Below are 72089 nucleotides of genomic sequence, written 5' to 3' on the forward strand. Positions count from 1 at the left end.
TCCTATGTTTCCTCCTATGTTCTTCTGAGTCATAGTGCAAAAACTGCTCTTGATGGGTCATTGAAAACTATCCTGTAACTATTTGTGACATTAATTTTGAGTGTGTATCAATATTTTATTACATTTTTGCTGCAGTTGAAAAGGCATTCTTTAAATTTAAAATTTTTTTAAATTTTAATTTTGAGATTAATGTAAATACATTTTCCTCTTCCCTTTCCTTCCCCCAGCTCTCACAAATACCCCTTCCTACTCTCCTTCAAATGTATGCCCTCCTTTTTCATTAATTATTATTGCACATATACAAGTATACATTCCTAAATATAACATGTTCAGTCCACATAATGCTACCTGTATGTATGTTTTCAGGGATTGCTGCTTGGCACTGGGCAAACAATGGTATGTTCTTTCATGGGGAAGCGTACCTCTCCCACTGCCAACCATCCTCAGATGCCCATAGCTTCTGAAAAGTTGAAGCATCCGGGGCTTGTTCCCATTCACTTTAGCATGTTCATTGGTGTGGTTTCTGTTCAGCTCACATTTGGGCAGTCATGTTGGTATAACTGGATGTGTAAAGATCATGATATTGCTAAAAGACAAAATCTTACTCTGTGCTCCCTGATCCTCCGGCTTTTATATTCTTTCTGCTTACTCTTCTACAATGGTCCCTGTGATTTAGGTACAGCAATTGTAATGTGGATTTATCCATTGGGATTGAGCTCCACACTCTGCATTTTGATTGGCTGTGGTTTTCTTTTGTTGTCTCCATCTGTTGCAAAGAAAATTTTCCTTGGTGAGGAAACTTCATTTACATGTAAGTGTAACAGAGTGTTTATAGATTTTTATTTTTAGGGATTGCTCTGGTTTAGTAAGTTAGTGGTTATAGAAGTCTTGGCTTTGGTTTTTAATTCTGTCTTCTGCCTTTGTTACTGATATGCTCTTAGCTACTCTTGCTTCACATGACATATCATGAACTACTTCCTCATGATGCCTACTATAGCCTTTATGTTTAATTCTTGACAATTTTACCCAATAGCCTTTTGATATTATTCACTCTCCAACTCTTAAGTCTTCTTATACCTACAAATGTAGATTATTTAAATTATTATTTTAACAATGACCTCACATTGTAAAGTTCATGGTCCCTATGGGAGAGACTATGGATGGTTTTGTTCACCAATACATATTTAGAGGTTGGCAATGCTGGCCACATAGTAAGTGATTAGTAAATGCTTTACAAAAATAAATCAACACTATGCCAGTAAAATATGGTGAAATACGCAAAAATCCTTAATAGGAAAATGGAGACTCTTCCCTTTACAGTGATGTGCTTGCTAAGACTGGCAAAATGAGGTGAGAATACTTAAAGTCCTTGCTCTAATTCAAAATAGAATAATTCAAAATAACTCAAAAAGAATATTTGAACTGATTTAGAGAAAGCCTGTTTTGATCAAAAGTGATTATAATTGGAGGAAATGTACTAAGAGTAAATGAAGAATATATGAGAGATTATATTCTTGGAGTTTCTTCCACTTTTTAAATACAAGAAAAACAGCTTGAAGAAAAGGATAACTTTAAACAGCACCAAGCATCAACTATAGAATTCAAGTCTCAATGAGAGTATGTTTGTACTGAAAAATCAGTTTTCATGATTACAAATAGGATAATGTAATTAGCTGTTAAGATCCCTGAACACAAGGAATGGTTTCTGGGGCCCTTGACTCTGGCAGTTTTTTCCTTCTGAGTATAAAATATTCCTTGAGCCCACCTTGTCTCCTTCCTTTCTTCTACACACTCCATTCTTCTGGACACCTACTTATTTCTTCTGTGAAGAGCTGTAAAATACCATAGTGTTTAGAAAAAATGCCTCTTTGTAAATGTTTTTCTTTGCTTCTTTAGTCAGGAGCCAAAAATATCACATGTTTCTGTTTTGGGAACAACAAAAAGAGCTTCTGAAAAATGTGGATGGATAGCTGAACAGGGTGGCAGTATTTTTTAGAAACAGTTTTATAGCACCAGATGGTCTAGTATATTCTCAAACAAATATGTCACCTATAATTTGATGAATACCTTCCAAGGTAAAATAGTTTTTTTTCAGCAGTGAACAGATGGTATCAGTCAAAAGCATATCGAGACACTTTAAGAAAAACTTGATGGCTCAAATGATTTAACCAAAAAGATCTCTGTGTTTTAGGGTTTGAAGTTTGTCTTTGACAAATAATTCAACCTTTTCCCAAGTTTCACTCCATGGAGAATTGAACTAAACATGTTTACTTGATATTTGCAATAATGGTGAAAATTCCAAAGCTGATTTCTGGCTCTATTTTCAAGTATTTATTACTTTAGGCTCGTGGAGAAAAAACAATCTATGTGTTTCAAAACAGCACAGACTTTGTGCTCAGACATGAAACTATTTTAATGAGACTGAATTCAGCAGCTTTCATTCTCAGTGGTATTAGGTGAGGTGAAAGGCTTTTGTTAGTTTTTTTTTAAGAAGTAAACAGATTAACATTATAGACAAGAAAGACTTCTATGGGGCTGGGGAGGAGGTGACTCAGCAGGTAATGTGGGCAGATTTGAATTTAAAATCCCAGACTCCATGGAAAAATCCACATGTGATTTCCTGCCCTTAGAACCTCAGTGCTGTGGGCTGTGGAAGAGATGGGACAATAGTTTCTTTTTTTTTGTTTTTTGTTTTTGTTTTTTTGTTTTGTTTTGTTTTGTTTTGTTTTTGTGGCAGCCAGCTAGCAAAGTTCCAGGTTCAGAAAGATATCTTCTTTTAATAGAGTATGGCAGGAAGAGAGAGAAAGAGAGAGAGAGAGAGAGAGAGAGAGAGAGAGAGAGAGAGATTTCCTCCACACAGAAATGAGCATCACACACACACACACACAGACGCGCACACACACACACACACACACACACACACACACACACACACACTTCTAAAAACAAGGTGTGGACAATTAAGGAATATTTATAAGTCTTTTATTTTGCTATAGCTGTGAGCATATAATATAACAAGGCTTGATTCAAAATTCCCAACACTCTGGTATGCTAATGATCTAGATGGACATTGATGAAGGAAGGTCCAGGAAAACAAGATTATTACCTTTACACATACCTAACATCCCTGAATAAACCTAAGGGAAAGCCGCTAATTATCCTTTAAGCTGTGACACATTTGTAGTTACAAAGTGGGATTGTGTAGGGAAAGCTGGGGTATGTGTTCCCTCTTATCATATGCAATTTGTGTGTGATAAACCTGTTGTAAGTTACATCCAAGGTAGGTTGTCAATTCTAGTGATTTTGTACTCATAGAAGGCCATCACTATTTTTATGTTTTTTAATCATTGTAAGTGAAAGAGTCCACGTTAAAATTATGTCTCTTTAAATGTAGTAAGATTAAAATTAGCTCACAAGAATGTTGATGGAAATCACAAAATCATGGGAAAGCAATAATCTCACAATTCCACAGTATCAACTTTAAAAGTCAAGTGAATTGAAAATTTTGTTTTAAAGCTGTTGGGGAAATTACTTAAAAACCAGAGATAACAGATGGTATAACACTCAGAGGTAACTGTTTTGTTTATTAAATCTATTACCGCAGTCTAGGAGGAATATTGGTCTCACTTTGAGAAGAATTTTATTAATATAATAGTCTAACCTTTGGTGATTATAAAAGCCAGCTTAGCTGACTGAATCCATGAGGTAGTCAAAGTTATCACTTATTTCTCTTCTAGAGCATGAAGTTGGGGACTTGGTCACGACTTTCAAGGCAGGATGAAATTGTTTTTGGTTTCTTCATTCTGGGAGAAATTTGCAGGCCTGATTTCTACATCAAATATTTATTCAAGGGCCATAAAGATGTCTCAGTGCATAAAATCACTTACTACTAACCCTGATGACCAAGTTTGATTTCTAGAATTCACATAACAGAGAGAACTGAGTCCCGAGAGTTTTCCTCTGACCTGCCTTTTCATTTGTGAATAAACACGCACCTGAATAAACACACAGATAATAAGGTTTTTTAAATCATATTAATATATTTGACATATTTGGATCATGAAACTACAGAGCTAAGCTCACAATCTATAAAGAACACAATTGAACCATCTATCAATAATACATAGTTCCTTGAGAAACTAAGCCAAATTTCAGTATGATATACTCAAGGAACACTTGTGGGAGTAGTAGACTCTAGACCTTACTCACCTTAGTTACTGTTTTGGCTTAAGTGACAAATTCTATATTTATCTGCCTAAGGTAAAAAAGAAATAGCCTTTCTTTAGGGAAATGGGAGCATTGGGCTGGGTATTAGGTTCAATGGTACAGTCCCCCTTTTGTGCCTGTTGTTGTGTAATCTCTATCACTCCAAAATAAAAACAATCCATAAATGGTGTGCAGCAATTATTTCACACATATCTCACCTGTACTAAAATTATGAGAATTTGAAATATAGAATAATATGAGTAGTAGGCATGCACAAAAGTAGGCATTAAAATCAGACTTCCATATAATCCAGATACTGGCTGAATAGAAGATACTCTTCAGAAAACAAATACAATCACAATATTACCACAAAGACTTGTACTTTTGAAGACTGATAAAGAGTGACTAAACTTTAGGATATATTTAGAAAACCACTGTTTTAGTTTTTCTTTCTGTTGCAGTTATAATTTGACAAAACAAGTTCTGTGAAAGGGGCTATTTTAGCTTACAATCTAGGTTATTGTCAATCATTGTGAGGAAATGAAGACAGCAAAAACTTGAAGCAGCTAGTCACGTGCACAGCTCATGGCAGAGAGAGTGAATGAATGCTTGCCTATTTCTCAATTTGCTTTATCCATTCTCATATGATCCAGGATCCGAATCCAGTGAATGATGCCACCCATTGTGAGCTGGGTCTTCCCATACCATGTAACATAATTGGTACAATACCTCAGAGATATGTTCGCTGGCCAGCTTCATCTAGCCATTTCTGCACTGAGACTCTCTTTCAAGGTAATTTTAGCCTGTAAGTTAACAAAACTAACAATCATGAGCATAATACTAATTAATAAGGATTAATTATTAATTTTCTGACATTGTGTTGGATAATGCTAATAGGATAGATTATTTTATTTGTTAATTAAATTAATTACTAGAATAATTAAAAATTAATAGTTTAATGTATTAATGTTTACAATATTATGTTCTTTAAGATACTTCATTTCATACTCACAGTAACGTCCTAAAATGTTATGGACCAAAATGTTCCCCATGTAAGTCTCCTATTTATTGTCAGTTAATCCTTATTATTCATATGCTATTTCGTTGCTAATTATAATCAGTGTTACTTAGATAAGAATTTGTAAATGAGCTATAGAGAAATATCTCTAGACTGTAATTTTTCTGAGCTGCTTTAAAGGATCAGAACACTAGAGTTTTAATGTTCTAAAAAGAACATTAAAAATATTCAACGTATTGAAATTTTCACACACTTAAGAGGTGACTTAAATAGTAGTATTAGAATCATTAAGGGACTTATAGGATTAGAGATGGACTTAGAGAATAAGAAGGAGTCAGAATATATATGCTTATGTAAAAAGCTTACATATTGAAGATATAGTGTCCAGACTGTGGTACCATTGAAAGCTACTTGGCTATTGAGGTACTAACATTATCAATGGATTAACCAATTGATGATTTCATAGCTGAATGGTGGTGGGGGATGTTAGGAGGGAGGTCCACTTGGAAGAAGTATGGTCACTGAGATGAGCCTTTGAAGGAGTATCTCCTTCTGGGCCATTGTGTTCCTCGGCTTCCCAGCTCCCGTGGGACAAGCATGTCTGTTCTCCCAGAGACCCATGGTGATGGTACTACTGAGGCATAGGCTAAATCCTCCAAATCTATGGATCAATTTGGTTTGGTCCTTTAAGTTGATGTGCCTAAGATGTTTTATTACACTGAGAAAAACCTAACAAAAGGATGATTATTTTTAAGGATGAAATAAGGTTACTTAATGTGTAAAAGGGTTACATATATAAAACAGGTGTTTATTTTAAAATCATAGTTTGCTGCCAAAATTCTACTTTAGGAATGAAGAGTTTTTTTTCTCAAATTCTGGGTCGGCTGCCAACAGATAAATCAGCTGTCAGCTTATTTGGGATGGTTGGGTTTTTTTTTTGTCTCTTTTCTAAGATGCTAATTTATATTCTTGAAGTCTTTTTCCCTTTTTTATTATTTTGTCTCCAGAACAGCAGTTCTAACCTGTAGGTTGCAACCCCTTTGGCAAACCTCTATCCCCAAAAAATATTTACATTGCAATTAATGCCATTCATAAGAGTAGCAAAATTACAGTTATGAAGAAGCAACAAAAATAATTTTATGCTTAGGGATTACCACGACATGAAGGACAGTATTGGGTACATTATGATGAATGAGAACCACTAATCTAGAAGGATGTTTTTCTAGTAGCAACAGCACTAGACACTCTACATATCTTCTTTACAAAATCTTTGCTTAACTCTTTAGTTCTCCAGGGAAAAATCTTTTATACACTACACTGCCCTGTTAGATACTGTGTCAAGAATCTGACCTTTAGCCTGTCTGTAGCTCAGGATGCTTTCTGAAAGTTCAGAGCATGCAGCTGCAATCTTAGTTTGCAGATGTCTTCAGGTTTAGTTTCTTGTTCTCTTGGAAGCCACCACCAAATCTTCTGTAAGACCCCATTCTTTAATTGATATATGGGAATAAACAGAGGCATATCCTCTCTCCAAGGAAACTATGCAACCTGAATTATAGAAAAAAAACAAAACATTTTGCTGACCAAATTAAGAATAACTTGAGCTTTAGAAGAAATCAAGATTTATTTGTAAATCGGTCTCCTTTCCCCCTTATTACTTAATAAAATATCTCAAATTTAAAACTGTCCACAATTTCCATTGAATGATTATTCCTCCAATAGTTAATACTTTCTCATATTGCCTTGAGGAAAGTGAAGATTGTTATTTAGGAAAGTTAAGATTCGTATAATTGCAGTGCAAAGAGGAAAAAAAATCAATAGCTATTCAGCTTTTTACTTCCCAGACTAGCTCTCGAAGCACACCTCAGAAATCGATATTTTCACAAGACAAAAATCTGGCTTTTTAAAAGCTGAATTTGATTGAAAGGGAAATGGTCACTTGAGAAATAAAAGGTAAGAGTCTGAAAGAAGCAGGCATTGACGTTAGGACTATGATAATAGAACAGAAAGAGAATCAAGAAAGATGCAACTACCCTATGCTTTCAGGGATAAGACAGACAATAGCTGATGTGTTCGTCAAGAACTGGAGTTGGCAACTTGAGAGTGATGGGAGCCTTAACCGAGGATAGTTCAGTCAATTTATGAAGTGTTCCATGATGAAATGCATATGAATTCTTTGGGCTATGTCTTTCTGGCTTTCATCCTTATGATGACTTCATGGTCACATGAAGGCTGTGATCAAAGAAGCAGAAGCCATGAGAAGCACAGGGAAAGAAAAGTGGTTGGAAGGACACAAAGACTTTAGGAGTTGAAGTTGCCTCTGGAATACCTACTTCTCCAGGAGTCTGAGAAATATGCATCATCACCATCACCATCACTATCATTGCCATCATCACCACGACCACCACCATCACCACCACCACCACCACCACCACCACCACCACCACCACCACCACCACCCATCATCACCATCACCATCATGATCATTATAATCAAAATGAAGCTTTTCCCAAGAAAAGAATAACATTAGGCTGAGGGGGAGGAATAAAAAGTTAGGTGAAATATTAGAGGTAGATTAGTGAGACCAAAGATATGTCCTTTCTGGGTTGTCACACAGACAGAGGCAGAGGACATAGCTTTTTCTTAATGCTTGATCCTTGCTGATTTCTCTTTTACCAAGCTCCTGGGACTATTCCAGAGACACTTTCTTTAGCCTTTTCCAGATGTAAATTGTGTATTTGCAACTAGCATTCTCACTGGTGAAAAAGTCAGGGCCTGGAAACTAAGCATGGGCTTACTAGCGTTTAAAACAGGCCATGGTAGAAAGGATAGAAGGCAAAAGTGTTAACATTGACCCTTGAGCCGGGCTGCACAGGAGTAAATGTTCTCCAGTCACTCCTCTGCTGATAATCTATGCACAAGTAGTACAGGATATCTTTACTACGATTAAGTATTTTCTTAAACTCCTCATTGACTAATCAGTTTTAGTAAATTATAGTGATGAAAGAGATGGGAAAATAAGAAAAAAGGAACTTTTAAGTAAAGCTGTCATTATGCTAAATGTGTCATTAATTCAAGATGTTTATTATAACAAAACACTTCGAAATATCCACTGAGAGCCCTGAGGAATCACCACCATTGCTTTTAACCTTTGTGCCTGTGAGCATGTCCAATTACCTCCACTGGGTTTATGTCATTAACAACATTGCCGTCTTTCTCTCATGGGGACTTGCATTAGTGTATATGTCTGTGTTCCCCTTTTTGTTTTTGGGAGTATTGGGGAAACAAGATGTTGCCGTCACCACGTTATCTTATGGAAAAAATACTGTAAATGAGGAATGCCTCATGAGACATAAGAGTAAAAAAAGAACTATAGAGTTGAATAAATATAAGCCTTTTAAAACTTACTTTCACAGATTCAGAAAAGAGAGAATAAGTATTCTTTCTTCCCTGTCCCCCAAACACATTAGATGGATACTTCCAGAGGTGTGCCCCTTTATGATGCTGTTCATTTGATTCATGATTCATAAGGCTCCTTTGTAGGAAAGCTGGCTGGTGTCTGTGCCAACACACTGACTTTACAGATAGGCTGGAGCCATAATTCTCTGTGCTCTGACTCGAGCAGCAGGGCACAGCAAGGGAATTTTAATGCAGAGATTCTCAAAGTAAAAGTAAAATTTAATAAAAAGAAGCTCCAGGGAATTCTGTTGGTGAAAATAAAAGGAACAATGGTGGGAAAGGGGCAGTGAGTAGCATTGTTCTCGTCTCAGTTATTTTGGAGGAAAATGGCTAGCCCTTTCACTCAAACCATTGAAATATTTCTGTACTCACCTCAGAAAAATAGTATTATCACTATAGAAGAAAAGCATAGTCCGGTGCTTCATTTTTAGTGGGAACCAGAATCCTGTGATTCTGATTACTTATTGCAGATTTCATCGTCTGAGGACCTTGCTACAGCTCAGGATACATTTAAGCAGTTGGAGGATGGAGCGGCTGCCTGTTTATATTCTTCTTGACACAATCCCAAGAATGTTAGATTCTACAATCACAGGGAAGTTTGCTCTCCATTCGTTTTGATGAGTAGTGCAATCCACACAATACCAATAAATTCTGTAAATGGTTGTTCTTATATAATGGGCTTTTACTCCTTTTGGTGACATAATCAGAGAGGTGAATCATGGCTAATAGGGTAGAATAAAGCAGTGTAAGTCAAGGGGACACTATGCTTTTAGTTTTTATATCCTTATAGGATTAAATAAGAGTTTTATAATGAGTGCTTTTTTTTAGAAATCATTATAGATTCTCTCAGTCAAGAAGGACTGTATTTAAGTTTCATATTTAGCATATAGGAAAGAGCTGGAAAGGTAAGCAATGTCCTGGGTGAGTAGTAAGAAGTTTGTGCTCAGCATAAGTGGAATGGTTATGATGAGCTGTTTCTGGAATCTTTATTGGGTATTATTTAGTATTGGGTAGTAGATACACAATTATTATTGCAGATTCATAGAAAATGAGTATTTATTTACCAGAGCTCAAGAGTGCTAGGTCAACCTGTTTTGTCCGTTTTCTCCTTGACTTGGGGATTAAGCGTTTGGTCAATTGTCTTCCAGAATAAAGAATAATAATGAGCTTGGAGAGATAGATCTATCTTTAAAGTATTTGCCAAACAAGGTTGAGGAGGAACTATGTTTGTTACTAAGAATACATATGTTACTAAAAGACATAAAGTAAAACCAGATGTAGTGGTATGTGCTTCTAATTCCAGTGATGGGAAGCAGGGACCAGAGGTCATTGGGGCTGCTTGGCTACTCAGCCTAGCCTGTTTGTGAGTTGAAGGCCCAACGAAAGGCCATGGCTCAAGAAAGAAAAGCAAAATCATCAAAGAAACAATACCTAATACTGTCATTTCATTTCTCCACACATGAATTTGCACACATATTAGCACATATATGAACTGCATACACAAAATCATAAAAACTTTGACACATAACATTTTTGCCTTTAAAATTTCACTGCAATACCTATGACAATCATAAAAGGACAATTACCATGTTGCAGACATGAAAGGTTCTTAAGATCTGAGAGTGTTTGCTGACAAGTTTGTGATCTCTCTTGATCCACTCTCTTCTTCTGCTGTTGTTAATATTCTATGACTTTTATAGCAGGAATTTTGAATGCCCTCCAGAAATTAAGCAGCCTCATACTGCCAGGCCAATTTGCTTGATTTCTAACATTGATTGAACCCAGCTGCTCCCTTACCAACCTGGGAGTGGAGGGGAAAAGCTGAGAGAAGCATCTGACTCCTCTCTTGAGACCTCTCTTTCTTTCCTATGTTACTGGTGATTGGAAAGAAATGATTATGTCTTCTATGGTAGGTCCATGTCTGACACAGGTTTCTGGTACTGGGATCTTTATAGAAATTTAAAAAATAGAACAATTTCTATCTCGTCGTGCTCAGAGTATTGAGCCACAAGTAAATAATGGTTAATTGCATGGGGATTGCTGTGTGGAATAACTAAATCACATTCATACATGAGGCCAAAGAGTGCAGATAATAGCAACACATAATATCCAATTAAGTGTGCTATTCAATGGTGCTGTTCTTCCTGCCCTGAAGTTGATGTGTGATAAAAATGACTTTGAAATTAGGTGTTCATGTCAGACAGAAATGTTGCATAATTGAGAATCTTTTATTTGACTAATAAGCAGCTAGAATATACAAGAAAAAAAACCCCAAAAACCGTATCAAAGAATCCAAAACCAATATTTTTTTACAAGCACCATCATCTCAGAATAAAGATGGCCTTTAGATCATATCTTGCTTTGCATGGTTTCTCTCTGCTTCCATATCCTGTATGCATAATCTCCACTTCTTACCCAGGTCCCATCACTTAGGCATAATTTTGCAACTGCAACCAGTTAAGCATTGGCAGATGCGATCACTGTAGCTCTTTCTAATATTTAGTATAATGTTGCTACCTCTATTTTCAACTCATGCTAATCATCTCCTTACACTCCTGGTATTTATGTGTTTATATATTCATTATTGTTTTTTTACAAATCTTATCATGGTTTCCCTTCCCTTTCCTCCCCCAGTCTTTCCCCACTTACCACCTATGTGAGACCCCTATAGGATCCCTGATCTCAGTGAGTCCTTATAAATCTGGGTCAGTTGATTCTGTGGATTGTGGTGGTGTGTTCCTGACCCCTCTGGTTACTCTCATTCCTCAGCAGGACTTCTGCACTTCGGCCTAAAGTTTGCCTGTACACTGCATCTGCTGCATGAAGTCTCTCAGGTCTTTTTGATGATTATTTCCCTAGTCCTTGGTTCCAGGACACTATGCGTGAAAGAAAAACTGTAAGTGGAAGGTTTTGTGGTAGGGTGGCGTTCCACTGCCTCCACTTGAGGCCTTGCTTGGTTACAGAACATGGACAGTTCAGCCTTTGTGTCTTTCATTACTAGGAGTCTTTGCTAGGGTTACTCTAGTAGATTCCATGGACTTTCCAGTGCATGAGGTTTTCTGCCTGGCCTACAAAATGGCCCCCAATTCCAGCAATTTCTCCCAGTATTGTCTCCCCTTTTCCTCCACCATGGACGTCATCCTCCCTATTCCCAACTGTACCTGAGAAATCTATTTCCCCTTCTGAGGGAGATGTGAGGTCAAGGCAGAAATAAAGAAATGCATTAAATATTTCCAAGAATTCAATGAAAATAAATACACAATATACCCAAATTTATGGGATACAATAAAAACACACTAAGACAAAAGTTCAAAATTCTAAGGACCTTCATAAAGAAATTAGAAAGATCTTGTCTTAGCAACTTAATAGCTCACCTGGAAGCTAAGCTCTAAAATAAAAAGAACCAAACATACCCAAGGAGAGTAGATGGCAGCAAGTAATAAAACTAAGTACTGAAGTCAATAGAATAGAAACTAAGAGAACAATAAAAAGAATCAATGAAACAAAGAATTAGTTCTGTGAGAAAATCAACAACATTGACAAACCTTTATCCAAGCTAACTAAAAAAGAAAAGAAAAAAAAAGAGAGAGAGAATATCTAAATCAACAAAACCAGAAACAAGTGATGAGACATAACAACAGACACTAAGGAAATGCACAAAATCATTAGGTCATACTTCAGAAATCTGTACTCCACAAAATAGGAAAATATAAAAGAAATGGACAATTTTCTCATTAGATAGCGTGTACCAAAGTTAAAAGTTAAATCAATATCAGAAGAACAAAATAAATAGACCTATAACCCCTAAGGAAATAGACCCAATCATTAATATTCTCCCAACTCCCAAAGCTCAGGGCCATATGGTTTTAGTGCAAGATTTTACCAGACTTTCAAAGATGATCTAATTTCAATACTCATCAAATGATTCCACAAAATAGAAACAGAAAGTACATTGCCAAATTTATTTTATGAGGCCACAACTACCCTGAGTCAACAAAAATCACAGACTTATTTTCCTTATAAACATTGATGCCAAAATACACAATAAAACACTTGAAAACTTAATCTGAACACATCAAAAAGATCATCCACCATGATCAAGTAGGTTTCATCCCCTAGGTGTAGGGATGGTTCAACAAATGAAAATCTGTCAGTGTAATCCACTTTATAAACAAACTGAAACAAAAATAAACCACATGATCATCTCATTAGATGCTGAAAAGGGCTATGACAAAATCTAACACCTCTTCATGATAAAAGTCTTAAGGAAATCATGGATACAAGAGTCATATCCAAACATAATAAAGGGAGCACACAACAAGTCTATAGCCAATACTGAATTAGAGAGAGCCTCAAGACAATTACCAAACATCTATTACAGCTAGGAAACAAAGTTTTAAGGTATGAATGAACCTGTGAGGCGAGACTTTACATTCACCAGAGCCTCTCCTAAGAGGAAGGTTGAGCTAAACATAGCAACCTAGTTCTGCCCATCTCATTATCTGAGTAAGTCTGGAGATAACTAGATCCAGAATTAAAGGAACTTTACACCACTGATTACATAAGATAAGAGTTCTTTGAACTTATAAGTATAATATAGTCCAAGACATTCTGCCTAAAGCCTCTCTGAGGGTTTACTTCTCTGGAAGGTGTTTGGGAAAGACATTTTTCATCCAGAAAAAAAAACAAAACAAAACAAAACCAAAAACGCTTTGATGGACGTCTCTAGCTAGAATGACTTAATTCAAGAAAATTGAGACACTGGTGGAAGAATGCATTCTCTGATACAAAGGTGGCGACTATTTGAACGAGCAGTTGAGAAATTCTAGAGGATGTTAATGGGCATGGAGCTGTTCTATGTGCTTAGGGCTTTCTTGGCAGGCTCCTGTGGTAGTAGCACTAACAGGAACAGACTATGAGTGACTTTAAAATGGTAGACATCACTTGGCAAAGCTACAGCTGCCATTTTGTTAGAGGAATATGATTTTTTTTTAAAAAAATCAAATTACCTTCTAAATAAATATGTTTATCCCTATAGACTAATGCTGCTTTCCACTTTAATCAGAAAGGCTTCTTGTGCATTGTGCAGTAGTGCAGAGATTCATAACTCGCCAAAGTGCTGATAATAAATGGCAGGTGAGTTCTAGGTTCTAAACCAGATGTATATGGCGGGTGAGGCTATTCGTTGGGAAAAGGTTTGCAATCTCGGTGACCAAAATTTGATACCTGGAGCCCTTGTAAAGTTATAAGGACAGAGATAACTTTTGAAATCCATGTGGATACTCTGATACATATATCCACTGTAACCATCTATACCCTCAATAAATTTTAAAAACTTAAATGGAGTATCAATAATGACCCCTCCTAGGCTCAGGAAACACTGCAGAAGTGAAGATAAAAGGAGTCTAAGAACAAGAGGATTGAACTGAGTGTTGTGGAATTCTTTATCCTGGACATGACATAGCCATGACATTCTTTTATAGCATCTATGATTTATCTGCACAAGACCCAGTCTATAATCATCTTATATTGAAAGGGAGACACATGTACGAGGCATCATCCCTTGCTGAGATTTATAGACAGTTATTGGTTGTTAGAGGAGGACCTTGACATAGCCACTGGTATGGTGCCCATTCTTCTTCAATTAGCTTCTTGAAGGGAGGCTTACAAAACTATTGGGTGACTCAAAAAAAGACAGGAAAACAGAGCAGAGCTCACTGGAAGGAAGGAGGATCAAGGAAGTGTGAAGAGGACAAGAGATGGTATTGGTGCTTAATGTGGTCGAAGCAGATATAATCATAGACAACATATACAGATGTGAAATGCCATAATGAAACATATTATTATATACAATTAGTATGTGGCAATAAAATATCTGTAAAGTGCAGTGGCAATCACTGAAAAGACACGCTATGAGATACAGAAGAAACAGCTTGTGAGGATGTATGAAATGATGCTGCAAATCTCAGAAAATGCTGGAGTTGTTCGAAAGATTGTGGCAAAGATAGTGGAATGCTGGTGGTGTGGGGGTCATAGTCAGGAATGTGTTCTCAGGTCAAGACCTGGGGAAGCTCAGATTATTAAAGTGAAACATGTTTAACCTGACTTTGAAGTTGTTATACCCTCATTCTCACAGTGTTTGTACTGTGACTTCTTGCAGCTCTGTATTTCATGACAAGGGTGCTGAGGTAGAGTAAAATACTGTTTGACAAACAGCTAATATCTGAGAATGTTTTGTGTTCTGCCAGATATGAGCTAAACAGACAGATGAGTTGTTCATCCTTGAAATTCCGTATTGGACATCGGATACAATATAGTCTCTTTTATCAGAAGTGAACTGACTTCTATGGCATCCTTAGCAAATCACTGAGATTGGCAGGTCATTCTTTGACCTTGGATATCTTCTCTGTTATTTAGTCACACCCCCAGTGTGACACTGTCATGTCCCTCAGGGGTCACTGTAACTTTTTTATAGCCAGATGATCTCCTTTATGCTTCTGTTTTTGTGAAGTCACCCTGGTTTCTGCTAACTTAACCATCATAAATGTTTTACATCGAACTCTCCCCTTCTCAATTCTATCAATGTTTTATCTGTCTTATAGTCTTCAAGTATTCAAGCTGGACTTCCTTTTGCAAAGTCGTATTTCACCATGTTTGGAGGTCAAATCATCACAAAAGATACACAGGGAGTCATGTCTCCTACACCTCACCTAAACACAGGAGTGTAATCCACTGCTAAGACAGCTCATGCTTTGCTTGGTAGTTTTTACATCCTTGTGCATCTGTTCACAGCTGTCAAATTTACTGCTGGGTGTCAATACCTGGTTTTTTATGTGATGATTCAGTTCACTTTATAGAGCACTCATATAAATTGCTGAATTCTGTGGGTTTTTTTTCTTTTTTGATGGAAAGTGTGGGTACTAATAAGAGAAGTAAATCACCACTGGATAGGAAGTTAAATATTTGTTTACCAGATTGAAAAAAAAAACCTTAGCTTCAAAAAGGAATTATGTATTTTTTCCATTTAATTTTCAGGACAAAAAAATAATTTCAGGAGGACAATCTAAAGATGCAGTTGTGGTTACTTTGTTATTTGGCCCTTGTTCTGTAGTAATTTAGTCTGAACAAGACCCAAGTGTGTGCTATTCTTTGGGTTTATAGCCTTCTAACCGTAGGCATTGATGGCATTCACGATTATGGATTAAATAGGCCAACTCTCGTCAGTAATTTGTTACAGAAGTCCCACAGAGATACCTATGGCGCTGCTGAACGACGATGTTGCAGTGTGTTATTTTGCTGGAGGAAAAGCTATAGCATTCAAACGCAGAGTCGAGAGCTTGATACTGCGAGCCCCGTCTCTATTCACTACAAATTAAACCTTGAGTACATTCTGCCCAGTATTGCAATTAGCATCTGGATTCTGATCAAACTTTAATTTGTGCAATTGAAGAATACTTTACCCTTGGGTAAGAAATATGGTCAGTCCTATCTCACCTTTGTTATATAAGTTTGCCTGGGGTTCCTAAATCATGGCTGTATTCTGCTACTGTGTACAACCAGTGGGCTCTCAGAAATTTCAGCAGAAAAAGCTCTCAAGAAAATGCAAGAACCTTTTAACCTGTGGTTAACTCCAGGAGACTAGTTTTTGGTTTAGTTATTCAATTGTCTTGGAACAAATACACGTTTCTTCAGCTCTCCTTGGTGTATTTCAAATGGATACACTTTCCTGGTAGTCTTTTAGACCTTATATTTTCAATTTCACTTGGTGTATGTGGGGGATAGAGGTTTAGGTGGAATTCAAAGTGGTTTTTTTTAATAATATGGGAAAATTAGATATGATCAATGAGGCAGTAATTTGCTAATCCGGGATTCTTAAGTAACAGAAAATGTAATTTTTCAAAATAGCCACCAGATAGTCTTTCTGTCTACTTGAGATGATTTTCACACATAGAGGTATTACATATGCATTGAGACTAGTTCATTGTGCAGAAGTAACACGAGTCAGCCGTGTTTCCATGAGGGTCAGAAATGACCTCTTGTAGGATAACTCAGGTTTGTGACTTGTTTCTGTAAATGGAGTATTCCCAGTGGACTTCCAGGCCCATGTAGATATGCATGTGCTGTGGCTGGTTTATGCAGACATGGAGTCTGTAAAACTTAAAATACTTGCAATCTGCCTCTTTGTAGGGAAATTTTGTTAACACCTGGTTTACATCATTACTTTTTTATTGTGGCACCAGAGATAATTTTGCACAGTCCAACAAAAGCAGTAACAGTTCTCACATATGAAAAGCAGTTGAACCCAGGACCTTTTCACCCCTTGGACTCTGGCCCAAGACTTGTGATGAATACAAAGTACAGCATCTCTTTCTCAGGTTGCTTGGCTCCTCTTTTGGTCTGGGACTGTGGCATCAGCCTCTGGGTTTGATAGACAGTATTGTTAGGGTGACTCTTCTTTGAAACGGAAAATTCACTATGTAGCTATCCCATGCTGGACTCTAACCCATGATCTTCCAGGTCCCGGTTTCCCAGTGTTGGGTGTCACAGGTGTGTGACATCGAGCCTAGCCCAAGGTGTGTACTGTTATTTAAATCCTTGACGTGAGGGGGTTGTTTCTTTGTTTTGAAGTTTTACACTAAAATGTGATAATTAACTGCTTGTTTCCTTCTGTGATGGTTAATCTTGGTTGTTAACTTGATCTGTAGTCAATTAAGAGATAAGTTCATGGGCATATCTATACCTGTAAGTGATTGTGCCTGCACGCGCGCGCGCGCGCGCACACACACACACACACACACACTCACACACACACATTGGATCAGGTTATGTGTAGGAAGACTCACCCTAAATGTGGGCTCCATTTTGGTAGTAGCAAAATAAACATAGGTGGAATGGGAAAAGCTTTGTCTATTCTTTCCTGTGGCCCCTTGTGCTGACTTAGCCATGCTGTCAAATGCTCTACCCTGTTCTCTCAGGCCTTGTTGCTGAGTTCATCTACCCTGTTCATGTGCTGCTCCTACCCTTTAGTGATGTCAAAACCAAGCATCTTCAGCTGACCTATATGGACTGAAGAGTCTTGGCTCTCCAGGAGTCGTCTAGGCACTTTTCATCCAGATGAGAGTGCTGAAGCACAGACCTTGATGGATTCCACAGTTGCCGTGTTCTACGTCTCTCCATGTGAAGATAGGCATTGCTGCAATGCCAAGATTGTTGTTTATGGCAATATTGTTAGCATTTCTTCTAGGCTCCACCTAACAGTTGCCTAGCAACCGCCAGGTAGGAGCCTGGCTTGCTATAAAAAGACTGTACAGACTCTCTCTCACTCACCTCTTCCCTCTCACCCTCCCCTCTCCCTCTCCCTCTACACTCTCTCCTCTCCCCTTTCCCTGTTGCTCTCCCCTCTCCTCTCTGCATCCCTCTTCTTCCTCTTCTCACTCTACCTCATCTTCTCCCTCTCCTGCTCCTCTTTTTCCTGTTTCTCTCCCTGGTCCCTCTCCTCCCCTAACCTCCACTCCCCTCCCCTCCCCTCCCCTAATCTCCCCTCCCCTCCTCTCTTCTCTTCTCTTCTCTTCTCTTCTCTTCTCTTCTCTTCTCTTCTCTTCTCTTTTCTTCTCTTCTCTTTCTCTCTCTCTCTCTTCCTCCTTCCCTCCCCCTCCCTCCCTCCCTCCCTCTGCTTTTCTGTCTCTACTACCCTCTCAACTCCCCTCCACATAACCTGAATGAAATCTATCCTTTAATATACCAACCTGTGGCTGGCCCATCGGGGGTGGGGAAGGAAGCTTCAGCATGGGTCAACACTTGTCAACACATCAATCTAACATATTCCTTTTCTACTTATCATTTTCTACAACAGAACTGGAACAGGGTGCCCTACAAGCAGTTCTTGGTAAAGTTTTGAACTTCTCCAACCCTAATCCTGACCCTAACCCTAACCCTAACCATAACCATAACCATAACCTTAACCATAACCATAACCCTTTCCAACACAAACCCTAAACTTAACCCTAACCCTAACCATAACCTTAACCATAACCATAACCCTTTCCAAACAAACCCTAACCTTAACCCTAACCCTAACACATGACCCTAACACTTACCCTAACCCTAACCTTAACCCTAACCATAATCCTAACCCTAAACCCTAACCCTAACCCTAACCATAATCCTAACCCTAAACCCTAACCCTAACCCTAACCATAATCCTAACCCTAACCCCTAACCCTAACCCTAATCTAACCCTAACCCTTACCCTAACCCTAACCACCTCCTCTTTTCCCTGTCCATCTCCCTGTCCTTCTCCCCTCCTTTCCTCTCCTCTTCCCTGCTCCCCCTTCCTCTCACTCTCCCTCTTCATCCCTTCCTTTTATCCCATGTTCCCAGCAAGCCTTTCCTTCTTTCTATCTTCTTTCTCTTTCTGTCCTTTCTCTTTCTGTCCTCTGTCTCCTTTTTGTCTCTCTCTCAACTCCCTTCTTGCCCCCTTCCCAAGCTCCAAACAAACTTCATTTTATATTTGTCCTATCATGTTGCTGGTACCTGGAGTGGGGGTTGCCTCAGCTTGAGCCTGCTAAGGCACTCCCTCCTGCATTGTGTCACCGCATAACAAAACATATCAAATATAATTAATCCCCTTTTAATATTTACTATATGTGTATTCCTCTAGAGACTCCTGACTAATACATGTTGTATTACCAAGAAGTGGTGCTGTTGCTGTGGAAGACCTGTCCATGTATAATTTAAGCTTTGGGACTGTTTTGTGAGAAGACTGTAGAAACGTTTGATATTTTTGAGCTGGAAAAACCACTTAGTTCGGAACTTAGTGGGATATTGTTATGGATGATTGAGAGGATGCTGGCAGAATTGCAGGTAGTAGAGATCTACTTGAGGTTTCAGAGTAGAAAAAGGACCTAATCCTCAGGTTAGATTTTATTTTCCTGTTTTTGGCCAAGAAGCTGGCTTCATTCTACTTGTGTCCTGAAAACTTGACACAAGTTGAATATCAAAATAATAGGCTAATTTGTTTGATCACGAAAAGTTTTATGAGCACGCTTAAAGTTTTGGGCAAGGAGAGTGGAAGCAACAAAATAAATATAGGTATTAATGCCAATATAGAGAAATTGATATTTTTCACTTGGGCAATAGAAGAGTTTCCTGTTAGGATCTGCACATAGAAACTGATACATCTGTGGTCTAAGAAAGCTGTGCAACATCATAAGCTAGCAGCAGAACTTGGGGACATAATTCATAGGGTGTTAAATTTTGAAGGTATGGAAGATACAGAATTGAGAGCGCCCTGCACAATATCTGAGGTCAGGCACCAGGTACAGAAGGGGTTGAGTTGTGATAGTGCTGATTGTCAACTTGATAGGATATAAAATCACCTGGGTGGCAGATCTCTAGCAAAGCCTTTGAGGGATTATCTTAACTGGGTAAATTGTGGTGGAAAGACCCAGTCTTAAAGCCAGCATCCCCACTTTCTGAGCTTAGCATCCTTAACTGTGTAAGAGTGGACAAAGAACTCCACACTGACTTATTGGCATTGGTTCATTGATCTCTGCTTTCAACTGTGGCTGAATGTAAACCAGCTGTTTTAAGTTTGTGATGCCTTGATGCCCCACTCTGTGATGGACTTGAACCTTGATTGGTGCTAAGCAAACCCTTTCTCCTTTAAGTTGCTTTTTGTTGGGGTATTTTATTACAGGAAATAGAACAATCTTAAAACACTCTTTTATGCTGTAGTTTGCACTTATAATGTATAATAATTTTAGTTTCCTATCTTACAGCTCTCACACTGGTCACATAGCCACTTGTGAACTATCATTGGGCTAGTATGTGTCCACACAGATTTGGAATGGGGTTACATGCTCTTGCATTACTTGGAAGAAAGAGTCTCTATCTGACTTTCTACATGGCAATCCTCCTCTTGTCTCTCTAGAATGTCACATTCTTTGCTTCATTTTAAAATTTATTTATTTAATTTACCTGTATACTTGTGTATGTCTGAGTACATGTATGTGCATGTGAACCCCCTGAGGTTAGGAAAGGGCATCCTGTCTCTTATAACTGTATTTAAAGTTGGGTTTGAGCTTCAGTATGGGTACTAGGAATTAAGCCTTGGTCTTCTGAAAGAGTAGTAAGTGACCTTAACTACTGAGCCATCTCCCCAGCTCTAGGCTTATTTTATTTTTATTTTTCTCAAAACCAGAAGTTCTGAAACAGTGTACAGGCAGGCATTTTGGAAAATGATCTCAGGGAACCAGAATCACAGGAACAAAAGAAGGTAAACAAAGGACATGGTAAAGCTAATCCATGAGGAAAGTTATTGAGGTTAAATGTTGGCTGTTCTTACAGGTAAGTGGGGTACAAGTTTGCTGAAAAGTCTTTGCACAACCATAAAGGACCTGCACCAGATTTGTTAGCTATGACTGTGGGAAGAGGTGCATTTCTCTATCAATGTGCAGTGTGGGACTCTAGGGTAGTCCCAGACACTGCAGCTTTCCTTGCACACAGACGTTGAACATACGGAAGGATAGGTAAGTTGATTGGCCTTATATAAGTACCTCATGTCATAGATGCCAGAATCCCAGGGAGGCATGGAACCTGTTTGTAGCTAAGTCAAGGAGGTTCTATTGTGGTTGTTGGTTACTACAGCAATGGCCATGGCAGGAAAGATGGTACAATAGAAACTGGAGGTCCCCTTTTTCTTTTCAGCCTAACTACTTGTTGTTCATTTGTTTACAGTAAGTAGGAGGGCACTTAACCCCTGAGCCGAAATCACCCAGGCAAGTGTGATTTGGCTACTAAGTCTCAATAAGAAGAGACATCATAGGGAACCAGAAGACAGTAGAATACTTGAGAGGAGGTTCTTTATTTTCTGTAGCTCCCTCCCTCCTGATTTTGCTGCACTTCATTTTTTTTTGTCTGTAACTCTTCTTAAATGGTCGTGTTTCCATTCTGCAATTATATTTGGATTTAGATTTCCATTCTCTTTATATCAAGCACCACAGCTACTGTCAAGTCATTTCCTGATGCCACAGCTCTCCATTGGATCTCAGAGCCTCCTAACTTTCTTTTCTTTGAGGCTTGAGTAGCTTTTAGACCTCTATGAATTCAGAGAAACTCCTTAAACTATGTTAAGCAGACCATTCATGAAACTATTATCTATCAAATCTTTGGGTTTTTCTTGCATTTTTTCTATACAAACGAACTGTTCAATTTGTTCTTCATTTGTTTGCAGTAAGTAGGAAGGTGACATTTTGGGTTGGGAGCATAATGAGGTCCAGGACCAAGAAAGAGAGCTTGCCACTAGCTTCAAAACACTTGTGATGTGACATAAGCATCAGCCTCAGTGACTCTTGCTTCCACATTCTGAGTAGGTGAACTTCTTGTTGACTCCATATAATCAACAATTATTATACTATTGCTTTCTTATCATAACATTTCAACACATGATATTAGAACTAATGAAAGACGTGAAAGTAAAACTATTTCTTAGTTCAATCACTCATATAACACACACACACACACATTTTGGTGTATGTTCCTTCAAAATCATCTGGCTAGATCTATAAACGCTATCAGCATAGTAATATTATATCTGGAGAGGGGATTCAAATTACACAAAATAGGAAAGGTGAAATGAGAGAAAGGGCCTGAAGCTATTTTATTAATAAATACCTCACCTGGATATCTCTCAAAAGTCAAGTATTTCTAAAACAAACAAATCAAAACCTTTTTTGTAAATGAAAAGCTGTAAAGTCCTTCTACATCAAATATAGGGCTAAAAAAGCTGAGTTTCAAAGTATTTCTTTGTTTCTCACTTATTTTTTCTCCAGCTTTATTAACTTGGGTATTTCTTATTTACATTTCAATTGTTATTCCCTTTCCCGGTTTCCGGGCCAACATCACCCTAACGCCTACCCTCTCCCCTTCTATATGGGTGTTCCCCTCACCATCATCTCCCCCATTACTGCCCTCGCCCCAAAAATCACGTTCAAAGTATTTCTAATGATTAAGTTTTTAAAAGATGTTTTCACTGAGATGATAGACATATAAATGAGGGTAGAATCTTTTGTTGGATTCTTGTGTAAAATGATCTTTTAGACATTCAAAGGGCAATCAAACAGGTGAAGGAATTGAAAATGAAAATACAAACAATAAAGAAAGCACAAAGGGAGACAACCCTGGATATAGAAAACCAAAGGAACAGACACGGAGTCGTAAATACAAGCATCACCAACAGAATACAAGACATAGTAGAGAGAATCTCAGGAGCAGAAGATTCCATAGAAAGCATCGACACAACTGTCAAAGATAATGTAAAACGGAAAAAGCTACTGGCCAAAAAATATACAGGAATCCAGGACCCAATGAGAAGATAAACCTAAGGATAATAGGTATAGAAGAAAGTGAAGACTCCCAACTCAAAGGACCAGTAAATATCTTCAACAAAATCAGAGAAGAAAACTTCCCTAACCTAAAGAAAGAGATGCCTATAAACATACAAGAAGCCTACAGAACTCCAAAGATTGGACCAGAAAAGAAACTCCTCCTGTCACATAATAGTGAAAACACCAAATTCACAAAACAAAGAAAGAATATTAAAAGCAGTAAGGGGAAAAGGTTAAGTAACATATAAAGGCAGACCTATGCGAATTACACCAGACTTCTCACCAGAGACTATGAAAGCCAGAAGATCCTGGACTGATGTCATACAAACCCTAAGAGAACACAAATGCCATCCCAGGTTACTGTATCCAGCAAAACTCTCGATTAACATAGATGGAGAAACCAAGATATTCCATGACAAAATCAAATTTACACAATATCTTTCTATAAATCCAGCCCTACAAAGGATGATAAATGGTAAAGACCAACATAAGGAGGCAAGCTGAACCCTAGACAAAGCAAGAAACTAATAGTGTTGTAATAAAACAAAGAGAAGAAAAGCACACAAACATAATCTCACATCCAAGTATGAATATAACAGGAATCAACAATCACTATTCCTTAATAGCTCTCAAAATCAATGGACTCAATTCCCCAATAAAGAGACACAGATTAACAAACTGGATATGAAATGAGGACCCAGAATTCTGCTGCCTACAAGAAACACACCTCAGAGACAAAGACAGACACTACCTCAGAGTGAAAGGCTGGAAAACAATTTTCCAAGCAAATGGTCTGAAGAAGCAAGCTGGAGTAGCCATTCTAAGATTGAATAAAATCGATTTTCAACCAAAAGTCATCTAAAAAGATAAGGAAGGACACTTCATATTCATCAAAGGAAAAATCCACCAAGATGAACCCTCAATCCTAAATATCTATGCTCCAAATAAAAGGGCACCTACATACATAAAAGAAACCTTACTAAAGCTCAAAACACACATTGCACCTCATACAATAATAGTAGGAGATTTCAACACCCCACTCTCATCACTGGACAGATCACGGAAACAGAAATTAAACAGAGACATAGACAGACTAAGAGAAGTCATGAACCAAATGGACTTACCAGATATTTATAGAACATTCTATCCTAAAACAAAAGGATATACATTCTTCTTACCACCTCATTGTACTTTCGCCAAAATTGACCATATAATCAGGCACAAAACAGGCCTCAGCAGATACAGAAAGATAGGAACAATCCCATGAATCCTATCAGACCACCATGGGCTAAAGATGGTCTTCAATAACAGTAAGGAAAGAACTCTGACATATACATGGAAGTTGAACTATGCTCTACTCAATGATAACCTGGTGAAGGAGGAAATAAAGAAAGAAATTATAGACTCTTAGAATTTAATGAAAATGAAGGTACAACATACCCAAACTTATGGGACACAATGAATGCTGTGCTAAGAGAACAACTCATAGCTCTGAGTGCCTGCAGAAAGAAACAGGAAAGAGCATTTATCAGCAGCTTGACAGCACATCGAAAAGCTCTAGGACAAAAAGAAGCAAATACACCCAGGAGGAGTAGAAGGCAGGAAATAATCAAACTCAGAGCTGAAATCAACCGAGTAGAAACAAAAAGGACTATACAAAGAATCAACAGAATCAAAAGCTGGTTCTTTGAGAAAATCAACAAGATAGATGAACCCTTAGCCAGACTAACCAGAGGACACAGAGACTGTGTCCAAATCAACAAAATCAGAAATGAAAAGGGAGACATAACTACAGAATCAGAGGAAATTCAAAAAATTATTAGATCCTACTACAAAAGCCTATATTAAACAAAACTTGAAAATCTGGAGGAAATGGATAATTTCCTAGACAGATACTATGTACCGAAGTTAAATCAGGAACAGATAAACCATTTAAACAACCCCATAACTCCTAAAGAAATAGAAGCAGTCATTAAAGGTCTCACAACCAAAAGAGCACAAGTCCAAATGGGTTCAGTGCAGAATTCTATCAGACCTTCTTAGAAGACCCCATACCAGTACTATCCAAATTATTCCACAAAATTGAAACAGACGGACCGCTTCCAAATTCCTTCTATGAAGCCACATTTTCTCTTATACCTAAACCACACAAAGACCCAACACAGAAAGAGAACTTCAGACCAATTTTCCTTATGAATATCGATACAAAAGTACTCAATAAAATTCTTACAAACCGAATCCATGAACACATTAAAACAATCATCCATCATGATCATGTAGGCTTCATTCCAGGCATGCAGGGATGCTTTAATATACGGAAAACCATCAACTTAGTCCACTATACAAACAAACTGAAAGATAAAAAACACCTGATCATTCCATTAGATGCTGAGAAATCATTTGACAAAATTCAATACCCCTTCATGATAAAAGTCCTGGAAAGAACAGGAATTCAAGGCCCATACCTAAACCTAGTAAAAGACATATACAGAAAACCAGTAGCTAACATTAAACTAAATGGAGAGACACTTGAAGCAATCCCACTAAACTCAGGGACTAGACAAGGCTGCCCACTCTCTCCCTACTTATTCAATATAGTTCTCAAAGTCTTAGCCAGAGAAATCAGAAAACAAAAAGAGATCAAAGGGATACAGATTGGAAGGGAAGAAGTCAAAATATCATTATTTGCAGATGATATAATAGTATATTTAAGTGATCCCAAAAGTTCCACCAGAGAACTACTAAACCTGATAAACACTTTCAACAAAGTGGCTTGGTATAAAATTAACTCAAAAAAATCAGTAGCCTTTCTCTACACAAAAGAGAAACATGGTGAGAAAGAAATTAGGGAAACGACATCTTTCATAATAGTCCCAAATAATATTAAATACTTTTGTGTGACTTTAACCAAGCAAATGAAAGATTTGTATGATAAGAACTTTAAGCCGCTGAAGAAAGAAATTGAAGAAGACCTCAGAAGATGGAAAGATCTCCCATGCTCATCGATTGGCAGGATTAATATAGTAAAAATGGCCATTTTACCAAAAGCGATCTACAGATTCAATGCAATCCCCATCAAAATACCAATCCAATTGTTCAGAGAGTTAGACAAAAAACCCAGGATACCTAAAACTATCTTCCACAATAAAAGGACTTCCGGGGGGAATCACTCTCCCTGAACTCAAGCAGTATTACAGAGCAATAGTGATAAAAACTGCATGGTATTGGTACAGAAATAGGCAGATAGACCAGTGAAATAGAAATGAAGACCCAGAGACGAACCCACATGCCTATTGTCACTTGATTTTTGACAAAGGAGTCAAAACCATCCAATGGAAAAAAGACAGCATTTTCAGCAAATGGTTCTGGTTCAACTGGAGGTCAGCATGTAGAAGAATGCAGATCCATCCATTCTTATCACCCCGTACAAAGCTTAAGTCCAAGTGGATCAAGGACCTCTACATCAAACCAGTTACACTCAAACTAATAGAAGAAAAAGTGGGGAAGAATCTCGAACACATGGGCACTGGAGAAAATTTCCTGAACAAAACACCTATGGCTTATGCTCTAAGATCAAGAATCGATAGAAGGAATCTCATAAAACTACAAAGCTCCTGTAAGGTCAAGGGCACTGTTGTTAGGATAAAATGGCAACCAACAGATTGGGAAAAGATCTTTACCAATCCTCCAACTGATAGAGGGGTTACATCCAAAATATACAAAGAACTTATGAAGTTAGACTGCAGGGAGACAAATAACCCTATTAAAAATGGGGTTTAGAGTTAAACAATAAATTCACAGCTGAGGAACGTCTAATGGCTGAGAAGCACCTAAAGAAATGTTCAACATCTTTAGTCATAAGGGAAATGCAAATCAAAACAACCCTGAGATTCCACCTCACACTAGTCTGAATGACTAAGATCAAAAACTCAGGCCACAGCAGAGGCTGGCGAGGATGTAGAGAAAGAAGAACACTCCTCCATTGTTGGTGGGATAGCAGACTGGTACAACCATTCTGGAAATCAGTCTGGAGATTCCTCAGAAAATAGGACATTGCACTACCTGAGGACCCAGGTATACCTCTCTTGGGCATATACCCAAAAGATGCCCCAACATATAACAAAGACACATGCTCCACTATGTTCATAGCAGCCTTATTTATAATAGCCAGAAGCTGGAAAGAACCCAGATGCCCTTCAACAGAGGAATGGGTACAGAATACTACTTAGCTATCAAAAACAATGACTTTATGAAATTCATAGGCGAATGGATGGAACTGGAAAATATCATCCTGAGTGAGGTAACCCAATCACAGAAAAACACACATGGTTGTGCACTCATCGATAAGTGGATATTAGCCCTAATGCTCAATTTACCCTAGATGCACAGAACACATGAAACTCAAGAAGGATGACCATAATGCAGATGCTTCACTCCTTCTTTAAAAGGGGGACAAGAATACCCTTAGGAGGGGATAGGGAAGCAAGTTTAGTACAAAGGCTGAAGGAATGTCCATTCAGAGCCTGTCCCACATGAGGCCCATACATGTACAGCCACCAAACTAGATAAGATGGATGAAGCAAAGAAGTGCAGACTCACAGGAACCGGATGTAGATCTCTCCTGAGAGACACAGCCAGAGTACAGCAAATACATAGGCGAATGCCAGCAGCAAACCACTGAACTAAGAATGGGACCCCTGTTGAAGGAATCAGGAAAAGGACTGAAAGAGCTGAAGGGGCACGAGACCCCATATGAACAACAATGCCAACCAACCAGATCTTTCAGGGACTAAACCACTACCCAAAGACTATACATGTACTGACCCTGGGCTCCAACTGCATAGGTAGCAATGAATAGCGTAGTAAGGGCACCAGTGGAAGGGGAAGCCCTTGTTCTTGCCAAGGCTGGACCCCCAATGAACGTGATTCTTGTGGGAGCACGTTAATGGGGAGAGGATGGGTAGGGGAACGCCCATATTGAAGGGGAAGGTTAGGGGTTTGGGGGATGTTGACCAGGAAACCGGGAAGTTTTTAGATGAAATATGAACTATTAATAATGTTTGATTACAAAAAGTAAGAATAATTAGTATCATAGGGAAATTTGCTTTCATTATATTTGACTTGATCACAGTTGATTATTTTTTATATTTGCATATTACTTATTAAACTGGAAAACATTTTGGAAGTAGAACATGATTGCATCTCAATTGAGCATTAAGTGTTAAGAAAATATAAAATCTCTAAATCAGAGAAAAAAGATGATGAAATATAGGCAGTATTGAGCTTTTCTTTGGCTATAAGTGTGAAGGGAGTTGGTAAGGCAGCTTAAATTCAAAATGTTTCATTGAGAAGGTACAAAGGATAAAATATGTTGGATAATCCTGACAATGTGATTTTGGCACTTGGAATCCTCACAATGATGGGAGAACATGACCGACTCTTCTACGTTGTCTTGGGTCTTCCACATGCATGCCATGCTTACAAATGCAAAAAGCTTCTTTTTAAAAAGTAATAAGAAGATCCCGGCCCGCAGCAGCTCTCTGCTCCCAGACCCCGTGAGAGAGAGAGACCCAACTGCCTGGTCAGGTGGGCACTCCTGAGGCTGCAGAGCGGAAGAGACCACCAACACTGCTCACCCCTGCCCACATCCCTGGCCCAAGAGGAAACTGTATAAGGCCTCTGAGCTCCCGTAGGGGCGGACCCAGGAGCGGCAGGACCCCTGCCTGAGACACCACAGGAACCTGAAGGAAACAAACTGAATAAACAGTTCTCTGCACCCAAATCCCATGGGAGGGAGAGCTAAACCTTCGAGAGGCAGACAAGCCTGGGAAACCAGAAGAGACTGCTCTCTGCACACACATCTCGGACGCCAGAGGAAAAAGCCAAAGACCATCTGGAACCCTGGTGCACTGAAGCTCCCGGAAGGGGCGGCACAGGTCTTCCTGGTTGCTGCCCCTGCAGAGAGCCCGTGGGCAGCACCCCACGAGTGAACTTGAGCCTCGGGACCACAGGTAAGACCAAATTTTCTGCTGCAAGAAAGCTGCCTGGTGAACTCAAGACACAGGCCCACAGGAACAGCTGAAGACCTGTAGAGAGGAAAAACTACACGCCCAAAAGCAGAACACTCTGTCCCCATAACTGACTGAAAGAGGGGAAAACAGGTCTACAGCACTCCTGACACACAGGCTTATAGGACAGTCTAGCCACTGTCAGAAATAGCAGAACAAAGTAACACTAGAGATAATCTGATGGCGAGAGGCAAGCGCAGGAACCCAAGCAACAGAAACCAAGACTACATGGCACCATCGGAGCCCAATTCTCCCATCAAAACAAACATGGAATATCCAAACACACCAGAAAAGCAAGATCTAGTTTCAAAATCATTTTTGATCATGATGCTGGAGGACTTCAAGAAAGACGTGAAGAACTCCCTTAGAGAACAAGTAGAAGCCTACAAAGAGGAATCGCAAAAATGCCTGAAAGAATTCCAGGAAAACATAAATAAACAAGTAGAAGCCCATAGAGAGGAGACACAAAAATCCCTGAAAGAATTCCAGGAAAACATAAATAAACAAGTAGAAGCCCATAGAGAGGAGACACAAAAATCCCTGAAAGAATTCCAGGAAAACACAATCAAACAGCTGAAGGAATTAAAAATGGAAATAGAAGCAATCAAGAAAGAACACATGGAAACAACCCTGGATATAGAAAACCAAAAGAAGAGACAAGGAGCTGTAGATACAAGCTTCACCAACAGAATACAAGAGATGGAAGAGAGAATCTCAGGAGCAGAAGATTCCATAGAAATCATTGACTCAACTGTCAAAGATAATGTAAAGCGGAAAAAGCTACTGGTCCAAAACATACAGGAAATCCAGGACTCAATGAGAAGATCAAACCTAAGGATAATAGGTCTAGAAGAGAGTGAAGACTCCCAGCTCAAAGGACCAGTAAATATCTTCAACAAAATCATAGAAGAAAACTTCCCTAACCTAAAAAAAGAGATACCCATAGACATACAAGAAGCCTACAGAACTCCAAATAGATTGGACCAGAAAAGAAACACCTCCCGTCACATAATTGTCAAAACACCAAACGCACAAAATAAAGAAAGAATATTAAAAGCAGTAAGGGAAAAAGGTCAAGTAACATATAAAGGCAGACCTATCAGAATCACACCAGACTTCTCGCCAGAAACTATGAAGGCCAGAAGATCCTGGACTGATGTCATACAGACCCTAAGAGAACACAAATGCCAGCCCAGGTTACTGTATCCAGCAAAACTCTCAATTAACATTGATGGAGAAACCAAGATATTCCATGACAAAAACCAAATTTACACAATATCTTTCTACAAATCCAGCACTACAAAGGATAATAAATGGTAAAGCCCAACATAAGGAGGCAAGCTATACCCTAGAAGAAGCAAGAAACTATTCGCCTTGGCAACAAAACAAAGAGAATGAAAGCACACAAACATAACCTCACATCCAAATATGAATATAACGGGAAGCAATAATAACTATTCCTTAATATCTCTCAATATCAATGGCCTCAACTCCCCAATAAAAAGACATAGATTAACAAACTGGATACGCAACGAGGACCCTGCATTCTGCTGCCTACAGGAAACACACCTCAGAGACAAAGACAGACACTACCTCACAGTGAAAGGCTGGAAAACAACTTTCCAAGCAAATGGTCAGAAGAAGCAAGCTGGAGTAGCCATTCTAATATCAAATAAAATCAATTTCCAACTAAAAGTCATCAAAAAAGATAAGGAAGGACACTTCATATTCATCAAAGGAAAAATCAACCAAGATGAACTCTCAATCCTAAATATCTATGCCCCAAATACAAGGGCACCTACATACGTAAAAGAAACCTTACTAAAGCTCAAAACACACATTGCACCTCACACAATAATAGTGGGAGATTTCAACACCCCACTCTCATCAATGGACAGATCATGGAAACAGAAATTAAACAGTGATGCGAAAGACTAAGAGAAGTCATGAGCCAAATGGACTTAACGGATATTTATAGAACATTCTATCCTAAAGCAAAAGGATATACCTTCTTCTCAGCTCCTCATGGTACTTTCTCCAAAATTGACCATATAATTGGTCAAAAAACGGGCCTCAACAGGTACAGAAAGATAGAAATAATCCCATGCGTGCTATCGGACCACCACGGCCTAAAACTGGTCTTCAATAACAATAAGGGAAGAATGCCCACATATACGTGGAAATTGAACAATGCTCTACTCAATGATAACCTGGTCAAGGAAGAAATAAAGAAAGAAATTAAAAACTTTTTAGAATTTAATGAAAATGAAGATACAACATACCCAAACTTATGGGACACAATGAAAGCTGTGCTAAGAGGAAAACTCATAGCGCTGAGTGCCTGCAGAAAGAAACAGGAAAGAGCATATGTCAGCAGCTTGACAGCACACCTAAAAGCTCTAGAACAAAAAGAAGCAAATACACCCAGGAGGAGTAGAAGGCAGGAAATAATCAAACTCAGAGCTGAAATCACCCAAGTAGAAACAAAAAGGACCGAAGAAAGAATCAACAGAACCAAAAGTTGGTTCTTTGAGAAAATCAACAAGATAGATAAACCCTTAGCCAGACTAACGAGAGGACACAGAGAGTGCGTCCAAATTAACAAAATCAGAAATGAAAAGGGAGACATAACTACAGATTCAGAGGAAATTCAAAAAACCATCAGATCTTACTATAAAAACCTATATTCAACAAAACTTGAAAATCTTCAGGAAATGGACAATTTCCTAGACAGATACCAGGTATCGAAGTTAAATCAGGAACAGATAAACCAGTTAAACAACCCCATAACTCCTAAGGAAATAGAAGCAGTCATTAAAGGTCTCCCAACCAAATAGAGCCCAGGTCCAGACAGGTTTAGTGCAGAATTCTATCAAACCTTCAGAGAAGACCTCATACCAATATTATCCAAACTATTCCACAAAATTGAAACAGATGGAGCACTACCGAATTCCTTCTACGAAGCCACAATTACTCTTATACCTAAACCACACAAAGACCCAACAAAGAAAGAGAACTTCAGACCAATTTCCCTTATGAATATCGACGCAAAAATACTCAATAAAATTCTGGCAAACCGAATCCAAGAGCACATCAAAACAATCATCCACCATGATCAAGTAGGCTTCATCCCAGGCATGCAGGGATGGTTTAATATACAGAAAACCATCAACGTGATCCATCATATAAACAAACTGAAAGAACAGAACCACATGATCATTTCATTAGATGCTGAGAAAGCATTTGACAAAATTCAACACCCCTTCATGATAAAAGTCCTGGAAAGAATAGGAATTCAAGGCCCATACCTAAACATAGTAAAAACCATATACAGCAAACCAGTTGCTAACATTAAACTAAATGGAGAGAAACTTGAAGCAATCCCACTAAAATCAGGGACTAGACAAGGCTGCCCACTCTCTCCCTACTTATTCAATATAGTTCTTGAAGTTCTAGCCAGAGCAATCAGACAACAAAAGGAGATCAAGGGGATACAGATCGGAAAAGAAGAGGTCAAAATATCACTATTTGCAGATGACATGATAGTATATTTAAGTGATCCCAAAAGTTCCACCAGAGAACTACTAAAGCTGATAAACAACTTCAGCGAAGTGGCTGGGTATAAAGTTAACTCAAATAAATCAGTTGCCTTCCTCTATACAAAAGAGAAACAAGCCGAGAAAGAAATTAGGGAAACGACACCCTTCATAATAGACCCAAATAATATAAAGTACTTCGGTGTGACTTTAACCAAGCAAGTAAAAGATCTGTACAATAAGAACTTCAAGACAGTGAGGAAAGAAATTGAAGAAGACCTCAGAAGATGGAAAGATCTCCCATGCTCATGGATTGGCAGGATTAATATAGTAAAGATGGCCATTTTACCAAAAGCAATCTACAGATTCAATGCAATCCCCATCAAAATACCAATCCAATTCTTCAAAGAGTTAGACAGAACAGTTTGCAAATTCATCTGGAATAACAAAAAACCCAGGATAGCTAAAGCTATCCTCAACAATAAAAGGACTTCAGGGGGAATCACTATCCCTGAACTCAAGCAGTATTACAGAGCAATAGTGATAAAAACTGCATGGTATTGGTACAGAGACAGACAGATAGACCAATGGAATAGAATTGAAGACCCAGAAATGAACCCACACACCTATGGTCACTTGATTTTTGACAAAGGAGCCAAAACCATCCAATGGAAAAAAGATAGCCTTTTCAGCAAATGGTGCTGGTTCAACTGGAGGGCAACATGTAGAAGAATGCAGATCGATCCATCCTTATCACCCTGTACAAAGCTTAAGTCCAAGTGGATCAAGGACCTCCACATCAAACCAGACACACTAAAACTAATAGAAGAAAAACTAGGGAAGCATCTGGAACACATGGGCACTGGAAAAAATTTCGTGAACAAAACACCAATGGCTTACGCTCTAAGATCAAGAATCGACAAATGGGATCTCATAAAACTGCAAAGCTTCTGTAAGGCAAAGGACACTGTGGTTAGGACAAAACGGCAACCAACAGATTGGGAAAAGATCTTTACCAATCCTACAACAGATAGAGGCCTTATATCCAAAATATACAAAGAACTCAAGAAGTTAGACCGCAGGGAAACAAATAACCCTATTAAAAAATGGGGTTCAGAGCAAAACAAATAATTCACAGCTGAGGAATGCCGAATGGCTGAGAAACACCTAAAGAATTGTTCAACATCTATAGTCATAAGGGAAATGCAAATCAAAACAACCCTGAGATTTCACCTCACACCAGTGAGAATGGCTAAGATCAAAAACTCAGGTGACAGCAGATGCTGGCGAGGATGTGGAGAAAGAGGAACACTCCTCCATTGTTGGTGGGATTGCAGACTGGTACAACCATTCTGGAAATCAGTCTGGAGGTTCCTCAGAAAATTGGACATTGATCTGCCTGAGGATCCAGCTATACCTCTCTTGGGCATATACCCAAAAGATGCCCCAACATATAAAAGAGACCCGTGCTCCACTATGTTCATCGCAGCCTTATTTATAATAGCCAGAAACTGGAAAGAACCCAGATGCCCTTCAACAGAGGAATGGATACAGAAAATGTGGTACATCTACACAATGGAATATTACTCAGCTATCAAAAACAACGAGTTTATGAAATTCGTAGGCAAATGGTTGGAACTGGAAAATATCATCCTGAGTGAGCTAACCCAATCACAGAAAGACATACATGGTATGCACTCATTGATAAGTGGCTATTAGCCCAAATGCTTGAATTACCCTAGATCTCTAGAACAAACGAAACTCAAGACGGATGATCAAAATGTGAATGCTTTACTCCTTCTTTAAATGAGGAAAAAGAATACCCTTGGCAGGGAAGGGAGAGGCAAAGATTAAAACAGAGACTGAAGGAACACCCATTCAGAGCCTGCCCCACATGTGGCCCATACATATACAGCTACCCAATTAGACAAGATGGATGAAGCAAAGAAGTGCAGACCGACAGGAGCCGGATGTAGATCGCTCCTGAGAGACACAGCCAGAATACAGCAAATACAGAGGCGAATGACAGCAGCAAACCACTGAACTGAGAATAGGTCCCCCGTTGAAGGAATCAGAGAAAGAACTGGAAGAGCTTGAAGGGGCTCGAGACCCCAAAAGTACAACAATGCCAAGCAACCAGAGCTTCCAGGGACTAAGCCACTACCTAAATACTATACATGGACTGACCCTGGACTCTGACCCCATAGGTAGCAATGAATATCCTAGTAAGAGCACCAGTGGAAGGGGAAGCCCTGGGTCCTGCTACGACTGAACCTCCAGTGAACTAGACTATGGGGGGAAGGCGGCAATGGGGGGAGGGTTGGGAGGGGAACACCCAAAGGAAGGGGGGAGGGGGATGAAAAATCAAAAAAAAATATAAAAAAATAAATAAAAAAAAGTAATAAGAAAATGAATTAAAATTAACATTTATGATAGAAATACTGATAATACAGATGAAATCACTTCTTCAGCGAAATTGTTTTTGATTTAAATTATTACTTTTAATAGTCCTCTCTTAACCTAGAGAATTGTTAAGAAGATTGTAGCATCAGTAGACAAAATTTAATTTCAGTTTCAGAGCTACTTCTCGGGTTGAACAAGCTGAAAAGGTCAATCTGAATGGAGGTGTAATAGTCTAAATTCTTCCTGGAATGAAGAATGAAATTCTGCATTGTATGATAAACAATGCAAAGCAGGTAGATACTGAATGTGGGAGAAAAGCTGGTAGATTAGCTTCCTAAAGGAATCTTGGGATCACGAAATGATACCTATGTAAGTTTCCTGCCTTTCTATTTGCCTAATGTGAATCCCAGACTTGAGCTTAAAGAAGAAAGTAGATCAGATAAAAAAGAGTAAGATCATATATGTAAACACGTAATACAAAGAGAGCATTCATTTCTCTAGCTAATGGATCAATGTTCATTGCATTGATCAAATACCTGTCAGGATGTAACTTAAGGAGGAAATGTTTACTTTAGCTTACTGTTTATTCCATCATGGCATGGTATAGACGGTATAGGTTGTTCATGGTGGAAAGAGGCTGGTTGCTTATATCTCCATGGAAACAGAACTCAGAGAAGGCAAAGCACAGGACCTCAGGTAGCTTTTTATTTATTTCCTTCTTATTCAGCCTAGAAATTCAGGGCAAGGGATGGTGCCACCCAAATTCAGAATGCGTCTTAATTTAAAAGCATCCTTTACAAAGCTCCCATAGACACGTCTAAAAATATAAAGCCCCTTTAGTTTCTTAATCCAACAAGTTGACAATGAAAATTGACCCTCTCAACCAAGAGAGGAACAACACAGAAGGATAAACAGCCAATAAACAACCCCACAAAATACAAACATTTTGGATGAAGAAACACCATGCTCTAGTCATACCTATATAAATTATATGATTCTACCCACACCGACATCAACACAAAGTGAGGAGGACTCATCATTGTGGGAAAATACCCATGTCTTCTCTTGGGATAATGTTTTATACAATCTGAACAGTAATAAGTCTCCCATTCCCAACACTTACAATCAGTGGATACCATGTGAACACTGGAACTTTTAACTCTTTATGGAAAGAATGAGACATCTCTGTTGTTTTATATAAAAAAAAAAGAGGCTAAGATATGTTTCGGTATAGCCAGGTATGGTGAGGTAGAAGAGGGTGCTTCCTTCCCCCGAGGTACCAGCCATACGACCAGTTTAGTATATTTAGGGCATGAGAAAGGGAGTTGGAAAAGGGGGGGGAGAGAGAGAGAAAGAGAGAGAGAGAGAGAGAGAGAGAGAGAGAGAGAGAGAAACAGAGACAGACAGAAACAGAGACAGACAGAGTCATAGACAGAGACAGAGCGACAGAGACAGACAGAGACAGAGTGACATAGACAGACAGAGACAGAGACAGAGAGGCCGAGAGACAGAGAGACAGAGAGGAAAGGTGGGCCAGGAACACATGGAGAGATGGGGGATAGAGAAGGGGAGAAAGGGGTCTGGGAGAGACAGGGCAGAGAGTAAGAGAGTAAGAGTAAGAAAGCAAGGAGTGGGTAAGCAGCCCCTTTTATAGTAAGCCAGGCATAGCTGGGTGTTGCCAGGTTACTGTGGGGCCAGCCTAGAAAGAATGCTAGCCTATTTCTTCCTGAATTGGTATCAGAGGAAGTCCAGGGTCTTGTGGAAAAGCTGAAATGAATGGAATTGAAAACTCAGAAGCCCAACTGGAAAATCTGTCAGGTATAGAGCATTCATTGTTTAAGAAGAAAGGAAAACTTTTATGATATAACAGGGTAACAGAATTTATGTTCACCAAACTAGCCATACAGTGAAAATATAGAGGCAATACTTCAGACTGGACAGACAAAAGCACTGCAAAATGCTATAGAAGGAAAACAAATGCAAGCATAATTACTGAAACATGAAATAAGAGCAAGCAGAAACAAGAGGGCAATCAATATGCATCTTTTAATACTAACTTTAAATATTGATGAGCTCAACTTTCCTATCGAAAGATTAAAGTTAATCGATGGGTCAAAAACCAAACTCTATGGTTTTGCTACTTACAAGAAATTCATATTACATTCAAAGTCAGGCACCACCATACAGTATCAAGACAGATAGGTTCCCTCCCAGTAAATGAGACAAGAAAGGAAACCAGGAATCCAGGAATAAATAATCTGTATACTAAAAGTTGTAGAAATAGATTTTACATTAAAACTAATCAGAAAGGCTAATGACTGCCACTGCATTCTGATCAAGGAAACAGTCAATCAGGAAGACATTTCAATTATAAATTTACTCTGGCACACCCAATTTTCAATTTTATAAAATGTGTGCTACTGGAATGAAAGAACAGACTAACTCCAGTTCAGTAAGAGTAGTTATTTTAATGTCCTGCCTTCTCCAATTTACATGTAATCAATTGTACATCAAATAGACCTGACAGATATCTAGAGAATATGCCCAAACCCCAAGTATCTACATTCTATTCAACAAGACATCTCTCAAAGATTGCATACTGTGACACAAATCAAATCTCAAGCAGTATAGACAAATTGGAATACCTTTATGTACTTTATATGACCACAGTGAAATATAGCTAAAAAATAAAAAATAAAATAATGTGTAGTTTCCTGGAATTAAATGAGAAGTGCTATATGCTTAAGAGAATTGGGATCTCAGGTCTTTGATGTTACACAAATAGACAGATCAGAGCAAGTACTTACTGGTTGTTGGAACATTCAAACCAAATCATGTATAGGCTTATCAGAACGAAAAGAAAGCTGACCTCTGACAATTTATTGCAGAGAGAGATAGATAGAGATAGAGAGAGAGAGAGAGAGAGAGAGAGAGAGAGGCCATCCCTCCTCTGTTGTTACTGTTCATTCTAATTAATAATGTTAACATAATTAATAATGTTCATTATTTTTAACAGGTGCTGAAGATGCTTTCTAGTTTAACACAAAAATAAAAATCTGGTGGGAATAAGGTGGTTTTGCTTTGCTTCACTTCCAGTCTTATTCCTGAGAGAAAGTCCTCCCTGGATACTGAGTTGTGTATCCTATGACGTTTTTATGCACCTCTGAAAAATGAGTACATTTATGTGAATAATGGAGGACTTATCCTGACGTTGCATTGAGGTTTTTTTTCTGTTGTTGTGATAAAATACTCTGATAAAAGCAACTGAAAGGAGAATGGGTTTATTTCAGTTCATGGTCCATGGGGGTCAGTCCATTATGGGAGGGGGAGTCACAGTTGCAAGAGCTTGAGATACATTGGCCGAGCTGGCTACATTCCACCTATGTTCAAGAAGCAGAGACAAACATGTGCCCATGTTGGGCTCACTTTTCCATTTTATACAGTCCCAGGTCCTCTGCCCAGGAAGAGGTCCGCCCTCTATAAAAATGAGCATCAATTACCACAATCAAGACAATCCTCTGCAGGCATGTCGTGAGGCCTATCTTCCGGTGATTCTAGATTCTCAGTTCCACAATATTATCCATCACCTCTCTGTCCCTTGTCAACGTGCACCCAAGCACACCACTTTTAAGACACAACCTTCTACTTCTTGTTCCTGCAGAGTCATGACCATGTTATTCAATCATTTTCTGTCTTAGTTATACCTTCTTTGCTGCTTTGAAAAACCCTGATCAAAGCAACTTAAAGAGGAGGTTCCTGAAATTCTAGAGGGATATAGTTTATCATAATAGAGAAGATATGCCAACAGGCAGAGAAAGCATGGTGACAGGAGCCAACCAATCACATTGCATCCATACTCCGGAGTTAGAGCAGGCACAGGAAGCAAGGACAGCCTCTAACACTTTAAGGCATATCTCAGTCTCCCACTTCCTCCAGCAAGACTCCACTTTCTAAAAGTTCTACCACCTTCCTGAACAACAAAACAGCTGGAGATCACATGTTTAAACAAATGAGCCTGTAAGGACATGTACTATTCAAACCAGAGCAAATAAATTCAAGTATTTTTCCTGTAGTAATTTTTTAGAAAAGGAAGAAAAGTTCAATCTAAAGCTAAGACACTTTGTTGGCCACATTGACTACAGTGATAAGAACTTTATTGAGGAGGGAGCCACATGTCAGGTCCTTGTGATTGACTTCTTACACACACACACACACACACACACACACACACACACACACACACACACTTAGAATCATATGCTGAAAACTAATCATAAATGGGATAATATTTGATGGTATCAGTAAGTAGGCATTTTGTAAGTAGTTAATCTTAATGGAGGAACTCTCATAGCTGAGATCAAGGTGGTGGTTCTCTACCTCTTAATGCTGTGGCCCCTTAAAATAATGTCTCATGTGGTTTTCATTGCTTCTTCATAACTTTAACTTTGCTACTACTACAAATCATAATGTAAATATTTTGGAATCCCAAGGGTCTTGGACAATCACCAAGGGATTTTGACCCATAGGTTGAGAACTGCTGGATTAAAGGTTTCTGTAAAAGGATGTCCAGAACAGTAGTTATGAACCCCAAAGTGAGCATTCATCAAGTACTAAGTCTGCACTGCTTGATGTTGTACTTTTTAGCCTCTAATACTGAAAAAATTCTTTATTGTTCACCTTCTGGTATTAGGCTAGAGAAGCTGGTAAAGAGCAAAATAATGTACAGCACCCTAGTTTTTCTGATGTTAAAATGCGTAGTGGTAAAATTAAAAATTAGGTTTCTTTTACCCCACACTAGTGCTGAAACTGTGTGGCCACATGGCCTCTATTGGATAGTTTCATCTCCATCAACAAAGTGTCTCACCCGCTAAGCTCCATCCCACATCACACTGCTGATGGCTACTCTCTGAGCCTGGCAACAATCTCTCTACCCATCTAGTTCCCAAGGCAGACATACACATCCCATTTCTGTGGTGGCCCACTGTGTCCAGTCACTACACACCCTCTTGAATTCAATTCAATCGCCACATGAAAGAACACACAACACAATAGCCTCTGATCCAACTGATAAGATATAATTCCACCTAGATAAGATATAGTTGGCTCATCTAGATGCACACAATCCTGTACACATCTATCCCTTAAGAATATTCATAACAACCTGTCAATGTGCAGACAGGAATCTTAACATCTGCCTCCATGCTCTCTCAGCTGCCCCTCTCTCTCCTCTAGTCTCCTCCTCCTCCTCCTCCTTTAAAACTTTTCTCCCACCCATCCTTCCTTCTTGTCCAATAAAAGGCCTCATTCAATTCTGTACCTGCCTTCACCTGCATAATGACACTTTCCTACAAAAATGAGACAAAACAATACCTCAGTTCCCGATTGTCAGTATTCAATCCTCAGAAGCTTCTGGCTTATTTATTTATTTATTTATTTATTTATTTATTTATTTATTCATTCATTCATTCATTCATTTATTTATTTATTTGTTTGTTTGTTTGTTTATTTTTGGCCCATGGAAAGATTAAGTAAATAGAAAGAAAAGTTTCTTGCATCAAAATATTGAATAATGCACAGAACTCATATTTCCAGCAAGATCTGATGCACCTCAAAGTCTCACTCTCGCCTCCCAGTTGGAGTAACCTGACACGCTCCCTTTAAGTAGCTTGACCACAAGACCCTGTTTAGAATCCTAAGCAAACTTCTAACCTCCCTAGTTGCTCACATAAAGGGCTGGTTTGCCTTTTTGCCTCTGTTGAGAAGGTCACCCTTTCTTCAGCTGTAATTAATTCTTGCCAGGTTAATAGTGTTCCCCGTGAATCACACAGGTCTTGAGGGGAGAAAATTGATAATCTAATAACCACAGCAAAGTGAGACAGCCTCGTTGCTCAGGCCAGGTGTCTGGCTCTCTACCTTCTTGGCTGGCACGGCTTGGTCTGCGTGTATGATTGCTGCGAGTGGGAGGAAATTAAAATAAAAAAGTCCCCTCATCTTATGTTGAGTGGCATCTTGGACCCTGCTTTCAAGTTCAAAGGCAGATTCTGAATCAGCCCATCCCTCACCTGGAAGCCGAGGCTTCTCATGCAACAAGATACAACAGCTTAGCTTGCATGAGGTTTTTGGTAAAAGGCCAAATATTCAAAAAACCATCTGCTTGCACTGCTCATAAATCACAGAAATGATTGCCCTTGATCTGCAGCCATTCCCCATTATAGAGGATATTGGTTTCCAAAAGATGTCACTGCATATTGAAATGAGGTGGTCCCTTCCAAGCAGAAAATTCCTCTTCACCATTATATTATTACAGCCGCAGAGTAGCATTATGTCATGTTAGTCCTCAAAGGCAGATAGGATCTCAGAGAAGATGCAGGTAGAGTGAAGGTTGTAAATTTTGCGGCCAGCATAAAGGACAAGGTGTTAAAAACTTTGAATGCTCTGCTCTAGCTACAGGCTGTAAGAATCTAAAATGATTGAGAGCGAGATCTATTTCTGAAAATGTCTTTTAACTGAATGTCCATCTTGTCATCCATAACCCTCTCTCTCACCAGAAGCAGAGACTACAGCAGTTAATAGAATGCATATAAAGAATGACTGTACAGCAAATAGGCTGTGAAAGCTAGACAGTGTTATTATTTAGCACTTGGGAAACCATCTGTAGTATACTTGGCATTGTGTAAAACTCGGGGGAGAACAGAACGTCTGGCCAATGGTTTTGATGATCTAAGTGAGACACAATCTTTGGAGGAGCTGGCATGACACAGGCATACTCCACTGATTTACCCTCTGTTGTAGCAGCCAGCAAAGTGCCAGATCTGAAACTCACAAAGCACTGGGACATTCCTGGTACATTCTTTGTCACCGGGGTCTATTCCAGCTGGGCTGATCTGACAGCATGCTGCCTGGTGACCTACAGAGAACTGGTTGCAGTCACAGGATCCTGTGCAGTGTCTTTGTCCAGAAATAGGTTGCAATAAGGGCTTGCTCGTTCAGAGCCCAGTTTACCATCTGTTTGAAATCATAAGGAGGCAAAGTGGATGAGACCTACAGGGAACTCTCTCTCTAAAACTATGATGAAGTGAAAAGTTTATTTAAAATAGGTCTATTGAGAACATGTTTTCTGGCCAGGTTCTGCTCATGTGTGTGGGTAAAATTTTATCATACAGACTTAGGTTTTAACCAACATTTAGCTTAAAAATCTTTGGGCTGCAAAGAGAATCCACTTAAGGAACTGGTTAGCTGGTTATACAAAATGATGGGGGTGGGGGGTGAAATAGGTCACAGTTAAGTATACCCTGGATCTATGCTCCAGTTCTACAGTCATTGAGATATGTTTCTTTTTTTTTATTTTGAATTATTTGACTTTTATTATTTTTTTTATTAACTTGAGTATTTCTTATATACATTTCAAGTGTTATTCCCTTTCCCGGTTTCCGGGCAAACATCCCCCTCCCCCCTCCCCTTCCTTATGGGTGTTCCCCTCCCAACCCTCCCCCCATTGCCGCCCTCCCCCCATAGTCTAGTTCACTGGGGGTTCAGTCTTAGCAGGACCCAGGGCTTCCCCTTCCACTGGTGCTCTTACTAGGATATTCATTGCTACCTATGGGGTCAGAGTCCAGGGTCAGTCCATGTATAGTATTTAGGTAGTGGCTTAGTCCCTGGAAGCTCTGGTTGCTTGGCATTGTTGTACTTTTGGGGTCTCGAGCCCCTTCAAGCTCTTCCAGTTCTTTCTCTGATTCCTTCAACGGGGGACCTATTCTCAGTTCAGTGGTTTGCTGCTGGCATTCGCCTCTGTATTTGCTGTATTCTGGCTGTATCTCTCAGGAGCGATCTACATCCGGCTCCTGTCGGTCTGCACTTCTTTGCTTCATCCATCTTGTCTAATTGGGTGGCTGTATATGTATGGGCCACCTGTGGGGTAGGCTCTGAATGGGTGTTCCTTCAGTCTCTGTTTTAATCTTTGCCTCTCCCTTCCCTGCCAAGGGTATTCTTTTTCCTCATTTAAAGAAGGAGTGAAGCATTCACATTTTGATCATCCGTCTAGAGTTTCGTTTGTTCTAGGGGAGATATGTTTCTTTAGGTAGACTGTCTAACCTCCCTTTTCTTCACTGATGATAATTTTCATTATTTAAAACCTATTTATCTATTAATATAAATAGTGTATATATAACAGGCCCACAGACACAATCGACTCCACAATGCAAGTACTACTGAGGCCTTGGAACCCAGCATTAGGTAACAACACTTACCAAAACAAGAACAAAGACTTAATCCATTAAAACTCATAGTTCTTGGAAAGTCCCTAAACATACTAACCAGACTCTATGGCTTCTGAAGTTCTCCTTCTGTCTAACTGTTCTTGATTACTGAGGCATCAACCTGGGATGGGTTTTTATGCTTAAAATTCCACCCCGAAGTTGGCTTCAAACTGCACGTGGGTTCCCAACTCCCAGTGTAGTTGCCTGATGGTGATAAAAGATTTTCTATTGGCTTAAAGTCATGTCTGAGTGGTCTTTTTTGGTAAATATCTCACTACATTTATATATACATATATATACATATATCTATCTCTATCTCTATGTCTATATCTATCTATATCTATCTATCTATCTATATATGTATATATATATATATATATATCTGTATTGCTATCTTGAGAGACAGAATGTCAAGTCTAAATAAACAACCAGTTAAGGATGATATTGTTATTCTTCAGGTACCATCCCTAAAACAGACTTGAATACTCTAGAGAAATTAGCACTGAGGCAGTACTGGGCAAACAAAGTCACAGTAACCCCATGCCACAGGGCAGGTCAGTTGGTTCTGTTTTACTGGATCCTCTGTGGGATGGATTGAGAATTCATGTTGAGCCAACACTGAGCCCCACATGAACTGGCACATACTTATGCACATATATACTTGACTATGAATATGAATAGTTCAGTTTTTGAGGAAAAGAAATAGGCTAGTTACTGCATGAACAAGGGTTCATTTCAAGGAAAACCAGGACAGGATTAAACACAGGAAGGTCTGTGGCTGCCCTGACGTTCAATAGCCTGGAATGATTCTCACAGCTATGAGGACAACAGAAGCATGTCTAGCCATTGCAGCAGATATGAAAGCTCATCTTTTTATCTCTGAGAGAATGTTGCCTTTTCCCCACGGCACTGTGGATCTAGAGAGCACAGCTGTCTCAGCTCATTATACCTTTCCCTGATTCTCTTCACTTCCAATAGCTCACTGACCATTGTCAGTTGCTTTTCTCCCACAGATGGTTTCCAACCATTGGGTTGTGCCACAAGGTCTCTGCTATCTTGCAGAACTGACTGATCAGAGATGGATACATCCCATTAGCAGGGACAGCACATTTTTTCTTCCTTCCTTCCTTCCTTCCTTCCTTCCTTCCTTCCTTTCTTTCTTCCTTTCCTGTCCCTTTCTTTCTTTCTTTCTTTCTTTCTTTCTTTCTTTCTTTCTTCCTTCCTTCCTTCCTTCCTTCCTTTCTTCCTTTCCTTTCCCTTTCTCTTTCTTTCTTTCTTTCTTTCTTTCTTTCTTTCTTTCTTTCTTTCCTTCCTCCCTCCCTCTCTCCCTCCCTCTCTCCCTCCCTTCCTTCTTTATATCCTTCCTTTTATACTAACAGGAATTGAGGTGGAACATCTACATTGCTCAGTTTCAGCACCACACTATTGCCATGGGAGCTGCAATGTGGAATGTATAACTGCATCCCTGTCTTCAGTTCACTGCATCACTTTGTTTTAATGGTCCTCATGAGCAGATACCTATCCACCCCAGATAGTGCTCCTGTCATAAAGACAGGAGTCTACCCAAGCCTAGCTTGGTGGATTAGTGAGTTTAGTATGGTTACTTACAGCATCCTGGGTGAGGAGTGATTTACACAAGCATGGATAACCCAGACAGCTGAATTGCTAATATCTACAACCCCAGGATGAATGGCAAATTAGACAAGTTGTATCATTGGAGCAACTTGCAGGCAGCTCCACCAAAGCGTCTCCTTAACTGTTAACACTGCTATATAAGCTCACGGAAAGGACTTCAGAGTCCTGTATCTTTCATCTGTGTTCCTCTAACTTTCCTTTGATTTGGGATCTTTTACATTTGAAGGAATGTTTAATAGCTACAGACCATTGACAGATCACAGCAGTATCCTATTAGCAGTATGACAATAAAACAAAATCATCTGACTTAAGCATTACTTCAGAAGAGTGATGTATTAATGTTGGACTGACCATACATGGGGACTACTTGAATTAGAACTTGCAGCTGGAGTCCAGGACTTCATGTTTCACAAAGTTTGAAGCTATGCGCCCATGTTAGAGTTTGAAAAGGACTCTCTGGAACTTTGCTGATGTAGGTGGGTAGGTGGGACTTGAAGTTCAGCAACTTCAGATCACAAGATGACTTGTTGGCATTATAGAGTCCCAGCCCTCATTGGGCATCCAGTCCATTACCTGCAAACTTGCTATAAATGCAAGTGGTCTCTGACTTATGTAAATCAGAAGACCTGAAGTTAGAGTCCAGTAATCTATGTTTAAACTAGCTTTCCAGGTGTTTCTGATACAGCTAAGGTTTCAGCTCTGACTACCAATTAGAGTCACCCTAGAATTTAAAGGGTATCGAAGCTTGGGCATCAGGAAGAGGATTTTATAATGAACTCATGATTATAGTGTGCAGACAAGCCTGAGAATGAGCATGAACAAGTGAAGATCTTAAATCTCGGCTGCAATGTTCTCAGAGTTCCAGGAATTCTTCATATCCCAAAACTTCACTATCAATACTCATGGTTGTTTGTAAGCCACTCTTATAATCTTCCAATAATGTTTTTGATTAGGTCACTGAGAATGCATTTCTGTTGCCCAGAAACTTGACACCACAGTTAGCATAGTTATTGTACTCTGTGGATGCAGGGAGAGGGCTCTCAGGAGATATGGAGGCTAGGCATTTGGAATTAGTCATAAGATTGTAAGCGTATGCACGCCCTTGCTTATTTGAATATGAACTAGCACTATGTGATATTAAGGCCTCTGTCAAATAAATCTCTTCTTGCCTGCAGCTTTGGACAAAGCCCCAGTTGTGAGTATCCAGCAGGCAACACAAAGCAGATGGGGTTGGTAGCATTTCAGGTGAGTCCCAAGAGTGTGTACTGTGTGCTTTCATTACACTGATACTGACTAGTGATTGATCTGGAAGAACCGGGGATGAGAAGTGCCAAGACAATTTAGACAAGGGGTAGGAGATGACTGCTACTGGAGTTGGCTAATGTGAGGTCTCTAGTCCTTTAATGATGTAATGTATGTTGAGCCATCATTTCCAAAGTAAAGGACATATTTATACACCTGAGGTACTCTATCATGGAGAAGATAGAACATATCATACCATGAAGAAGAATGTTGTGCAGTCTCTGGCTTTTGTACCTGGAACATTATCAGCCATCATGAATTTTTGCTGTTACAACATCAAGCATCTTAGTTGCTCAAAAAGCAAGCATCCATTTCTCATTCCCTTGCAATGCACAGTGACTCTGCAGTTCTAACCCAACTGGAAGCAGGGTTTAGATATAGTTCATGTGTCTTATGTGCCCACCTGAATGAATGTCACTTTGTGGGTACATGATGGGCTCTTGGTGGATGGCTAGAATGTAGGACTTAACTTATAAACATAGTTCGTCTTTAATTTTTCTTAAGAATCTGAAATATAGTTAAGTTCACCATATTGCTCTGGTCTAGAATGGCAATAAAACCCAAAGACTATTGAATGTGAAAGTGAACCCTTTTTACAATTGACCATGACAAGAAAAGAGAGCAAAGTGTTACCTTGGAGCATCTGAAAACCCTCTCCGTGTCGAAGAAGCACAGCATAATTTTTTTCTGTGAAAATAATGTATACCTTGCTTCTTTCTCAGACCTTATGATCTAAAGTTCCAGGGGTTCCATATGATGTTGCCTTGGAGAAGTGACTATTGCTCATGATACACTCTGAAGTTGGTCTATTGAGATTGAGGAAAAGCCATGTTGCTTTTGGCCATGCATCCTTTTTTGGAATGTGTACCTGCTTTGTATAGAGTTTGGTGAATTCAGAAGACTCAATTTTAGACAACTTGTCTCAAACTACTCATAGACCACTCATATCTCTGATAAGTATCTTCAAAATGGCTGGAGCTCCAATTAGTCTATCCTTAGTCTAGGCACGGAATGTGTAAATGTCTTTTGCAACTTGGCCATACTTACTCCCTTCCTTAGCATCAATGGGTGTCTGTCGGTTCATGTCTACTAATGGCCTGATAGATGGTTTTCTAAGTCCACTTCGTTGATAAAACCTCATGCGTCACTCAGCATGAAAGGCTATTATTAACTGAAGTTTTTAGTTTTGTGTTACAGCCCTAGGCAGCTCCCTGAAGATACCAGAGAAGACTATGGCTGAAAATGTTACAATTTTCTGTTTACTTTGCCTGTGACAAAGTATTACCTGGAATCAGACTGTGTATTGATTTCTAGGTAGAAGTCATTGGTTACCTCTAGTTCTGAAAGTACCAGATTAGAACACTGGGGATAAGAAGGTGAGTCATAAGTGGGTGTGATCAGGTCTTCAAGAAGGTTGTTAAAGGCTGAGAAAAATTGTTTCTCATGGAAGCAGAAGAGAATCTTTGACATTGGGTACTCATGATAATCTATAACTGTCAGTTGATTTCCTCTATTAGCTAGTGTGGCGTTTAATTGGTAGAGTTAAGAGCACAGGAGGAGCCTTTTGGTCTCCATTTGTGCCCAGAGCTAAGGCTGTCCCACAGCCCTTGAACACAAAACCTGTCTGGAGATAGTTGGTCCCCCAGGAGTGCTCTCAGTCCTAAGATCACAGGTTCACAGGAAGGACAAGCTCCAGTCAGAGACAGCAAGACCAGCTAAAACCAGAGATAACCAGATAGAGAGAGGCAAGCACAAGAACCTAAGCAACAGAAACCAAGGCCACTTGGCATCATCAGAACCCAGCTCTCCCACCACAGCAAACTACTGGATACTCCAACACACTGGAAAAGCAAAACTTGAATTTAAAATCACATCTCATGATGATGATAGAGGACTTTAAGGACATAAATAACTCCCTTAAAGAAATACAGGAGAACATAGATAAACAAGTAGAATCCCTTAAAGAGGAAACACAAAAATCCCTTAAAGAGTTAGAGGAAAACACAACCAAATATGTGAAGGAATTGAACAAAACCATCCAGGACCTAAAAATGGAAATAGAAAAAATAAAGAAAGCACAAAGGGAGACAACTATGGTGTTAGAAAACCTAGGAAAGAGATCAGGGGTCATAGATGCAATAATCACCAATGGGAGAGTTAGAGGAAAAAACTGAAGGAGTTGAAGGGATTTGCAAATCCATAGAACAACAATATCAAATAACCAGACCTCCTAGAGCTCCCAGGGACTAAACCACCAACCAAAGGGTATACATGGAAGGACCTACAGCTCCAGCCACATATGTAGCAGAGAATGGCATTGTCTGGCATCAATAGGAGGAGAAGCCCTTGGTCCTGTGAGGGGACCAAGTGTAGGGTAATGTCAGGGTGTTGAGGTGGGAGTAGGTGGATGGGAGTGGGAACATCTTCATAGAAGCAGGAGGAGGGGGAGGGGATGGAAAGAGGGGGAAAGGAGATAACATTTGAAATGTAAATACATAAAACATTCATTAAAAAAATGTACAGGAACCATGGTGGTAGAGACAGTCACTAGAGTTGCTATGGTCTCAACTGCATGAATTTCCCACCTAACTGAATTTTTCAAGAAGTGCCAGTCACAAGCCCTACCTTAACAACAAATTTCAAGGGTGTTATATAGAGACTCAGTAATAATATCAGCTAAGTTGCGTTCTTAGCATCAGAGATTAAATTGGAGTTTTTCTTCTATAAGACTAGATATGCACAGTATGAATTTGGATTATCTTTTTGTCCTTTATCCTTTTATACCACTATCTACGGGTTTTCTGAATTTCATATACACCATCGTAATGAACACATCACCTCCACATTCACTTCCCAATAACATGGCAAGGCAATGAGATGGTATCCAAAGGATGAACAGATGCAATCATACACTCCATCGTTAGAAGATGTTGGTCCTAGAGGATGATTCAGTGACCTAACCTATATCCAGCTGTGGCAGGATTGAAAATTTAAAATATCATTTTGTAAAATGCACTCCATGATCCTGTGATTGGCAGATTTGTGGAAGAAAAGTCCAAGGTATCCCTGGAGCAGTCCTGATTTCTTTTCTTCCTGAGAGTAGATTATTCAAGTTTTGTGATACACCCTACTATATGTCCAACTACCTTCTACTGTCCCTATTCAGTTTAAGCTTGTCAACTGTTTCAATTGCTTACACCCAAAAAATAAATTTCTTGATGAATATACATTATTATTAAGGGCCCCTGTGTGTGTGTGTGTGTGTGTGTGTGTGTGTGTGTGTGTGTGTGTGTATACTATGCACATGTGTACACATGTGCATGCAAGTATTCATGCATGTATTTGGGGATGCATTTGGAGGTCTGTATGCAGGTCTTCCACACTTGTTTCCTACCTTATATTTTGAGACAGCGTTCCTCACTGAGCCTGAAACTAAGTGGTTAGTCAGATTTGGTGGCTGATGAGTTCCAGGGACCTGCCTGTCTCATTTACCTTGGGACTCCTACTTTGTGTTTTGTTTGTTTTGTTTTTTGGTGGGTTTTTTTGATAGCCCTAAGAGATTGAATCCTAATATTCACCTTTTAATTGAGGCAAATGTAATACTTAATATGTTTTCAAAGGTTCCTGGGAGATTTTAGTTTGCCATACAGTGTTAATTTCTCTCTATTTCTAAAAAATAAAAAATCTTGGTTGGTCTTTAGGACAGCAAGATACTCAGCTTAAATGGAAAAAATGGTATAGTGTGGATGGAGGGGGTGATGGGTGGGTGGGGGTGGTGAGGGTGGATAAACAAGGGCGATTTTGGCATTGCCATTCGAGTCAATGTTGCTTTAAGGAAAGCTTTGGGAGGAAATGATAAACATTGTCCTTTGCATTTGCTTCTATTTCCGGCACAGAATGATTCAGAGAGTTGGAGTGGGAGTGGCCACCCTGTTCTGTGGATCAGCAGTGTGAAGGACAACCATTTGCCAAGGATGACAGAGCAGGAATGGAGAACTGAGACTCTGATGGCATTGTATAGTCCCCAGACAAACCCAAGCCCTGGCTTGCCTCCTTCTGGACTTTAATAAGATAATCACTCACTTTTCTTGATAAGTACATTGTAGTAAGGATTCTGTAACACTCAAATGAACACAAGACTGAATTCACAGTGCTAGTCTTGTGCGTTTTCTTTTTATTGTAGTTTAGTAATGGAATAAGAAATCCTTGTAAATGACTAACAGAACTGCAGAGATGACTGGAGAAATGCGAAAGCCACAACTAGAGCTATGCTTTTTATCATAAGAATTCAAATAAGGGATAATTTTTAATAAGGTTGTTATATTTTACTACCAAAAAAACCCACGCATGTTAAGAATTTAAAAGAGAAATAGGGGTTCATTTTTATCTACTTCCCCAAATATAGAATCACCTTAGTTTTAGATAATGTTTTCTATCCTTCCTGTTACTAGTAAATTGTTCGCCATCTGGGAATCTCTTCTTCCTTCTAGTTTTGCTAGTAAATTTATATTGTACCTTCAGTCATACGGAGCTGTCTTCAGGTCCCAGTAGAAACATTCACAAATGCCTTTGCAAATTCCTGTTGTTCCTCTGTGCAGGTTTTACCAGGGCTGACTCAAGGGCTCTATCTTTGGTCTGTCTTGTTCTATTACTGAATAATCCTTCATGTCATTGCTTCGTTTTGATTTTGTGACGATTTTTCCCATGTTGAATATCACCTGTGCTAAAGTGCAGAAATGTAAACTTCAAGAGTCCCTGGAACTGTCATATATAATCCAACCCAGACTTTTAACAGGGGTTTGAACATCACTGAGACCAGGAAATAGAGGAACCTTGTCAAACCCTCATCCTGGGATAAAGGTTTGTTGGCATTTGACCTGTCTTGCTAGGGACTAGGCTGGGGACCTGGGAACATATCCTTCTCTGCTTTTGTGCTCTTTTGAACTTTCACAAATTTCTGTTTCTTTGTTTAGGTTTTTCCTTTTTATATCAGGTTTCCTTTTATGATCCTCCCATTCAAATCCCTGTAAGATGATGTCATTATGCAGCAAGGCAGGTTCAGGATAAGGTGAGGCCTATCACTGGATGAGAAGGAAGGGTAGGCAGGGAAAAGGTCTAGGGAAGAGAGAGAGAGAGAGAGGGAGAGAGAGAGAGAGAGAGGGAGAGAGAGAGAGAGAGAGAGAGAGAGAGAGAGAGAGAGAGAAAGAAGGAGGAGGAGGAGAAGGAGGAGAAGGAGGAGGAGGAGGAGGAGGAAGAGGAGGAGGAGGAGGAGGAGGAGGAGGAGGAGGAGGAGGAGGAGGAGGAGGAGGAGGAGGAGGAGGAGGAGGGGAAGCGGGAATCAAGATGGAGACCACAGAGGAAGATGATTCTCATCTAGGTGTTCTAGGCCAATTTTATCCTGCCTAGGTGGGCAGTTTCTATCTTTATTAATTGGCAGTAAATTTATTCTGTAGATGTATTGTGAATTGAGAATTTAACATGTAAATCTAATTGCTAAATTACAAGTTTCTGGAACTTTGATTTACGGGGCTATAGAGGACAGTGTGTGAAAGAAATGGCTGAGAGGCAGTTGGAGCTTGAGGGTCTGGTTCTGTTGTCCATATGAAGTGAGAACACACAAGGGCCTGCAGACCAAGATATATGTGTGTGTGTGTGTGTGTGTGTGTGTGTGTGTGTGTGTGTGTGTGCACGTGTGCCAGGCATGGTATGACTGCCTAGAGGACTTCGTGGAGAGGCTGGCTAAAAGGGAGACATCTGGGAGAGGGAAGCTTGTGGACCGTGTGGTAGAGTAGCAGCCGGCGTGAGCGGATCTGGCTCGCTGGAACTGATAGCAGATGATCCTTTTTAATTTTTTACCCCAGCACATCTCCATTCAGTCCATTTACAGGTCACCCCAGGTACTCTGAGAGGATTTACATCTGGCTGGAGCTTGATGCCTTTTGTTTGCATGGATCCTGTGGGGAACTATCTCCTAGCCCCTTCCAGTGTTCTTTCCTATGGAGAAGCTCAAAACTTTACCAAGAACTGTTGGTATTTTAGAAAACGATGTTTGGTGGATGCGTAGTCAGGTGTGGGGAAAGGGGTGCTTCTGCAGACCCAGGTGAGAGATCAGTCACAGGATGATATAGTGAGAGAGAGGAGGGGGCAAGCAGCCCCTTTTATAGTGAGTCAGGCAAACCTGGCTATTGCCAGGTAACAATGGGGCAGAGCCTAGACAAAATGCTAATGGTGCCTACGGGTGTTTTAAGAAGTGTGATCAGTATGCTCTAAGGCCTGTAGTAAAATACTTCTGACTGGCCAGCTGAAATGACAAAATGATTCTCTTTTCAGGTCCAGAGGACAGGAGCCTGAATATTTTCTACTGGGCTGAAATCAAGGTGCCAGCAGGGCTGACCTCTCTTCAGAGGCTCCTAGATAGTCTTCACAACTTAGCCTTCAGTGGCTGCCTGTATCCTTGGTTCATGGACCCCTTTCACCATTCTAAAAACGTATCCCTCCGTATCTGTTCCACCTTTTACTTCCTTCTGTTCTAAAATAGGCTCCCCCTTTGCTGGCCTTTAGCAAAGACAGGAGTTTGTATATAAGGTCTACCAAATAATCTTTTTTTTTTCCGGAGCTGGGGACCGAACCCAGGGCTTTGCGCTTGCTAGGTAAGCGCTCTACCACTGAGCTAAATCCCCAACCCCCCAAATAATCTTTTGACCTGAAAATTCCTAATTGAATCTTTGCCATTGAGGCAGCAATCAAGGTTGCAGAGATCAGTCCGCACCATTACTTGCTCTCCTTTTACTGATCAAAAACAGTGGCGTGGTACAGTGGGCTGGTATACCCGAAGACATCTTCTGAGCTCAGAGTTGCAAGCATAAAGGATGTACATGGTCATTGAAAGCATTTGAACCTTCTTCCTAGGGAAATGATTCTGATGGTTTTCTGATGGAGGAATCTGAAAAGAAATATTCAGAGCCCTTAGTTATGCTTTCCTGCTCTCAGGAGCACACAATATTATTGTGAGCATGGATAGGAAAAGAGAGGAGAGGAGGAGAGAGGAGGGGAGAGGAGAGAAGGAGAGAAGAAAGAAGAGGAGAGAGGGACCGGAGGGGGATGAGGAGAGGAGACAGAAGAGGAGGGGGTGTGAAGAGAGAGGAAAGGAAGGGAGGGGAACTCAGTCTGTTAGAGAATGAGAAAATGACTGAGGAACACAAGGTTGAGATGGGGCCTGTCTGTGCCTTGCCCTGCTTGTTAATTCTGCCTTTGTTTGGTTTGACATCCCCTACAAATTCCTACTGGGTCATGATGCGGAGCTTCTAGGATACTCTTCTGTCCTGTCATACTCCAGCAGTTTGAAAGGACTCTGGTGCCTTGTCATGGGAGCAGGCCTTATTTATAACCAAAGTTGAGAAGGAAATGCTTGTGACATTGAGATAATTGTTCGATATGCTTCCTGGAGCACCTTGCTTTATCTCTTGAACATTCAAGCTACCTTGGCCAAACGACAGGCATTTTGCTAAAAACAAGACTAGGAAGAAGAGGGTCAAAGAGGGCATCGAGAAGGTTTTAGCCACACATCTGCCTTCGTGGTGCTGTGGATGAAACACTCCTGAACCAAGTGCTCCACCACTGAACCAACCACTAGGCAACCATGACAGACTCGAAAACCTGTCATCCTGGATAACATCCTTGGGTTGCTTTGCTGATTTCACTCAGATTATCAGTGTTCCCTGGGCAAACCTTTCCGTTTCTCACTTTTCCATTCTATGAATAAACCTGTAGCAGGCTGCAGAGAGCCAGCCAGAGGAAAGATGGAGCAAGAAACATATTTGAGGGAGGCCTGAGAATGCCTCAGGGCAGTCAGGAACAATGAGACTATTCCCCTAGGGAGTGGCTGTGCCATTGAAAACCATTTTATAAATCTAATGCACAAGATCAGAAACCTCCAATCCTTTTGAATTTGATGACTAGAAATCAAGAGCTGTTGTTAATTCACCTCATCTCGTCCAATAGTGGGATCTGGGATTCTCTGGCCCTGTAGGAGGAAACTTTACTGGCACACCAAGTATCAAGTCTTCGAGGAGAGGGAACCTATTCATGCATAATACCTTTCTCAGGCCAGGAACTGCTGGACTTACCACCAGGCAAGAAGTAATCAGCTATTATCACTTAATTTGGAACACATTGTGATATCTATGTGTGATATCCATAAATGCCATAGCCAGTTCCATATCAGTGACTTGTTTTGACTACAGGACACCTAGCTCTCTTCAAAACATTGAAGTATGATACTATATACCAGACTTTATTGGAAGAGTAAAAGGATTGTCTCTGAATGAAACAAAGGGGCAGAGGTTGCCACAGCAGTGCAGGGGTGTCCTGAACGTGGGGGAATTCTGGACGACAGAGTGAGGGAGGAGATGGCAAAGAGTTGACAGCCTTTGAATGCAGTGGAGTGACAGTGCCCTTCATTGTTCCCAGGCTGAGTTCTGCCTAATTCACAGAACACAGTGACTTAAGAGTTCTTGTCTTCTACTTGTTTCCTGGGAGAGATGGGGGCTGTTGGTTGCTAGGGTTACCACCTAAATGTGAACCCAACTGACATGGCATCTCTTAATAAGGGCAAGTCCTTCATGTATTTTTGATAGCGCACCGGTGACAAAAATCCTCCTCAGTTTAGCAGAAAAATACTGCAAGAGTAAATTGTCAATGACAACATCAGTGTTCTCTCTCGGCTTCAGGGATTAAGTGAGCAGCGGCCACTGTCAGGCCCTGATGTGGCTTCAGGATTCCTTAAAAACAGCAGCTAAATTAAAGGTCCCTACCTGAGGGGAGGGAAGCCTGCTTTCCCCAGCAGGGAGATACCTTGATTAAAGCTCAGCCTGGCCTTCCTGCTTCACCTCCACAGAAATAGAGACGCGTTTCCTAAATGGCAGGACGTTTACAGAATCATAATGCACAAGGACCAAGGTGCTGTGCGTGAAATTTCCATCTTCATTCTTAGAGCCCACATAGCACAAAATAAAGGAGGGCCTCTATTATCTGTTATCAAAAGAGAGCAGCCCTCCTTCCCTCGTTTCTTTTGTGCAGAGACACAATTATCCGTAGAACAAGTAATTCATTCTTCAGCCCTTTAGATTGCTTGTCTGCACACCGAGTTCCTGGGTTATTATCGTTTAGTGGATGCCAATGGAGTGATGGGAAGGCTTCCATGTTGAGGGTGATATGTATTGGTAAAGAATGCGCTCAGGGGAAACAGCCCAAGCTTCGGGGAATTTAAAACAAAAGCGAAGCCCCACAGGACCAATCTGTTTCATACGTAATGAGGATAAAATAAGCCCGAGGATTTTTTCCTTGTATGCTCTTTGATGTTCCATTAAGTCATAATTACTTAAATTGCAAAATGCATTGGTAGCCTATGGAAGCCAAAGGACGTTTTCTCTTTTAAATCACAATGTGTAGGAGGAAAACAATCTCTAACAAATCAGAGAATATATCCACAGCAATGTTGTATTGGAGGGTTTTTTTTTTTGCACATTAAATTTTAAAAATTAATAAAAGCGAGTCTTCATGTTATTAACACCCTCCATTTAACGCAATTTGCATATGGAACATAGAGCCTCCTTTCTTTGTGATGCTTAGGAAAGACCAAAATGTTCACAGTAATGGTGGGTTGGAGAACAAGTTGCAGGAGAAACTGAGGAAGTGTTTATTAAGGCAGAAACCAGAATGTTTTGTCCATTGCATTTTTATACAACTAGTAAGCAATGTCCGTCTTAGTGATTTTATACTCACCGAAGAGAGGGTGGTGATGGCCTGAAGGGCAGAAGTCCCATAGAAAGATGTACAGAGGTTTGAGTGCCTCATCTCTAACAGCACCTAATGCCACGTCAGGGCAGTGCTCCTGCAAAGAGACACATGTGTTCAAGAAAATGTCACCCTGTGTACAGAGCGGAGGCGTGCATTATCTCACAACACTGTTCCCAGACCAAATGAAATGTGTTTGTACTTAGCAGCTGTAGGCACGAAGCAGGTGAGAAAGAGAGAGAGAGACAGAGAGAGAGACAGAGAGAGAGACAGAGAGAGAGAGACAGAGAGAGAGAGACAGAGATACAGAGAGACAGAGACAGAGACAGAAAAAGGAATCAAGAATTAAAATGAAAACAAACCCCAGCAGTGCACGTATAAAAACTGAGCTTATGCTGCCCTCTGGTGTCCAAATGTACTACTGACATGTGCTATGTGGGTTGAGCAAAACCTGATTGGTCATTTTAAAATCAGAATAAGTATCTAAGCATTCTTATAGTAAGTATCAACACAGCGTTTAATCCTTCCACCAAACTTCTGATACAGACAGCTAAGTCCACACAGATCATATTTGTCTGTTTTGTGTTCACAATGTCGTGAATTCGTGTTTCCCTCATAAAGATGTTCTCTTCTCTTAATGTCTTCCTCCTCCTCTACCTGGCATTGGATTATAAAGTGAACAGAGTTTATAACCTACTTGGTAAAATAATGTGGAGAAATCTAGACAGGTCAGGAGTTTGCTGCTTTTAAAAGTGGTAATTCATGTACGGAAGTCGGAGTAAATGTAAGTAAAAACTGAAGACACATTTGAAGCCAATTGTAAACGAGCCTGGAGAAGAATGAAATGGAAATATGAACCCATCTTCCTCCATGGCAGCTGCCTCCCCTTCGCTGTGGCCCCTGTCCCAGCCTTGGCACACAAACTCTTGCTACTCAAGGGAGGCATGGAGGCACCACTGTGTTCTCTCCTCCCTGACAATGGCATGTGCATTCTTTTACTTCTGTTGGGTAATTTGTAGTATTTATACTGTTGTAGATTCTGATTTTCCTCTTTTGTGCATAATGGGAATATTTTGGTACAATCTATTATTTGCATTTTAGTTTTATGTTTACAACACTTCAAAAGCTGTGTCCTTTGCAAACTTTGTTTGTTTGTTTGTTTGGTTTGGTTTCTTGTTTGAGGCAGGGTCTCACCCTGTAACTGAGGCTACCCTTGAGTTCACAGTCCTGCCTAAGAGCTGAGAGTACAGACTCAAACAACCCTGGTTGGTTTTAACTGTTGTTGTTATGAAAATTAGGAATTTTTCCTTTAACTTTGCCTTTAATCTTTTTTTTTTTTTTCTGGAGCTGGGGACCGAACCCAGGGCCTTGCGCTTGCTAGGCAAGCGCCCTACCACTGAGCTAAATCCCCAACCCAACTTTGCCTTTAATCTTAACCCTCAGGAGGCAAAGGGAGATAGATATCCTAGTTCAAGGCTAGCCTGGGCTACAGATTGAATTTAAGGACACACAGAACTACGTCGAGAAACTGTCTTGAAAAACAATGAGAGAGAGAGAGAGAGAGAGAGAGAGAGAGAGAGAGAGAGAGAGAGGGAGAGAGAGCGCCTGTCTACTGCAAAATTATTTTCTGCATCATTCTTTATAATTCAGTGTTTGCCCTGACAGGGCTTCTATATGGACTCCTCTGCTCAAGTGCCTGAGTACTCATGGTACAGGTTTACTTCACTGCGGTTTATTTTATGTAAACTTAAAAGTACGATTTTTGAGAAGTAAACATTCAGGTTCACATTGAGTATAATATTCGATGATAATTTGGATGGTAAGGAGAATACTTCTTTTCAGCAACAGTGTGTTCTTTTAAACATTTTGACAGTTATGATTTCTGTACATTTTGAACCACATGCGAACCATGTGTTCCAATGACAACTCCACGTGTGCCGTTATTCAGTGTGACATTCGTGATGAGTCTCATGATAAGGTAGTCACTGTAGAGCTATAGAGCACCCAAGTCCTGGGATGTCTCTGATTTGCTAATAAAATTATGGGCATGCGCTGTTCTAGAGGAGTCATAGAAGAGAGTAAGAAAAGAATTACAATGGTTTGTAGAAATGAATAAAATCCATCCTTGGTGCAACCAATGAATATCTTTAGGTGGCTTCTGCCAGTATCCCGGGCTAATGATGACCTGAGTGAGAGTAGAAACAACCATTACCAGAAATGCAGGGACAGCCTGTTGTCTCTGGTTGCGCTGATGGTTTAGGGCTGGTGGGTTCTTACGAAGTGTTCTGAAATAACCAGACTTGATTCCAAAGCCAATGCTGGCAAAGGGAAGAGTCCAATGCTGAAAAGGATGTAGCTGTGCCTGGCAATGACCTGCTGACTGACAGCCTTCTGACAGGTGGCCGGACTGTGGTGTGTTCTCTCAGTCCTGGAGAGACAGTGTCCCTCGGTTGTGAGGTTGTAAGTCTCCGCAAAGCACACTGTCCGGCCAGCTTTTACAGCAGCTGACCACAGTGACCTGATTTCAACTCTAGGTGTTCTTAGATAGCCTCATTCTGATTCGAAGCTTTGCGTTTGCTAGAATGAGAAGAATCCTTCAGTTAGCACAAAGAGGTGTCACGGAGGGAGAGAAACTAGAAAGAGGCAAGCAGAGTCTGCCCTCTCAGTTGCAAACCCGTGCCATGCCTTTGTTTACCTTCTCTTTCCCATGCACTTCAAGCATCAAAAGGTCTAACATGGACCTTGATCCCAAGGCCTGTGTGCTTCGCTGAGCAAGGCTGATGCTGACACCAAAGCGGTGACCATGGCAAGGTCATGAATCTGGCTCACTCACTGAGGAGGGCTGGTTCAGTGGTGACTGACTAAACAAAGAAACACAGGACAGGGAAGCGGGTGAGCTCCACACTGAAAATCCACTCAGCACAGATGGGAGAGCAAAGGCAGTAGTTCTCATTATCAGTCCCAGCTGCGATTTCTAAATATTTCCCCCCTGCTTGTTTATATTTTCTTATTTTAGCATTTTAAAACATCATTTCACCTTCTCCCGGCTTTGATTTTTCTCTTGGTTAAAGCTCACCAAGTCCTGATTTGTCTCATACAGCGTCTCAACTCTGCCATCTAGTGGAAGAGAACGATCAAGACAGTTTCTTTCTTTTCTTTTTTTTCCCCCAGCGATCATTTCAGAAGTCGGACACCAGGCTGCTTTGGGTAAAGATGACTCCTTTCATCAGACTTCAAAGACACCTGGTCTTCAATTTCCCAAACTTGAGTAGTGCGACTAGAAATTTCATTTAATTGTCTCAGATGTATTCTAGATGAGCCACTGCGTTGGCTGTGGTTATTATTTTGAACTTCGAAGAGCTCTTGAAGAGTTGAGTACCTAAGCCAGTTCTTGCTGTGGAAGAAGTGTGGCGGTTAGATAACGGAAGAGATAGGTAACTTGGGGAGAGAGAGACGGAGATTAAGGCTAGAGGTCTTCCCCCGGTATCTGCAAAGGGCACAGACCCATTTACCCTGTAACTAGAAAGTTCTAATAAGCTTCTGTATCAGGTACAGTTGAGCTGTGCTAAATGTCTTTGGAAGCAAGAGGAACCCAGACCTGTTACTGTGGGATAAACAATACAGTATCCTATAGCTTTGTTTATATCATTTGATCATATTTGCCTGCACAGTTGGAGAGCTTACTGTATATTGATGTTGTTTTTGAACTAGTGACTTTTATTTTTATTTTAGCATGTACAGCCTGACAATAAAGGATATGTAAGTTTATTATAGCTATAATAAAATTAAGAGATACTTAAAGGCTCAATTAATTTCCTAAAATTGATCTCCAGAAACAATTTCTTTAAATACATGTTTAAAATATTTTTTAGTTATAATACAATTACCATCTCTCTCTCTCTCTCTCTCTCTCTCTCTCTCTCTCGCGCGCGCGCACACACACACACACACACACACACACACACACACCCCTTCCCTTTCCGACTTGCAACGCTTAACATGTCCCCCCCCCCCTTTGCTAGGCTGTGATGAACACCAGGACTAAAGCAAGTTATGGAGGAAAGGGTTTAGTTCGTTTATGCTTCCATATCTCTCATCAAAGGAAGTCAGGACAGGAACTCAAACAGGGCAGGAACCTTGAGGCAGGAGCTGACGCAGAGGCCATGGAGGGTGCTACTTACTGGCTTGCTCAGTCCTTTCTTATAGAAGCCAGGACCACTATCCCAAGGATGGCACCACACCCAATGGGATGGGATGTCCCACATCAAACTAAGAAGATGCCCTGCGGGCTTGTGTACAGGCTGACCTTAGGATCTTACGGAGGCATTTTCCTAATTGAAGTTCCCTCCTCTCCAATGACTTTAGCCTATGCCAAGTTGACATAAAGCTATCCAGCAAACCCTTGCTCTTTCTCAAATCCATAGCTTCCATGTTAACATTGTTCATAGATACACACATACATGCATATATACATACATATGTAGCTGAGAACTCTACATCCTGATCTGCAGGCAGCAGGCAGTAAGAGAGACAGTGGGCCTAGCTCTGGCTTTTGAAACCTCAGAGCCCTCGCCCAATGATCCACATTCTCCAAGAGGGTCACTTCTCCTGATCCTCTCAAACTGTTCATCAGCTGCAATTAAGCAAGCAAACGTTCTCATCCAAACCTCCATACCTGTGCATTCATATGTATGTTTATAAATGCATCAATGTGTCCTTCTCAGTCCACTTAACGTTTACTGTACATATAAGACCTCACTGTTGACTCCTTGGCTTTAGATAGCCAATTGAAGAGGTTAACATCATGAGCATGGCTGACCAAATAAAACTTGAACAATGATGATACTAATGGGTATGCTAACATGGAGGGAGGGTTGTGTGGCCTCAACCTCAGACAATGAATTATGGGCAAGAGTAGGAGAAATGGCTCTTGGGTCCACATATTTCTGTATCTCCTTTTGGCATCTACTCCCTTTTTAATGTGATGCATTGTAATTTTTAACCTGACACGACCCTGATCAGTTTTATTCTACTCTCATAATTGCAAGACGAATGCAATCCTTAGATGACTCAGGAACACACATTTTAGCTGTAGTAACATAGTTTATAATTATGGGTAAGCTTCTTTAACTATTGACATAAAACTATTTTCTAATAAGCATTGTCACCTTGAACTCTTGACATGCACACACTAATGGGAATATTTCACGAGGATGAATTATCTTGAAATTCAAGACTAACAAGAATTTTGTTTTAAATGACAAAATTATCTTCTAAGAGCTTGGAATGATTGATTGTGTTCAGGATGCTTGTGGGAACCCCGGGGGGGAAATCCTTTGCTCTCACCCTTGGTGACACGGTCATTTCCATCTGACAGAGTGACCACGAAGAATGTCTCCTGGGACAATAAGCGGCATGCTTTCATTATTAACAGTTACTTTGTGTTTACTAGAAATTGCATTTTGTGTCATTATTTGAACACCTTTTTCTCATGGCATTTCTCTGTGTTGATTTATTAGAGTAGTTTACTGTGACAGTCCTATTAGTCATTCCTCACGGTGTCTTCTGCCAGCCATGTTCCCAGCGTGCTCTGTGTGCTTTGCTTGGTTTGTGACTTTTAAGTTTTCTGTGGGGTAAGATGCGTCAGGGTTTGCTTTACTCTCCGTTTTCAGCTTTGATGTTCAGAAATAACCCTGTCAGCCTGTACCTTCATCTCTGTCTCTTGCTTATGCTTTTCTGTTTCCATTTCAATAGGGGCCAAGCCTTTTTGTACCTTTCTGAAGGTATCCTTCAGAAATGGAAATCATTTTTGTTCTCTTATTAACTTGCTTCCTGGTGTAATTTTTATACCTCTCCTTTGAGAAAAGAGAAACAACATTGTGCAGAGATGATGATTAGCAAATGTCTCCTTTCAGTTGTAGAAGTTATTATTGGTTTATTTGTAGCGTTGTGAAGGCTTTTTACCTTCTTATTCTATTTTTTGTTAAATTTCTATTGTAACACTGGGGGATAGTGGAGGGTGAACTCTAAGGCATGCACTGTTTACATCTTTGATCCACCAAGGACTAGGAGAAAGGGAGATGAGTGAGAAGACTGGAAGTTGGGGAGATTAAGATGACAAGTTTGTGTTTGATTCTGACACACACACAGAGGGCTGGTACCCCTAGGGACCAAGTTAATTTTTCAGACAGCCTGGCTGTGGATATTGAACCAAGGAAGCTTACAGAGACTGAAGAGCTGGGAATTTGACTATTTAAATATTTCTCTTAGGTTGGAGACTTGGCTTGGGGGAGGCAGGGTGAAGCGTTGGCGAAAGTGTGAGGACCTCAGTTCAAATCCCAAGAACTCATGAAAAAGTTATACAGTAGCATTTGTGTTTTAATCCTAGACCTCCCATGGGAAAATGAGGGCAGGCAGGAGAGTCCTAGACCACCCACTGTGGCATGTGCATCACATAAAAGAAAACAGAACACGAGATCTTGTCTCAAACTGGACCATCGCTGCCCCCAACATGTATACCAGGGTACATGCACACCCATAAGTACATATACAAATAAATAAATGGATCAGCAACTACTACACTATAGTGTCATGATTCTTCCACCTTTACTTGTTGAAATGTCAGATAAATGAAACAGAACAGTGTGGCACTTCAAGCTCACGTCCATGGATCAAGTGCAATAATACAGCCAGCGTTTGTGCCAGACTACGCATACATGTTACTGTTCTTAACAGCAGAGTTTACTTGAGACCTATTAATACAGTATTTAGAGCTGAATTCCTCTGTGAGAGTGCACTTATAGTTGCTATTAAACAAATTTATAGTTTGAAACTACCATCCAACTACTGCCGGAAATTTAGCAAACCTTACATGAGATTTGTGTTTATTTTATTTATTTGTTTATTTTTATTCTTCTCTCATTTATTGCATGCCAACAGCAGTTTTCTCTCCCTCCTCTCCTCCCAGTGCCCCTCCCCAACCCATGTCCCTTCTCTCCCAGATCCACTCTTCCTTCCTTGGTTTCCCTTCAGAAATGGGCCGGACTCCTAGGGATATCAAGCAAACATGGCATCTCAAGTTTCAATAAAAGTAGACACCTCCCATCATAATAAGACTGGACAAGATGAAGCAAGACACCCCCACTTCCACCATCAGGAATCCCACAAGAACAGCAAGCTATACAATCAAAACAAATATAGAGGACCTAGATCAGACACAGGCTCCCAGATTGTTGGTTTAGTCCCTGTGAGCCCCTGTGAGCCTAGGTTAGTTGATCCTGTGGGCCTGTTGTGGTGTTCTTGTTCTGTTTGGCTCCTACAGTCCCTTCTCCCCCTCTTCTGCATGGTTCCCCGAGATCCAGCTAATGTTTGACTGTGGGTCTCTGCATCTGCTCCCATCAGCTTCTGGATGAAGCCTCTCTGATGATTATGCTAGGATAATGTCTTTGAAGTATCATTAGGAATCCTTTCATTGACTTTTTTTTCCTTAAGGTTTTTTGGCTAGCTCACCTCTGGTCAGGTATGGGCCCCCTTTTGTAGCATCTTCGTCTTAAAGTGGACCAGTCATTGGCTGGCCACGTCCACAAGTTCTACCTTGCCTTTATCCCAGCATATCTTGCAGGCAGGACAGATTGTGGGTTGAAGGTTTTGTGGGTTCCCTGGGTTGGGAAGACTTCTATGGGAAGTCTTGCCTGGTTACAGAAGGTGGCTGGTTCAGGCTTCTTAGCCATCATTACTCGGAGTGTTAGCTACCGTAACTTTCAGATTCCAGGGAGTTTCTATTGCACTAGCTTTCTATCTTGCTGCTTAATTGTCCCCCAGTTCCAGTTTTCTCTCCCAGTACTCTCTCCCTCTCCTGGTCTGGCCTGGTCCCGCCTATTCTTATCCCCGCCTGCCAGTCAGAAGAACAGGTAAGAGGCCAATCTGCCTTCAGAACCTTCCGGTGCCCTCCATTCTGATTTGAAAACCCCAAGTCACTCACTCCCCTTCTGACTCACTGCCTGCCCCGCTTTCATGTTCCTGCCCCTACAGGGTAGATATCCACTACTCCGGTGCAGACCGTGCCAACCAATCAGAAGAAAAGTGACCCTCGGTTGCACTAAAGGCCATGATCCCTACCAGAAGTCCAGCCCCTAACTCTGAAGGAGACCCCGTGCTGGACCAGAGGTCACGCTGACTGCCAGAAATAAAGATCACAAAGACCAGAAGACCAAAAAGAAAACAAAGCAAGGAACAAAATACCCATCCAACAAAGACAAACTCAGAAACGGGCACCTCCATCTATACTCATCTCAAACCCAGATGCCTACGTTCCAGTGTGAGAACGTAATCAACAACATCCAATGTAACATGGCCCCACCAGAGCCCAGCTATCCTACTACAGCAAGCCCTCAAGAGTCAAACACAGCTGAAGCAAGCAAACAAGCAAACAAGCAAACAAGCAACCTCCTCCCCCAAACTGACCTTAAAACCAACATTAGGAAAATGATAGAGGTCCTTAGGGAAGAAATGAATAAACCCCTTAAAGAAATCTAGGAAAGCACAATGAGAGGAAGTGGATAAACTCATTTAAACAAAGCCAAGGGAAAAAAATGGGGGAAGGAAATGAATAAAACTCTTCAGGACCTGAAAATGGAAATAGAAGCCATAAAGAAAACACAAACAGAGGGAATCCTGGAGATGCAAAATCTAGCGAGGGACTTTTCAAAATGTACTGCTAGCCCAGTTGTAGATTTTTTTTTCATAGCATGACCACGAACATTACAATCAACAGAAGCTGAATTCACAGCTAAGATTTTCTGAGGTTGAGGTCTTATCCATTTGTTGTCCATTGCCAGAGAATGTCAATGGTCTATTGTGAAGTCATAAATCCATTAGAACTGTGCACAAAGCAGACCTGTAATTTTCTAGTTGCACTCGCTGTGTCTGCAGCTCCCAGAGCACCAACAATGGCAGCGTGCAGTTTTATTATGAGGACCCCAAATGGATCCTCTTGTTTCTCATTTAAGTCAATTGCACGTTCTCCTGTCAGGGTTGCTAGGCATAACAGGCTTGGCAAATTTACCTTCAGAACCATTTAGAGTAATTTGTGGTGGAGACTGGAGGCACTTCAGATGCCTGACAGCTGCTCCACAGTCAGTTAGGATGGCAGAGGTAAATTAACGTCTTGGCTTTCTCTCTTGAGAAACATCTATGCAAACAACCTTATCCGAGAGAAATGCAACTATGCTCATTCATATTTTAAAAAGCTGAAGGGTTTTTTGTTTGGTTGTTTGGTTGTGTTTTCTTTTCTTTTCTTTTAATTTTTAGATATATCAAAGCTATGGGCAGATTCTCCATTTGACTGCTGAACTCGGCCAAAAATGTCGAAGCACTCAGCTATGATCATGGTTGAGTTGGAAGCATGTCTACGTGCTTGAGGAGAACGCAGCACTGGTTAGAGGTTGTACGTCGTTAAAGATGCTTTTGGTGCTCTATGAGCAGGAATGGAATTTGTGGAATTTAAGCAGTTAGAGGGAGAGGCTGTTTAAACCTGCCGATTCCATTATGTGAATTGGCATGTTTTGTAATGCATTGATGTTGTCCCAGGAAGCAAGAGGGAGAGGACATATTATATATTAGGCTGCCCTAAGGTTAAAATATATGAGTTTAGATTTCTTTGGGGGTAGCATTCTAGTTTTCTTTGATATCTTGACAAAATATTTGGGACATCTAAGAAACAAAGAAAGAATAGTCTAGTTTTAATGATAAATTCATCATGTTCTATTTTTGTTAGGTGAAGCGCAATGCATCTAGTTCTTAATGAGTACACTTTAACACCCGTACCACCCTCTCTATGTCTCTCCGGCTTTACGTAAAGATAGAGATATTTCAAAAGCAATGCACCATGCTAATTACAGGAAAATTTTACAAAGGACACTAGACTAAGTGTTTCTCCTTGAGGTTCTAGTTACAATCAGAGACAACAAGACAGAGCACTGGACTCCCGTGTCTCTGGCAGTGTCATTTGATTTTTAGTATTATGCCTTAATTAAAGAGATGTGTGTGTGTGTGTGTGTGTGTGTGTGTGTGTGTGTGTGTGTATGCATGTGTGTGAGCGTATGCCTTGTGTATGCTGGTGGCCACTAGGGCAGAAGTGGATGCTAGATCACCTGTAGACAAAGTTTTAGATTGGTTCAATGTGGGTATTGCGAACCAAACTTGAGTCCTTTGGAGGAAAAGTAATGTGTACACTAAAACCCTTAATAATCTACTAAGTCTACTTAGTGCTTATCATTTATATATGTGGGTTTGGGGCCATCTAGTGAATGGGAGCTATATTTTCCAGCAATTATTTTTCTCTCTTCCAGCAACTGCCCATTGCTAATAGCTACTTGTTGAGGGTGGCAGCTAGAGTTTATCCACCCCATCCATGCTAGAGTTTTTCCTGGCTTGATCATGTGTAGACTTTATGAGGGTAAAATCACAAACATCTGTTCCATCCCCAATGGAATGGTCACTTTCATTCAGGGTTGAATGTGGGTAGGGGAAGGGGAGATGGCCTGATGGCCATAAGAATGAATGGAAATCTGACAGGGGCAGGGAGATGGGGGGTATCTACAGGAAGAGACAGGGACCTGGGATAGGGGAGGCACCCAAGAATAAATGTAAGTGACCTTAGCGGTGACTCACAGGATTGGGGATATGGATCCTGGGGTGGCTGCCTCCTGTGGCCAGGCAAGAACCCCACTGGGGCACTAATGACACCAACCCACCAATAAAACTTTTGACCCAAAATTGATCCTGTCTACAAGAAGTGAAGTAAGCCAGCCCCAGTTTAATGTTTTTCTTTATAAGAGCTGCCGTGGTCATGTCTCTTCACAGCAATGAAACTCTAAGACACTTTGTTTATGTAGCACATCTTCATTGTAAGACACTATTGCTGAATACTCTTCACCCCTTGACGACAGGTGACAAAGGAATCGTTTAATATTTGATGGCGGCCAACCCGATTGAAGTGAGATGGAATCTCAGTGTTTTAACTTGTATCTTTCTCATGGCTAAAGATACTGAACACTTTTAAAGTGTTTATATGCCAGCCATGTCTCTTCTTTCAAGGATCCACTGTTTTGATCTATGCCCCAGTTACTGGTTGGTTTTTGTTTCTTGATGCTTTGATTTTATAGATGGCCTTGTCAGTCCTCAGAAACCCCCTAACAACACTGAACAATGGGTGACTTTCTTGTGCAGATCAGGTTGGGGGGGGGATCTCCTTGGAGGCAAGGTTCTTCTTATTGAAGAGAAAGTTCTGTTTTATAACCTAAAAAGCGCACACTGAAAAGCAAAAGATAAAAAGAAATAGGGTGCACGTGAGACTGTGATAAGGAAATGAGAAAAATAACTTCCCATGAGGAAACAGGCACTTCGTATTCCACAAAGCACCATTCCTAAAGGTAGTGCCTGCAGACCTTCACGGCTGAGCCCATTGGGCACAGAGTGAGAAGCTCATGCTCTATATCAGAAAATCTCCATGTTGCTTGTGACTCATTCTCAAACTGGCTTCCAAACTTTACATTGAAAATAGCCTAGCACTGTTGACTAGCAGAGTAAATGGTAAATTCCCCTGGGACGCGTAGAGCTAACAGAAAGGTTAAAGATGGGCTGGAGAGATGGCTCAGCCATTAAAGGATAGGCTCACAACCAAAAATATAAGAAAGGTTAAAGATGAAAGGTAGGGCTTTAACTTGGCCACACAGCTAAACTGATGGCAATGAATGAAAGTTCTTCCCTCCTGGCCTAACACCACTGAGCTTAATGTTACAAACCACACAACAAGTGCATTTAAGTATGAGTCTATCCTGTCTTAGATACATTTTGAGTTCTGGGTCACATAAGCAACTGTTATCTGACTATAGGTTAAACAATGTAGGACTAAGGTCACATTGTGACTCTTTGATTGTGTCTTATGTCATCCTGGGGTCAATTTTGTACCTATCCAATAACAACTATGAACACAGGGGTCCTGGGGGTTCAGTTCATTCTCTTTTCCTGATGTTTCTACCATGTCTTCCAAGACAGAGCTTTTTAGTCTTATTTTATTAGGAATATAACTTTCTAGCTCTGCCTTTCCCCTGATTGCTTTGTCCTGATGTTCTGGGCATTGCTTCTTATATTTCTAGTAAATTGCCCTTGGTTTCCTTTCTGTATCAGTTTTTAAATTGCTTTATAAACAAGATCAAGAGTCTGTAAAAGAAGAACCCGTGACAATTACAATGATCGCAAAATATTTACAGCACTTGTATACCTACATTTTATATTTTCGTGTGGACACATATAAAACCTACAGTTTAGCTGGCTTCAAATCCAACATTATTTAGCTGTTTTTAAAAAAAAAACCTAAGGAAGAAAAATCAATGGTCTTTTATAGCTATTTATAAATAAACTACTACTGTATACTTTTCCACTTTGGAATTTGAAACATATTTAGTATTCTGGCAGCTTTGTAGTTGAGCTTAATCTGTGAAAACTGAAATGTGTTATCTTACATGGCAAGTGAAGGATTTACAGATGTAACTAAGGGGGTCTATGAAAACATGGGTCCTGGGTATTGAGTTCATACTGTCTGACAATTACATATTACATATATGACAGTAGATGGGATTTGGGGATGGGGAGATTATTCTAGATATTCTAAGTAGGCCCAGTATAGCAACAAAGGGAGGCAGATATGTAAGAATAAGGGTTAGTGGTAGAAGTGGCATGAGTAACAAATGGTTTGAATAAAAAGGGAAAGGCAGAGATCAGTGACTCCTGGAAATGAAACAGGCAAAGGAAGATTCTTTCTGATGCTCCCAGAGGAAGGCTGTGCTGTCTTCCTCATACCCCAATTGTAGACTTCTGATCTTCAGGACTGTGTGGAAACAAACAAACAAACAAACAAACAAACAATGAAAAAATAAAGAACAAAACAAAAAAGTGTAATTTTTGTGTTTCTAGTCTGTAATCTGTTTTGGCAGTATAAGGATAGCCTTCCTCCCCTTCAGAGCACATTTGTCATGCAAAAGAATCAAAAAGCTCATTTACTTATGATGGGGTCTGCTATGTCCTGTGCAGTTTTGGTGCTGGAATCATGACTGGAACCATTGGGGGAATGAAGACAAGGACAGTTGTACAAATACGGGTACTAAAGTCTGAGTTATGCCGGGCTCTATTATGATCCGGAATCTCAACATGTTTTTTGGGTACAGCACTGGGGGAGGAGCTAGTCTGGGTGTATGTAGCAAACAGTCACATCACCTTCGATGGCTTCTCCTAGTTCTGTGACCCTATCTTGGTGCTTTATGCTGGAGACACTCAAAGATATGATACTGGTTTCTGCTGTGAGGCTGATTCTCTGGTCCTCAATGGAGACACTTTCTAGTCAGAGTATGGATTCAAAGCTCTGCAGGGATCAATTTTAGGACCATTTAAGATTGGACAAGTCTCATGTATGGTATTATATAGATGCTACGGAGTCAATCTAAGGGAGTAATATTGCATGATATCAGGAGCCCAGAACCCTAGCTTCCCAGGCAACCTTGGGAAGTTGTATACCTTTTCCTTGCTTTCTTTTTTTTCTTTTTTTCCAGAGCTGGGGACCAAACCCAGGGCCTTGTGCTTGCTAGGCAAGTGTTCTACCACTGAGCTAAATACCCAACCCCTTTTCCTTGCTTTCTTGATGTAAGATTTGACAGACTAGCTTTTCCTTTGGTCTTTCAACCACTAGATAGGGGTGGAAAGGAATCTGTCTGACTATAACTACCCTTCCTTTGGCCTTGACTTTTAGCTCATCAGTGGAGAATTAATGCACATGTGGCCGGAAGTGCAGAGGTATTTGCCATCCCAAGTTCCCAACATCAAACTCAAATCTGTACTCCCTTGTAAGCTGAGGAGCAACAGCAGGTGCACAGTGAGGCTGTGACAGGGAAGAAGGGGAGAGGCTTCTAAGCCCCAGGAGATATCACCAACACCCAAGGAACCAAACAGAAACACAGCTCACAGCTAAGGGGTGAATTTCCAACAGAAAAGTTTCATTTTTTTTTTTTTTGGTCAGGCGACTGAAAGCTTAAGTAAGGCCTAAGGTGTGAACTGGAAAGCACCATTATTTGGGGCTTTGGGATGTGGCTTTTCATTAGGAGACATACCTATTATACTGACAACTATATATATTTTTACATTGGGAAGTTGTCAACCACAGCCACAGCAGTGAAATTTTTGTGTCATGTTCAGGTCTAACTTTAGAGACAGCAAGAAAAACCCCTGCTGGGCTGCCTAGGGCTGCCTAGTGAAGCAACTTGAGGTATGTTTTGTACAATTTCTGTCTATGATGTACATGACATTCTCTGGAGCTTCCCGGATCCAGCTGCTCTCCCACCTGACTTCAGGTACTTGAAGTTCAACATTGTATAATAAGTAACTTGCTTGGAGCTGCCTAACATTATCCATCACACACTTGAATACTAAAACCCCCACGGACTTGTTACTGTCTTAAGGAGACTTAATGTAAGTCTGGATAAACGTGAGACACCTAGTGTGTGTGTGTGTGTGTGTGTGTGTGTGTGTGTGTGTGTGTGTGTGTATGTGTGTGTATGTGTGTGTATGTGTGTGTGTTTGTGTATGCATGTGTGTGTGTATGTGTGTGTGTATGTGTGTATGTGTGTGTATGTGTGTGTGTATGCATGTGTGTATGTGTGTGTATGTGTGTATGTGTGTGTGTGCGTGCGCGCGCACATTCATGAGCATATGCATATGTTGTGTGTGTTGCTGCTTAGACAACTTTATTTTAAGAGAACTTTATTTCCTAGGAACCAAACTCTAATAGCAGTAAATGTATGGATAATCTGTAGGGTTCACTCAGTCGTTTTGATTTTGGCAAGGACCAGGTATGGGTATTAAGAAATTATTACAAAATATTAGCTATCTACCTTTTAGAGATAGTTGGGGTGAAATAAATGACTAAAATAAATTTCCCTAAATTTCTTTTTAATCTTAAATTCTATCTATCTATCTATCTATCTATCTATCTATCTATCTATCTATCTATCTATCTATCCATCCATCCATCCATCCATCTATCTATCTATCTATCTATCTATCTATCTATCTATCTATCTATCTATCATCTATCTACCTACCTACATACCTACCTATCAGTCTAGCTATCCTCTATCTGTTTATCATCTCTATCCTTCATTCTGCATGTGGGGACAATTCTTACATCATGTTGAACATGTACAAGTGAGATAAAAGTTGTAGGAATTGGGTTTTTTCTACTATGTGGATTCCAAGGACTGAACTTCAGAGCTTAGGTTTGGCATCAAGTGACTTTTTCTATGAGTCATCCCAGATACATTTCATTTTCTTAAAAAGTGGTAAAGCATGGAAGTTCCCCCTTTCCTTGGGGGAAATGGGCATTAAATGCTTCATATTTTTGACGTTTCTGCATATAGATAACATCTAATATTCATAAAAATATTTAGCAGTTAACCATTAAATGGAAATAAAAACAGTACAAATAATTCAAGCCAGATGTAGTTTAATAACAGAATGTACAGAACCATTACGGCTTATCTAGCTGACGTAAGATATTAAAGTCATTCACTGAGAAAGGAGGCTGAGAGGACCACCTGTATGCATTAGAGCTAATTCACTGTTCCCTACCTTTTCCTTTGGAATCACATCATGCCACAATGCTACATGTTGACAACAGACAGCACCTTTTGTTGGATAGATGGATATCAGTGTACAAGTTGGAGGTCAAATGTCATCATCTGATCTTGGCTTCTGGAAGGGCCATGTGCTTTCAGCTTTGGTGACTTCACAGGATCTACATAAATCAGTATAAATAAGTAGATGAAGGTCAAAGAAAGAGGTCATAGATTCCTGGTGCCTCCTTAACTTCTCAAAGCCCACCTGAGTTTGGTTAGTATGGTCCATCTCGAATGAAGGAGTCTATACATGAGAAGGGATCATAAGAAGAGCACACAGCTTTCATTCAACATGGCCGCTAA

The sequence above is a fragment of the Rattus norvegicus genome, chromosome 4, assembly GCF_021556685.1.
Source record: "Rattus norvegicus strain SHRSP/BbbUtx chromosome 4, alternate assembly SHRSP_T2T, whole genome shotgun sequence".
Taxonomy (NCBI): Eukaryota; Metazoa; Chordata; class Mammalia; order Rodentia; family Muridae; genus Rattus; species Rattus norvegicus.